Here is a 72,089-nt window from a genome sequence, read left to right as displayed (position 1 = left end):
TGGCTCAAAACAGAGCCCTCAAGCCTACAAACAACCCCCTGAGGCTGTTGGAGAAGTATAGCTTTGAGAACTGGAAGAAATGGCTTCAAGTCTAGCAGAGAAATGAAGAATTGGTGAAATAAAGGAAAAATATTTGAGCAGCAGCTGATGTGCCTGGGGAATAAGATGCCTTCTGAGTCCATGCAGTGCGCAGGGGCTGGGGCAGAGGTCGATGGCTGAGGGCTGCATAGAGACTTGGATACCTCATACAAGGGCAAGACCTTGAGCTTGGAGGAGGATGAGGAGCTCATTACAGAGGATGAAGGTCCTTGTGGGGTTACTGGAGCAGTGAGTATGCTGCCTGCCCCAGGGACCCTGAAGTTTCAAGGAATTTTTGATGTGAGGGAGGATGATGGAGGACTTGGTATGGTGGTACATGTGCCTGAGTCAGATGCTGGTGATGAAACTCTTAGTTACATCAGCATATTTATGCCTGTACAGTGCTGCCTTGAAACCCAGCCAGTGCACGTACAAGGAATGATAGATATTCAGCAGTCGCGTTGCTTGCATCAGTTTCCTGTTTGCCTAATACAAAGTAAATGGGTTTTCTTCCAAATGTAGCTGTGCAGCCAGCCTGAGAAATGCCAGCTCTGATGTTTTGGCTTTACATACAATTCTTTCTCAACCCAATATTGTGCCTGCAGAAAAAAACATCAAAGCAGCATTTCTGCAATCCTTGGAAGTTATCTAACTCCAGTCTTTTCTGGAGGTCACACTGAAAGAGGTGAGATGTGAAGGACGAGACTATAGGAAGACCATATGGAGTTCCTCCGTTGACTAAGAAAGGGGTGGAGGGCTTAGAAGAGCGGGGTGGTGTACATCTGTGGCATGGAGAACAACGTGGAGCTTCCCGGGCAGCTGGAAGTGTGTGTGGGGTGCGGGGATCAGCTTGTCCTGGTTGGGATCGGGGCACGGGGTGTCAGGTGAGTTTGAGGATGGGGCATTTTGTGGTTTGGGGAGCAAATTGCTATAGGTTAAAAGAAGTTTGGGAATAGTCTTTGAACTGGAATCAGGCCTTCTCTGTTCACTGACACATGTCTAGCTTTTAAGGAATAGGGCAGGAAAGCAGAAGAACTTGAGAAGAGACAATACTTGGTCTTCCGGGAAACAGTAATGCCCTTTTTCCATTCGTTTTTGACCTAATCCAATCACCCACCTTTCCCAGGGCAGAATCAGCTGTCCCTACAGTCAGCATCATCCTGACTATGCAAACTTATTACGTTCAGTGAAACCAATCTGAATTTTTAAATGGCTTTGTGGCCAAAACAGTTTTTCATTCTGAATGAATTGAAGGGGACCCTCTCTTCCCCCCAAATTTCACCTCTGGGAAGGAGAGGGAAGGTGCCTGAATGTGAGCCCCAGACTCCCAGGCCTGCAGCTGCTGGGGAAGGAAGAACTGGATGGACTGGTGGTGCTCCTGGGGATGGGGCTTGCACAACGGGACAGAAATCTCAGAGGCTGGAGATGAAACTCTCCCCCTGAGTCACCTCAGCTCTGCAATGCAGGTGCCTTCCCGTCACTGTATTCCCGCTGTTTTGACCACTCTTCTGGGGATGACCAATGTCTGAGTCATCTCCTCATAAAGCTGCTCCTGGATTCACGTTTTCCACGGTTACTGCATATCCTGTAATAGATGTTTTCCTATTAAAGCACTGTCTGTTTTTTTTCCTGTTGGAGATAGCAGGAACCCACTCTTTTGTCCCCTGATCACTCAAAACCTTGATCAGTATGAATAATTAACAGACTTATCCGGGGGATGGCATTGAAAATAATTTTTTTTATTATTATTATTTCCACATTTAAACAAACCATGGAGAGTGGGTTTAAAAGGAATCCCGAAGGCACATCTATGCTCCTAAACAAGAGGGCCAGGGAAATCAGCTGAAGCACTGGGCCACCGTGGTCCACATAACCGAATTGGTAGCTTACTCCATGGCTCTGCAAGACAAAGCTGCTATAGACAATTAGTGTTAATTAGTACAGAGGAAAGCCAGTTCTGGCTGTTCAGCCTTGTGGCCAGGGTTTGGTCTTGACCATTTGTTATTTAGCACTGCGTATATACATTTGTGTGTATGTGTGCATATACATGTGTGTGTGTGTCAACCCAATTATAGGCACAATACTGTATTTGCAGGAAAAGTAGCATGTGCACCCCACACTCCAGATGTCCGACATCCAAAAGCGTCTAAGTTACAGCTCCTCTTAATCAGTCTCTTGTGCATCATACCATACCTCCTGCGCCCAGTTACCATCTGCCATTTATCTATCATGAACCATTCATTAATACAAGTCTTTTATCTGCTTGCTAAGCACCCAAGCAAGCTCCAGTAATTATCAGCTTTGGGAATTCAAGTCAAACTTTTAATGCCATACCTGGATATTTTCTGGCTGCACACCTTTCTCCATAACAGTACCACTCGCTGTGGATCACCCTTTCCTCATCTTGTGATACTCTGTAGACAATTATTAAGAGATATGCAGCAACGATAAACATTCATCTCTTCTGGCCCGCGTCTAGTGTCATCATAATTCAGTTTTTCTGGCAGCAAAGATTACAGAGATCTGAAAACGGATGGTCACATATCTGATGCGGCATGGGAAGGAAGTGTATTTAACTGCCAGATCACAAATGGTAAGCGGTGATGTCCGTTAATGCCAGAAGCATCGTGGTGGTCCCTGCACGCCCTTCACCTTCAGGTTAGTGCTAATTGCATTGCCAGGCTTGGCCACACAGCGTAACAAACAAGGACAATTAAAATCACTTTTCTTGTGAAGAAAGCTCAGAGATATTAACCAGCTGAATATAAATCTCCACTGGCAACTCATGAAATCTGCATTTTGTCTCCCATCCTGTGGCCAGAAATACAGCGCACATACGCTGCTGAAGCCTATTATGGGTCAGCAGGCATTTTGCAATTATAAACTAGGGTAGGCACTTGCTTCAGTTGGTCTATTTATTGCGCCAAGGGCAAGATGAAGCCTCAGCTTTTCATGGTGTGAATAAAATATTAAACTCCCAGGGTTTTGGGTTGTTTCATGAGGATCCCACGTGGCAATGGATAACAAGAGCATTGGTTTGGTCTAACACTGAGCTGTGAACTTCAGACCAGCTCAGACAATATTATCCTCAGCCTTTTTCAGACCCTCAGATTCTTTTTTTTACTGCAGAAAAACTTGCTCCCAAGTGTGGACCACTGATGACTACCAACACAGGTGTGTTTCACCGCTGTGGGGTTTTGAATTCAAATGATTGTACTGTAGCAGTGATACAATTTGGCAAGGCACCAGCAGATCACCACTTGGAGTCTCATGGGGCACAGTTTGAAAACCAGTATCGCCATAGATTTCACTGGGGCCTTTGGCTTATACCAGGTATCTCAAGAACATCTTCAGGACAGGTGAGAGCACTGTAAGTGGGTTATAATCCTTCATGCATCCTTGCTCAGACTCATGGCTTGTTTTCCTCCAGGTGTTTCGAAGCTGCAGTGAGCACCTTGGCCATTGCTTGTAAGGCTGACCATGGGATGTTCTATATACGGCATTGTAACATACACCATGGGCAGGCTATACATGCCATGGCAGAGCAGGTATTCCTCTATGGGGGGGGCTTAGAAAGCTGTGGGTCAGTTCTGCTGTGGTGACATGTGTTGTTTTTGTGCACAGATCTCCGAGTGCCTACAGGAACCCTGCAGACTCCGGCAGGTTCCTCCCACATATTTGTTCATCCCCAGCTGACATCCCAGCTGACCGTGCTTGGCAGGCACTGTCTGATGCATTTGCTAAAGGATTCCTGCAGGCAAAAAGGAAAACAAAACTTTTTTTCTTTTTTTTCTTTTTTTGCAACGTTGAAAATGTATTTCCCACATGTGGGCCGCTTCCCAAAGTGTCCCAGTGCCTTAGAGGTCAATGGCTAGGCCATAAATGGAGTTAGGTACACAAGTCCGGATTATGGCTCTGAAAGCTGCATCTAGACAGTACTGGAAGTCCATGTGTCCCAGTGTTTTTTGTAGGAAGGGTCTTTAGGGTATTGTCCATCTGACAAAGAAAGGGGATCCTGATTCCTCTTCAGGAATGGTCTAAGTCCATCTATAATTCACATATAGGGTATTGTGCCAATTTTCTTATTTGGGACTGATGCTCAAATCAAATCTTTCAAACAGGACCTCATCTAGAACATCTGCTGAGAAGACAGGGAACCAGGCTGGGATGGGGGATGCTGTCCAAACCATTCTGTTTTGGTGGAGTTCCTCTCCACACCGAGTTCCCACCACTCTTAAGGGCTGTCAGGAACCTGTGGGTCCACACGCTTCCAAAGCACTTTACTGAGTATTACAGCAAGGTGTTCTTTGGTGAGGGTGACCAGAAATGTTCAGAGCATTCACCTGAAAGTATTATTATCCTCTTTTAGGCACTCTTCTACCTGAGTTTGGTGCCTTCAACTCCACTATAATGCAAGAGGAAAACCGCACATGTGGGAAATGTGATCCAGAAACAGTGGGAAGGCGAAGCTGCTGAACATGAGAGAGAAGGGGAGATACAGAACCAAGCCTTTCTCTGGGAGACTGGGCAACTTCCCCCTCTTTGGATAGGTAAGAAGAAATTTCTGCTGCTGTTCATGGCCTTTTCAATGTAGCTCAGCCAGGGCTGCCTCCTTATGCTGGGATCTGGTGGTGAGGGCCATGGCTGGGGGAGATGACACTCAAATAGCTGTGGACAAGCATCTGAAAAATTTACTCTGTCCATTTGTTCACCAAAACTAGCTTCTACCTGCTATTAGACAAAAAAAATAAAACATTTGTTTCTCAGTTTAGAAACAAAAATTCTTTGCATTTCCAATTTTCCAGTGTTTTTGCCAACTTGAAAAATGTACCAATGAGCCCCATTTAAAGGGATAAAGAATGATGAATAACAGGAAACTAAATCTTTAAAAAGCAAACAGGCTTTCTTTTCTTAAACACAGAATGGGAAGGGTAAATTTAAAATCCAAGCACTAAGACAAAACAGGCTATTTTTCATGTGTCAAAGTTTGAAATGAAAAATATAGATTGGCTCCAGCCACAGTTTTTTTATACCACATTCATCCTTGATAGGGATGAGGGTGAACCACTGGAGAAGGATGCCACTTCAGAAGGAACAGCCAAGTGTGACATTGGGTACCTTGGCAGTATGTTTTGGGTGAGCATTGCCTCTGCTACTAATTCTCTACCCCTGATGACCCACTTCTGCCTCTGCAATGAATTTTCACGTCACCGCAGTAACATATTTTCATTATTTTATGTTACACCACAAGACGGTGAAGGGGTACTGCTAGGTACCTCCACCTAAGGAGTTTAGAAAATCATCAAAGATGGACATTTTTCTTCTTTGAAAAGATACAAACGCTGGATTTTCCCTTTATTGCTTTCATATAGATTTGGTCTTACAAAAAAACAATTTCACCTGAGATTACCTTATCCTTATAAAATACTCCTGTCTTCACTTTAGAGCTGGTTGTTTTTCACTGTACATGATTTATTTTTCAACCAAACTAAAAAGATTTTTGCATTTTAGTGGGATTTTTCATTTTCTAAGTAAATGCATCAGCAGCCTACATACAATCAAGTTCATGAAGATTTAGAAATAAGTTTCCCTTTCCCTGCTATCAAGCAGGAAAGACTGGGTTTCAGACTTATCCTTCTAACAGAAATGTTTTCTGTAACCTGCTGTCCCATTGATTTGTGATTTTGTTGTTTCTTTGGGTAAGCACAAAGCAATAAGTAGACTGAAGTCTTTTTTTAAATCAACATCATTGACCAATCAATCAACCAGAAAGCCAACCGTATCCTGGGCTGCATCAGAAGCAGCATGGCCAGCAGGTCAAGGGAGGTGATTCTGCCCCTCTACTCTGCTCTCGTGAGACTCCACCTGGACTACTGCATCCAGCTCTGGGACCTCCAACATAAGAAGGACAGGGACCTGTTGGAGCGAGTCCAGAGGAGGGCTGCAAAGATGATCCAAGGGCTGGAGCACCTCTCCTATGAAGACAGGCTGAGAGAGTTGGGGTGGTTCAGCCTGCAGAAGGGAAGACTCCGGGGAGACCTTATAGTGGCCTTCCAGTACCCAAAGGGGGCCTACAGGAGAGCGGAGGATGGACTTTTTACAAGGGTGTGTAGTGATAGGATGAGGCGGAATGGCTTTTAACTGGAAGAGAGTAGGTTTAGATTAGATATTAGGAAGAAATTTTTCACTCTGAGGGTGATGAGGCACTGGAACAGGTTGCCCAGAGAAGTTGTGGAAGCTCTGTCCTCAGAGGTGTTTGAGGCCAAGCTGGATAGGTCTTTGAGCAACCTGGTCTAGTGGGAGGTGTTCCTGCCTATGGCACAGGGGTTGGAACTAGATGATTATCAAGGTCCCTTCCAACCTAAACCATTCTACCATTCTATGGTCATCAGCCACCTCTTCTGGACACCAAATGCCTAAATACCCTCTCAAGACATTGTGCAGACAAGACTCTGTAACACTTTCCTTTATCATATCTTTCTTTTTCTGGATCTCTTCAGGCGTTTTTTGCCAGGCTCATTCCAGTTTTTAAGACCGATCTGTTTAAAACATGTATTATCATTCAAGTGGCGGAGGATGCTGACGCAGATCAATTACTGAACACGCTCTTGCTTTACCAGCCTAGCTGCAGAATTGCATATATTGGCTTTGCAAACCACAGAGGCACGGTGCCCACAAATGAAATGCTGCTTATTTTTTAAATGACAGCCTTTCTATCAGAGGAACCTGGGGAATACGGTCAATACATAAATCAACACATTGGGAAAAAGAAATAGAGTTACAGGGTTCTGCTCCGAGATCTTCAATTTTGTGAGTCATGCAATTCACAAGCGAAGGTTAAAAATGTTCTTGGGCTTTAACTTGTTGTAATGCAGGGATTGCCAAACTTTACTGATTGCTTTGTCTCCTAAAAAAAATATGGAGAAATTTTGTATGCAAGACTCTCATCCTCATGCATGTTTAACTAAAAACTTAATTGGCTTGAGCTAAGTATTTCTGAACTCTGGTAAAGTAAATGAACATTTAGAGGTCCCTTGAGGCCATTATAACAAGCACTAGACAGAAAAACAAGACTGTGTTTTACCAAAAATAAAGGCTTTAACACAGCACAATGTAACACCTAGACCTGTCAAACAGCCAAAAGGACAGTGGGCAGGACAGCCAGGCCTGAACTGGGCAGTGTGGGGGGACCCTGAACTAGTGCAGCGTTTTTTCCTTTTCTAGAAACTCTGTTTTATTTTCTGTTCCCCAACAATTTTTTTTCTATATTTTTTTTTCCCTGGTGGGGGGGTGTGGGGTGTGTCTATATTTCTGTAATATTTCTTCTTTCTAATGGAGTAGCATTTCCCAAGCAGTCACCTCACTGGGAAGTGCTTGAATTGATCTAATTAGAGCATCCTTTGAGGACATCTTGTGTTTTCATTAAAAAAGGAAGAGCATACCGTACTCTCCATTAATGCTCTGTGCAACATGAACTATAAAAAAAAGAAAAAAATCCAATTATCAGAAAAAACCTCTTCATATCCCTCTCAATATTCTGCAATAATCTAGAAAATGTGTCTGACAGCATAAGATCTGATGACCCATCAAAGGGACCTGTTCCCTGGGACAAAGCTTTGGGAAATGCAGGATTCTGTATTCAGGGACTTTACTCATAGCTAAATCTCTGCTGGGTTTTCCACACAAACTTCAGACATTTGGAGACCACCCAGCAGAGGCCAGATCACAGGGAGAGGCAGAGACCCTGCCCAATAGTCACTTAGAGCTAAAAAGCCGGAGCTCTGCCTTGTGTAGAGTCTGATTTTGGCACATCAGAAACACAATTCACCCATTGCCTAGTCTTCCTCTGTAGACTCATCCCTACATCGCAGGGAGGTACTTATGACTCAGCATTAATGCAGCAGTGAATTTAAAATTAGCTTTATTCAATCTTTTACATGAGAAGTGTTCAGATCCTCCTTGTGATGCTTTGGCAACCTGTTGATCACTTACGGCATGAGAGCTGAAGCTGGCAGTGCCCTACCACTGGTTGTACGGTTTGTGAAGTGTTCGCTGCCTGCGGTGGTGGCTTCAGCTCAGGTTATTTTCCTCAATTTATTCCTGGTATAAAGCGGGATTCAGCCTTCAGAGCCAAAGGACACTGCTTCACCCATGGTTTTAGTGGATGAGCTCTAATTATTGACCATAAGTTTTTGCAAAATGCAGCCAATTCCAGCTCATTCATGTCAGCTTGCCCAACGGCTCCTGGTGATGCTCTGTCAACAGGGCTGGGCAAACTGCTCTCCTGCTGGATGCTGGGATGGGAAGGTTTCCTCAGCCCTCGCACTGGGTTGTCCTCCTGCACCTGCCCAGCCAGCCAGCCCTCCTGCTGGGGAGGGGCCAGGAAAGCTTCTCCGGCTCCTCAGACATTTTGCCATGTAACTTAGGCTCCTGCGTTAGCCACTGGTCTCAGAAGGTCATTTAGAAGAGCAACTGGAAAAATAAGAAGAAATAAACTCCCACTCCTAATGAACCCACATGCCACCAGTGACAAAAGTACCACAGAGTTCCTTTGATTTGAGTCCATGTCTTTGTACACACCCCCCTGCCTATGTACACATATGTCCCATCGGAGTGGAGCACGTGGACAGGAAACCAGAGGACAGAATGCATTGTTAGTGTTGTCAACCTTTATTTCTCCATAAAGTGATTATTTTTCTATTGATTTTCAGACAAGACTAAGGAAACTCCCCATTGTGACAGCTGGATACATATTCTCCAGACCTTAGGGAGATCCTTGGTGTGAGGTGGTGAATGAAGAGTACCTCAGGTCCATACGTTGTCTGGATAAAGGAGAAAAAAGTCCTGCTTAACTCACTTTCAAATAGAAGAGAGCAAAGAAAGTCTTCCTGATACTGCCTGGGCTGCATCCTCCTTCTGGGTTTGCCACGGTGAGGGCAGATGCACAAGAGGATGCAGATGTACAATGCAAATATACAAGAACAAAACCTACACTATATAGACTGAACTGGGCAGCTCACAGCTTCAGAAGTTCCAGGAACTCAGGCAAACATCACCATGACACCTTCTTTTTCAGCTAAGGAGACTTTTCAATGAGCTTGAGGAAGCTGAGATAAAGCAGCTGCCACCCCCGCCCCCCAGATACTCTTCCAAAGTAAGCTCTGGTTATACCGCTCTTGCTGAAGTTCAAACATGCTGGTGTTCAGCCCAGTGAGAGGAGAGAAGGGCCCTCAGTGCACAGCTGTGATTTCTTTGGGTTGGCTCTCCTGACTTTGAAAGGGGAGAGTTGCACAGCCTGAGCGGTACAAAGCAGAGAATAAAGTGTTGCTTGGGGTAACGTTAGCAGTTACGCTCAACATGACCATGCCTCCCACCAATGTCCTGGTGAGCCTGAAGGTCACTCTGTCCTTAATCTGCTTTTGTGGATGTGCCTGATTTGGGAAATGCCAGCTTTGTGGCTACGGATGGTGTCACCTTAGATCTAAGGAGTGAATGACAGCTTCATCATAATAATCAGAAAAAGTGCCAGAACATCTTATAACCGGTGTTCTTGTTTATATCTGGTTCCTTTTCTATATTCAGATTTTATTTATCTGAGTCGATTAAAACTGATTCGGTAATGCTGCTAACATAAATTGTCTAGATACAAGTTCTTTGAATTCAACCTATATTTATCTAGCAAAAATCTTATTTATCTAACATAAGTCAGTGTCAAATAAACCAATATAGCCTGGCTTGTATGAGGGAACATTGCCCCTGTCTTTTTGCATTGTCTAGCTGGTTAAAAGGGGATATCTCTGTAACCACCTTTGGAGATAGAAGAGACGTACCTCTCACCAGCTACTGAGCACCCCTCATCTGCCAGTGCCTGCTCTTCTCCCCTCTCCGGCTGAGCTATTTATGAGAGCTTTCTAGCCGTTCCAGTCAAAATTACCCAGGTCAGCTTAAATGTAGCTGACAGGTCTGTATGTAGCAGCTAATTTTGACTAAAATAGGTATTAGTGTGTGCACACAGGCAGTCCTCTGGTGAACCAGCAAGCGATGCGGGGACAGGACCATGGGGCGCTGATCCTGTGCAACCCAGCATGGGCGTCAGTCCCTTAGTGCCTCTGCTGTGAATACGGGTAAAGTCTTCGGGCAAAGTCTTCAGACAAATATCTCCTTAGAGCAATAAAGGCGGCTTTGTTTAGAGCCTGATCTAGCAGCTTCACTGGACACTGGAGCAGATCCATTAACAAAGAGTTAAAATGCAGCTTTGGCAGAATTTAAGCATTTAAGTACAGTAGATCAAGTATTTAGACAAGCAGCCAAAGCGTAAAGAGGGCACCTGAGATGTCACAGACATCTGTCCTGGGGAATTTCTACCAGGAAAACTTGCTTAGAAACATAAAATCCTCCTGTCTGTGCCTAAAGGAGCCCATGTCATGGCTCTGGTAAACACTTAGCTACTTACCTCTAGGCTGATGCTGCCTGGGAATTCATAGATAAGGAGAGTCTGCACTTTAAACCTTTCAAAAGTACACAAAGCATGGCTAGGATGCACAGAGAGGAGGGAACAGCTGACTTTGGGGTAATAATAGCAATAATTTAGTTCCACAAGAAGTGCAAAGTTCTTCACCTAGGGAGGAACAACCCCCATGCACCAATATATGTTGGAGGCCACCCAGATGGAAAGCAGCTCAGCAGAAAGGGATCTGGAGGTCCTGGTGGACATCAAGTTGAACATGAGCCAGCGACGCACCCTTGCAGTCAAGAAGGTGGGAAACTTTCTGTTGTGTGCAGACAATGAGATTTGAGTGTAGCAGAACCGCAGAGCCAATACAGACACTAAATCATACGGACTTTTACTCCAGCACTCTGCTCTCCAAAGAATGAGAATAAAATTCATGGAAGAAAACAGAAGAGGAGGAATATTTCTCCTTTTATTATAGAAATTGTAACTTTGGGTCTATAATGTTGAATCCCAATTTCCCCCGAAAGCAGGTCTTTGATTGAAGAATAGAACACAACCAGCCTATGTTATTAAGTGCAAACAGAGTTTTCTTAGCAGGCAAATACATATATATCTCATATCTTCATATACTCAGTCTTGGATACATCAGTGATAGAAGCCCAAACACCAAAAGCACATCAAATGGAAATGGGAGAAAATTGGATGTTCTCTCATTGAGGTGACAGAGGTGTTCAGCAGAATTAGAGATTTCTAAACTCTATTAAGATCAGATTTCCACAGCTGGAGCCAGCCATGAAAAACAGAATAACCAAAAAGTAGGTAAATCTATGTTTTAGTATTCCAGATCAGGCAGCAGAAAGAAGATATAGATTACTATTGTGAAAGGAGGTCTTTGGGAGTCATTAGGACTCAGTCTGACACAGTGTCAAACAGGGATACTTTTTTGGACTTTGTTATTGGGTTAGTTACTGGCTAGATAAAGTAATATGTGTTATAGATCGACACAGAGACAGCACCTGGTGCACTGCTTTATGCGAACATCTAGAAGAGAATTACCGAGCTGGAAGTTCAGGGGAAAGAAAAAAGAAAGCAAATACTAGAAAGCAAGCAGCAAATATAGAGATCTGCTGGTCCCCTGGCAGGGCAATGTCCCACCATAATTTCTGTTGTCCCCACCAATGATGTTGTAAGTTTTTCATTCCTTTCCTCATTTTCTTTATATTTATTCCTGGAAAGGATAGGGTTTTGACAGGATGGATTTTTGTCCTGTTCCTAAAAATCCGTGTATTCCAGCTCATAGTAGTTCACCTTCTTAGTGAATGAGATGTCTTATCCTCTATTCAGCCTCTTATTCTTCAACTACCTGAAAGGAGGTTGTAGTGAGGTGGGGGTTGGTCTCTTCTCCCAAGTAACAAGTGATAGGACAAGAGGAAATGGCCTCGGGTTGCACCAGGGGAGGTTTAGATTGGCTATTAGGAAAAATTTCTTCACCAAAAACCTTGTTAAACATTGGAATGGGCTGCGCAGGGAAGTGGTTGAGTTGCCATCCCTGGAGGTATTTAAAAGATGTGTAGGGGTGGTGATTAGGGACATGGTTTAGTGGTGGACTTGGCAGTGCTGGGTTAACGGTAGGACTCAACGATCTTAATGGTCTTTTCCAACCTAAAGGATTCGATGATTCTGTGATTTTATAACATAACCTACCAAATGAAGTTTCCCTCTCTCCCACTCTTTCTGAAACCCAGCAGAATCAATTGCTTAGTGGCAGAGGGCACAACTGGGCATTCCCAGCAGAGGTGCCAGGAGCTGCTGCTGCACTGCACGTATGCCCTTAACAGCCCACCAACACGTGCAATGATTCTCGCTGGCCCCCAAACAGTTTCGCTTTTTATTTTTCCTTCACTGACCTTGCATTTATATCCTAGCCCTTCTCTTGCCATCCAGATTTTATGACCAGTAGGATTCACACACTGCATTAAAAAAAAAAAAAATCCTTGGAGTATAACTCCTAATTTCCAACACATGCTCCTTTAATCTCTCCAGGGCTTTCTTATCTCTGGAGCAAAATACCACTGCCAGAGTTTGATTTCCCATCACAGTGAAGCAGCATGTTTCTCATCCTGCTAGTTTAAACACATCCTCATTTCTACAAACTCTTCCATAGATATTCAGATCAGGCGTGTATTCGCAGCACAACCGTGGGCGATTATCCCACACTTTCCGGTGGAACAGCAAGGCTTTGACTGCTCTGTTCAACTTTCCACCCATAGAGCTGCAAGGCATACTACAGCATTAGTTAAGCTTAAAAAGACAAGTGATGGTACGTTTTTCATGTGTGAATCCTCTACGGATTTAGCATCACCAAGTTGCTGAAGTTAGTAAGTTTTTTTCTATATTGGCAAAGGAATTAAGTTATACACCTCTAAAGCACTTTGTAACTGTAATTCTGATGTTATTGAGAGGTTCTGTGGGGGAAAAATCGTGTTCTTATTTAAAAAAAAAGGTTATCCGCTGAAAAAAAAATGTGTATAGATCATGCTTTAAGGTTTGTAAATATTTTGAAATCCTCGGGTGAAAACCCATATTAAAATGTGAAATATCAACCTTGCCAGACAACATTTTATTCTTCAGCTACGAATCACATCAGTAAACAAGTCTCTCCTGGATTCAAGATGAAATGCCTGGGAAAAAAAGATTATTAATTTTCTGTTGCTGTGCTCTTCAGCATATGGTAGTCTACATTATGTTTGTATTTATGTCCATTCTACTTGATCTGGGTGGGCAGTTATAAGATTTGAAAGGAGGTATTCAATTAAAGCTAAAAATAAAGCACAGCTATATTTGCCCAATGACAAAAACGTAATGCAGCTGTTTGTAGAAGAAAGCACAATACCTCAGTGCAGCACAGGATGGTCTGAGATTTAAACAGTCTAGTGCCAAAAAAAGTACCATGCCCGGTTCTTTTACTTTCCACTATTTCCCTATCTACCTGAGTATTTCTTCCTGATTTGTAATTTTCTACTGTGAATCTTTTCCGCAGATCAGGCACCACCGTCCTGACATCACCCAGCGAGATAAAGTCTTTGCTCCAGGCACGTCGGAAGGAGCCGGTGGCGTGGAAGCACACACATTTCACAGCTCAGCAGTGAGCCCTGGCTCGAACTGCACGGGGAAAAGCCGAGCATGTGAATGAGAGCGAGCGCTGCGTTCTGGGGATGGGAAATTAAACAGCCAGGGGATGCATTTTCAAATGGGATTGTAAAATCGAAACGAGAATGGCTCTTGTTGGAACAGATAGGTCCTGGCACCAGGATCTGCGCCAGCAAATCAGTGCCACGAATTCTGAGGAAAAGCATTTAAGAAGCACTGTGTTTCAGAAATACACTGTCCACCTTGCTCTGAAGCGACAAGTTTCTTCAAAGTTCTCCAGGCTTTCAGAAGTAATTTTGATTTTTAATTAATTTTTTTTTTAAGCTTATCTATAGCAGATTCATCGTGTCTTATGCTCTGAAACTGAGACTTACTCATTTGGCTCCATCTTCTACTCAGCCTAATGGCTCTTTGGCTCTGGTCTGCCCCAACATGTGTAGTCCCAGGGCAGAGGAGAAGCTGTACTGTACTACCCAGTGGGACCCCCATCTTCCAGTGAGGTCTGTGAGGAAGTAAAATGCATTTACTGTGCAGCACTCTCTGCAGCCATGTGAGAAGTTGGATCCTAGTGAGGATGTCTGGGATCTCACCACGGTGTACTGCAAACTGTCCTACCCACCACCTGGTCCAGAGCAGGGCTTTCAGGCATCAGCCTCACTCCTGCACAGGAGGTGGCCATGAAGATGTAGTCCAGAGAGGGGTCCATTTTTTGTTTTAAAACAGGAAGCCCAAGTTATGGTTTCACAGCTCTTTATTTTGGATTCAAGGCTACATTTAGCTTCCTGGGTTAGAACTGAACAGCTTCGTTAAGGCAGGGCAACCCCAGGGAAGCACTCAGCTTGTGTTTGTGATACAAGTGTAGCTTGTGGTCCTATTCAGCACACTTCCCAAGGTCTATCCAGGGCAAGAAGTTCAAGTTATGACAGCAGAGACTCGGTAGGAGCAGGTCTGGGCTTTGGTTTCTGTGGCTGCTGCAGTAACAGGGTGCATGAGAAGAAAGCCATTCCCAGGGAATGGTTGCATACAAGGCATTGTTGGTTTTACGTGTTGCCAAATGTGGGTGTCTCCTCTTCCACTTGGACAATGCTCTATTTCTTCATGTCTTCTGGGCTGAACACACTGTAATACCCTGTGCTGGGGATCGCCGTTGAAGGTACTAGATTGTCTTTTAGTGGTTTATCTTCTGTAATGTTTCTAGCACACAATCCCAGGTGCCCAGTGACATCTTCCTCCCATCTTCTCCCAATTACTCAGCCTAATCCTTGCCAGCCTGTAATCAAGCCAAGCAGCCTTGTGAGACACTAATGTGTTTCGTGGTTGTAGTTAGCTTGCCAGCATTTATGACATTTGGAAAGACAGTGGTGAGTCATGCGAGACAAATGGTTAGTGCCATCTATTTTTTTATGTACGTATATAATTAGATTTCACAGCACAACAGAAAACAGCCCCTGTCCAGCTTGTCAGAAAAACAATAAAAAGGGAAAAGAAAATTTTCTTTGACAACATTTCCCAGCCTGAGAAGTGGTTTCAACGATAAGTTTCTTAGATGGCTTTTTTTTTCCCAATGTGTTACAAAATAATTTCAGCGGGTTTGCTAGAAATACATAATAGAGCCGTGAGACGGAATTGTTGGAAACAAGTGAAAATACCACAGCTATTCAAATAGATACTGCATGCCCATACGGTGTGTAGGATATACCGTCTTTTTTTCCTCTAATGGTTTTGCCTGTGGGCCTTCGGTGCTCTCCTCCCTCTCGGGACACTGGTTTATATATCACTGTGCCCACTGGTGATCTTTTCTTCCAAGGTCAACAAAAGCCTTTGCAACTCCTCTAGGTGGTCTCTGCAACAGATCTCTGGTGCCTACTCAGTGGGATTTCTGACTAGATTTATATTTTTTTCCCTCCCTTACATCAGAAATATCTGATAGTTAACGCACAGAATTTGGAGGTTTTGTTTCAGACCATGACGTTGAGTCATTAAGCAGTTTTTGGCAGGCAGCGGAGGCTTACAAAAATGTCCACTCATTTCTGATGACTCAGTTTGAGCAGCTTCATACCTTTTGGGCTTGAATTTTCTGAAGATCTCTGAGAACTGAAAGCACACACAAGACTTAGTTACACAACCCCGCTGCAAACCCAGCCAAGGTATCCCAATCTGGACACTTAGGAATGGAGGTGCCCATAATTAGAGAGCACTTGGGGGAATGATGTCGGTCTTACTCACTGGGTTTCGGTTTATTACTCATTATCATAAGGGTAAAAATACCAAGGCTACTTCTTGAAAATGGGCTTTTGTTTGCAAAACACAGTGATCCTCAGGTGAAAGTGTCGTGGTGTAAACATGGGAAAGGAGTGTGTCCATGTTGAAAACCTGACCATCTGATAACTAGGACATGCCTCTTACAGGCAAAATTATTTTGCTTAGAAGTACCATCAAATTTCTGGAGAAATCTCCCACACAAATACAAGGCATCTGCCCGGCAGCTACAAAGAGATAAACAAGCCACTTCAGAGATGTGAGCAAGCAATTTCATTAGAATATATAGCAGATGTACACACACTTCAATGCAAGCTAACCAAAGTTCCCAGAAAGTCTCCTGATATGTAACAGCTGATCCTACTATAAAAATCGTGATTGCTTTCATGTAAACTCAGACATACTTTCCTGCCAGCCTTAGATACCTCTATTTGAGTTATGGGATATCTCAGGCATAACTATGGCTGTTGAATTATCAGTCAGTGGGAAAGGACTGTGATCTGGCAGCATCAGATCTATTATCCCTCTATGGGATAAAATGCCCAAGGTCTCCTCAAGGTGTGATGAAGATTCAGCTGGAGCTGCTCACTGCTGTGTGAAGTAATGCCTGAGTGTGGTTGAAATGAAGCCACAACAAACAATTCAAACATTAAAGATCATTTAGGAACTGTCACCATTACAAGTCATGGGCACTGCTATGCCATTTCTGCTTCTGAACGTGTTTTTACAGCTTACCAGCCTCCAAGACTGCTCTAGCTCAAGGGAGAATCCATAACAGAGCAGAATTTGGACACGTAATTCCATATATTAATTAACTTGGTTCAGTACCTACAGCCCTGCAGTTGAGGGGTTGTGAGCAGAGGTATGGGGAGAGTGACCACAAGTCCTTCTGGCAACCACACTTTGCTTGTTCATACTGATGAGAAACTCATGTAGAATAAAAGAATAAGGATTTTTAAATGCATTTTCATGAACAAGCAGCTAACAAGGATACACTGTCCTCTCAACACAAGTCACAGACTATACCTCAGAAGTTCCCCTGCAAGATAACCCTCTTCTCTGCCCTGGTCTCTATTGCAGCTGTATAATTCTGCTCTTTGTCAGAGATTACATTTGCATTCACAACACCAGGAAAGACTGGGTTGGATCAGCACTTGAATGGGAGACTTCAACCGCATTTTAGAGTTTGAGTTTTGAAGTCTCTAATTTACAGTTGTTTTTCTTCCTCTCCAAGGGGATTTGATCCAACAACCCAAAATTTCCCATAAGACCAAAACCAGAGATCACTTCCATAAAAACCTCCCGATGCTTACAAACACTTGCTGTCTTGAGCCAGTTTAAATTTTAAGGATTGTTTTTCCTTTATTCTTTCTATAATTCCACAACTATATATCCATCTTCCTGCCTTGAATTTGTGGGTGCTGTGATAATAAATGTTTGATAAACTCTATCCCAGGCTCCAGTAATTCCCATGGATATCACTAGGAATGTTTTGGGGATTTCTAGTTTCCTTGAAAACCAGGAAGATCCTGACTTTTCACCAGAATGACACAGGCTACAGTTCACCTAGGGCATACACAAAGACATGGAGGTGTTTGCAGGGTTAGAAATGAATCAATAGAAGCATTACTGGAAGCCAAATGTGGAAGGCCTGTGGGTGTATCTGTACTAATTACTTCCAGAATATAAATTAGATACAATTGAGATAGGAAAAAATAGGGGTGTATATCCCCTACACAGCCACTGGAGAAAAGTGAGACCAGATCTGGTGTCAGAGGAGCAAGTGGAAGCAGCATAGAACAGCTGAGCTGAATGCCTGAAGCAGGCAATAGAAGTAATCCCTCGATGTTCATTTTAGGAGATAATATATCAAGGTAGAAGGATTACAGATCCCACCTGAAAGAGAAAATATAAATATATGGGGTCTGATGAGGGAAAATTGAAATGGAAATTGTCAGATAGAATTCATCAAGTACAAGAAATGTCTCAGACACAACAGCATATAAGATGTTAGAAAAGCACAATCAGGGAGCTCAGCAGGTACCATGTGTCAAAGGAACTTCATTGCTTGAGCTGATGACTAACACCATTTACACAGAAATCAAGCATAGCGAGCCAATGCAACCTGACAGAAAACACATCTCAGAGGCAGCTGCCTCTGATCCGTAGTGCTGCTAGAAAAGCCGTGGATAGCAAGTGACTTTGGTGGCTTCTGTTCAGAAACCCTGTCAATCAGTAGAGTTATTAAAGAGTTATTTAACAGTAGAGACTTTTTTTTGTACAGTTTCACACCTGGCTAAATCAAGACAGACAGGAAAACTAATGCTCATTTCTTCCTTTTGCCTTTCATGCAGCTGCCCTAAGAAAGGTGCTGAACAAGGGGCACTACCATCAGGACAGGGCCCCCCTAAAAAGACAAAGGAATAGAAGACACAAAACCAAACCTGCTACTCCTACAGGCCTATTTACCCAATGTCATGTGATTTACAGGCCTTTTTTCTTTATTATTCTCTGTGCATTTGGCAGGTGTCCCTGTGCAACTGGGTTATCATAAGCTGTAGCAGCATACCCATTGCTGAAGACCTCATGTCTAAAACTCACCAAGGAAAGTGCTTCCCTGTATCCTTCCAGTTGGCAACATAACACATTCATCGGAGATCCTTGCCCCCTTCCCAGGGGTTTTAACAAGGATTTCCAAGTGGGTACCAAAGGTAAATGAAACCTCAAAGCATTCCTGAGTATTCCACACCCCATAGCCTCTTATTTGCCAGTTTAAGGAGATCTGTTACATTCTACCTTTGGCTGTACCTCGGTGTCTGCATGAACACACCTCTACTCCTGTTCAGATTTTCTGAGATCAAGCTGCTTTTGATATGCAAAAGACACCGGAATGCACACTTCCTACTACTCATCTTGTTGCCAAGATCAGAAAGCCAATTAAATTCTATTTTTCCTCACTCCTTTCCACATAGCATTGCATGTAATGTAAAAACAAAACCACAGCAATCCATGAGACAATGTCTTAGAAATTCCTGCTTGACAATATCCCAGAAATTCCAATAAATTTTAAGTCATGCCATGTTTTTTGATAGTTTGTTACATGCTGACAGGTGATATCGATCACAGATGACATTAATACGAGTGGTTGACACAGTGTTTGCAGCACTTTGTCCAAACCACTTTCATCTATCTTCTTTGTCAGTTTTTTTGGGATCGGTGCTATTACGCTTGAAGAACTGCAGGCTTTTATTATTACTCCCTACTCTGTAAAAGCTCTATTATTCGAGACTGACAGCCTTCCTGGACTACCTAAAGATAAAGAAAGCTTCAACGAGACGAAGGTCGTGGTGGCCGAGCTAGGGGGAGCGAGGCCCTGCGTGCCGGGAGGGACAGCGCACCCCGCCGGTACCATGGACAGCGGCAGCTGAGCCCACGTGGCAGCCTCCCACCTATGGTAATGATCAATTAACTCTAATTTAGGGGCAGAGACGACTTCTTTCGAGGTTTGTTTTTTTTTTTTTGTTTTGTGTTTGTTTGTTTTTTTTGTTTGTTTGTTTAACAATTTTTGCACTATAAATTCAAGGGAAATAGTGGAGGAGGAAAAGGAGGGTTCAACAAGGCCGCGTGCAGGGTCCTGCAACCAGCTCGGGGCAACCTGTGGTATGAATAGAGGCTGGGGCATGAAGGGATTGAGAGCAGCCCTGCTGAGAAGGGCTTGGGGGTACTGGTGGGTGAAAAGTTGGACATGAGTTGGCAACATGTGCTTGCAGCCCAGAAGGCCAACCGTATTCTGGGCTGCATCTAAAGAAGCGTGGCTAGCAAGTCAAGGGAGGTTATTCTGCCCCTCTACTCCGCTCTGGTGAGACTCCAGCTGGAGTACTGCATCCAGCTCTGGGGACCTCAGCACAAGAAAGACATGGACCTGTTGGAGCAGGTCCAGAGGAGGGCGACAAAAATGATCAGTGGTATGGAACGCTTCTTTGAGCACAGGCTGAGAGAGTTGGGGTTGTTCAGCCTGTAGAAAAGAAGGCTCTGGAGAGACCTTATTGTGGGCCATCAATACTTTTAAAGGTGACAGATAAGGAAGATGGGGACAGATATTTTAGCAGGGCCTGTTGCAACAGGACAAGGAGTAATTACTTTAAACTGAAAGAGGGTAGATTCAGACTAGATAGAAGGAAGACATTTTTTAAAATAAGGGTGGTGAAACACTGGAACATATTGCCCAGAGAGGTGGTGAATGCTCCATCCCTGGAAACATTCAAGGTCATGTTGGACAAGGCTCTGAGCAACCTGATGTAGTCGAAGATACCCCTGGTCATTGCAGGGGAGGCTGGACTAGATGACCTTTAAGGGTCCTTTCCAACCCAAATTATTCTATGATTCTGTGATTCTATCAAAAAGCATGCTTTAGGAAGGTTCTGTAATAAAACAAAAACAAAACAAAAACAAAAACAAAAACAAACAAACAACAAACTAGCTATTATTTAAAATGACAAGGCTTTTCCTGTTTCTGTAATTTTTCATCTATATTATATATAACAAATATAAAAATAATATAAAAATATAATATATCTAGTTGATATGTATTTTTTATATATATAATTTCATTCTATTTAGTAATGTTTGGTTGTCAGCTCTGGAGAAATAACAGTTTGGCAAAGCTTTTTAATAAAACTCTCAATCCATAAATTATTTTTATTATAACATGTTCCCCTTTGCCTATCTTTCCTGGTTGGGTGCTGCCATTTGTCTCAGTGGCACTAGCAGCATGAGGAAGAAGGTCAGAAAGTGGCTTCAAGATCTCAGCTTGCAAAGAGGATTGGTGAACAGTACATGACAATTTTCTTTAGGCTTGAAAATTGTTCTTTTTGATCAGAAATAAAATATTTTTGCTCAAATTTCAAGTTTTATAAAAGCCTTTTTTTAAAAATGAAATGCAAATTATAACTTTAAACACAATAATGTTGAAGTATTTTACACCAAAGTTGTCAAAACTGACTTTTTCAGAAACACACAGAAGTTTATGTTGACTAAAGTAATGAAATAAATCTACATTCACAAAATATTCTGATCCACACATTACTTATTTCTCCACCTCTATAGAAAATATTTTATTCTTATTAAAGAAAAATAGAGATGAGTTAGTGTCCTTCCTTCTCTCCCTCCCTTTCTTTCTCTCTTTCTCTCTGTCCTGGTTCCAGCAAGGATGGGGTTAATCTCCCCAAGGAGCCGGCAGGGGAGGCAGGTATCCCATCCCACGTGACCCGTGCCCGGCTATAAGAGGCGCTAGCCGGGGAGAGGGGGGCAGTCGCCACTCGGGGCGGGCTGCGGCGGTGTGAGTCCAGTCGGTGCGCTGCACGGCGGTGGTACGGTAACTGCTTCCTTATACTCTTTTATCGGTGTTATTGTTTTTCTTTCTTCTTCCCTTTTGGTGTTCTGTTAAATTACACTATTTCAACCCACGAGGTTTGCCTTTTTCTGCCGATTTTTCCTACGGCTGTGGGAGTCGAGCGAGTGGCTGCATAGTTCTTTGTTGCTGGCTGAGGCAGTACCATGACACTCTTTTTCTCTCTCTTTCCCTCTTCTCTTTCCTTTCTTTCTTTTCGTTCCTGGAGTGGAAAAGCATCATTTAAAGTAGATCTTACTATGTTCAAAGGGTAATCTGCTATTTCTAAAGCAATAAATATGACATAAAATGTTCCAAACATGCTCATCCATCAGAGTTTGATTGTTAATGTCAAACACAAGTTTGAAACCTGAAAGGCCAATGCCCAGCCAAGAGCTGAGCTATTTCTAGAATCACAGAATGGTTTAGGTTGGAAGGGACCTTAAAGATCATCCAGTTCCAACCCCCCTGCCATAGACAGGGACACCTTCCACTAGACCAGGTTGCTCAAAGCCCCATCCAGCCTGGCCTTGAACACCTCCAGGGATGGGGCATCCACAACTTCCCTGGGCAACCTCTTCCAGTGTCTCACCGCCCTTACAGTAAAGAATTTCTTCCTAATATCTAATCTAAATCTACCCTCTTTCAGTTTAAAACCTTTACCCATTGTCTTATCACTACAGTCCCTTATAAAGAGTACCTCTCCAAAGTTCCTGTAGGTGCCGGGGACAGGAGAGTAAATCTGGGTTTCTTTATTTTCCTCTGACCCTACTCAAGAGGTTTCCTCTCTAGACTTACTAAGAAAATTCTCCAAGGATGTTTTTGGTGAGGGGTGAAGCCACAGTCCAAAACCTTAGTGATTATCTTTGGAAAACAAGTGGGAAAGGAGATAGGTGTTTTGGTGACAGCAAGCAAATGTGAAGAGTTGATGCATTTGGGTGTGATTTGAGGGGCTGTTTTAGAAGAGGAGCTATGAATGAGGTTTACACACTCCCAGCTTCGTGTATGACACTCACCCAAGCATCCAAAGAACCAGATTTTTTATACTTTTTCTTGCTGAGTTCATTTTCTGCCAGACCATTGAGCTGAATCAGCTCCCTGGGAGTCCAAGAGGTGCCAGTCACTCCTTCAAGCCCAGACCTGCAGCTGCGAGGAGGACCTTTCCTTTCCAAGCAGCCAATTCAGCTGGGTTTCCCCCAGCAACATCCCTAAACAACCCAGTGCCCAGTTTCCAACCTGGCCAGCTCTGCTCCAAAACCCAACCACCACCATTCCATGGCACCGAGCCCCACGCAGCCTTCCCAGCGAGGCAAAGAGGGGCTGGGCAGGGAACATCTCACCAACGCTAGTACTAACAGATTCCTCTGAAAGTCAGGGATTTTTTTAGCATTTTGGTTTAGTTTATGAACAAAGCACCCTTTTGCTTTCAACAACAGGGAAGCCACTCCCATTGCACACCTTTTTTTTTTTTTTTTTTTTTTTAAATAATTTTATTCAGTTTTGCTGTTGCCGTGCCCGTGCAGCTGCGGTGTGCTGGGAAGGACGGGCTTAAACGCAGAAAAAAAAAAAAAAAAAAAATGTGCCGTTTCCACGGAGAGCCACGGCGCCCGGAGGGATGAAACGCCTCCCGGCTGGAAGCGGGGCGGGGCGGCTCCCCCGGCTGCCGGGCCCCGCGGGAGGCGGGCTGCACCGGCGCCCCGCTGCCGGTAAGTACCGCCGCCGGCATCCTCCTCCCCATCCCCGGGCAGGTCCTGCCAGCCCCTGCCCCGGGTAAGGCCCCCTGCCCCGGGTAGGGCTCCCCGCCGGCAGCAGTGCCCCCGCTCCTCCCTCCGGGTGGGACCCTCTCCTCCAGCAGGTTCCCTCCAGGTGGGTCCTGTACCCCTCTCCCCCGAAGGACACCCCCCCAAACACTGCCTCGCCTCCGGACAGAGGCACAACCTTTTCCTCCTTCCTCCCCTCCGAGGCAGAACCCCTTCCCGGGCAGTGCACCCCTGTTCCAGGCTTGGTGCAGGGGGGGACGTGCCCTCCAGCATCGTTGGGGTTTTGCCACCTGGGGGTTGGGGGTTTTGACCCCTGGTATGTGGGGTTTGGCACCTTAGGGGTTGGAGGTTTTGCAGCTCAGGGTTTGAGGTTTTTGCCCCCCCGAGGACTGGAGTTTGGCACCCCGGCTCAGTTGCTCCCCTAATGCCAGCAGGCACCCCCGTGTTTGCAGTGCAGGTTTAACTTTGCCTTGAGTTTTACTGGTGCGATTGCTCATCAGTCTCTCCTCACTCCTCGGAGAAGTGGTTGCAATAGACTTGCTTTTGCCATGGAAGAGCATGCAATTCTGCCGGGGGGGAGATCTCGAAGGGCAAACCGCCGTGCTGTCTCATAGGTGCGGGTTCGATGTCCTGCGTTGGGGCAGAAACCATTGGCCGTGCACAGCCCAACTGGGAGGGGAGCAGCTCCGTGGGCTGGGATCTACAAGCCGGCCCGAGTCCCTCGTACCCTGCTGCTGGGAAAAGCGCCTCTCACCCGGCTCAGCTGTACTGCTGAGCTGCTTCGAGCTGGCTGGCTGTGTTCAGCAGTCAGTTTTGAAGGTAAGGATCGCATGTTTTGCTGGGTTTCCAGACCTGGGGGCTGGTTAGCTGTCGGAGAGGTTGATGGACTTGTTCTGTGCTGTTTTGGGGGTGGAAAGTAACCATTCATGCCCTGAGAAATACTGCCCTTCAAATGGGAAAGTTGGATGGAGGAAGAGAGAGAAAAGGAAAGTGAGTGCAAAGGCTCGCTTGCTGCGTGGCGTCCTTGAATGTGTGTTTTACAGGTGGAAGCATCCCCAGGGATGTTCCTCCTCCTTTCTTACAGCCCGCCAGCCTTGCAGAGCAATGCACTGTTCGACAAATTAATGAGATGCTGCAGTCTTGGCTCATGGCAAAGGGGAGGAGGGAAATGTGTTTTGAGGTCCTGGGGCAGGTAGAGTTGCATGTTGCCATACACTGATTAGTACTTGGTTTAGCAGAGAGCAGAATTTGGCAGCAAATATATTTCCAATTTTCATAATTCTTCTAAAATTTTAAAGTGCACTCAGCCTTGAGATTAAAGAGCTTTTTTTTTCCCCTCCCCTGCAATCAAATGATACCATTTAGTGATGTAATTAACCTTTTACTTGGGATTTGTCTGCTGAATAAATTAGGTCAAACTTCCAGTATATGAAAGGAAAACTGCTGAAGTGATGAGTCGCTTCTCTCAGGCAGACTGAAAGCAGAATTTAGCCCACCAGTTTTTGAAGGGAAGCAAAACTGTAATGTCCAAATAAGAACAATGTAAACCCTAAGAGATTTGAGATCCCCAGGAAACCTGGGATGATCCCACATCATGATACAACTGGGCATTTATCCCACTGATTTAAGAGGTTTCCTTACAGGAAAGGCTGAAATTCTGATGTTAAAGGAAGACAAAGTGCTATATCAGCAGCGTAACCGCATGAGCTGCTGCAGCTCATAAAAGAATTTAAAGGCTCCAACATTTAAGTTGTGGAAGTACATCCCTGGGAAGGATGGCACATCCTGCTTTGTCCCAAAGATTTCCACAGAGATGTTAAGATTTTATCATCCCGCGCTTTCTTGTATTAACAATTCTCCAGATGGTTCAGGAGTAGCACTTCCTAGCAAGAGATAAGTTGTTGTCCGCCCAGTCAGAGGCAGCAAAAGGATGAGAGACATCAAGTTTTGGTGCTTGGCTGTGACAGAGACTGTGGATGAGCTTCCAGAGAGAGATTCTCTGCCTGGGGATCCTTGTGAAGGAGCCAGAAGCAGCAGGACCCTGTTGTCCGCACCCTGAATCCAAACCTGAAGTTTCAAGCGTCCATCATCTCTTCTTTTTGCTGAATATTTGTTGTTGGAGAAATTGCGGAGCTGGAACGAGGAGAGTCTCACTGCCAGCCCCACAGCCTGTCCTTCTGTTGACCAAAAAATAGTATGATGCAAGAAAGTTTCTCTAATGTTTTGTGACCGTGGACACATTTGTCTCCTGTGTTGTGTCATGCTCCTGGATGTATCCTGCATTAAGCAACCTGCTGTTAGTTTTTCACTTGAAAAGACCTTTTAACCCAGGCTGGTGGCTAAGGTGGCACTCAAGTAGCATAAAGAACTTGCAAAGATGAATTCTAATAGCTGTGTCCTACTTCTGCTTAAAGTATAAGTGCAGTGTGTGTTCACAGATCAGTACCAGAGCAACATTGTGTAAGTAATGATCTGCTTTAATTAGGTGTACTAACACTGATACATACTTAACAACCGTGTGAGCACAGTCATTGTTTGCAAGAGAGTGACTTCTAAACCTTACTGTTTCAGTGTTACATCTAAAAACACCAGACGATGAATCCAGCGTTCTCATCTATGATTATTCAGGGACACAGACCAAAAAATTGATATGGATTTTTTAGACCTTAAGACCTGATATTTTTTTTTTTTAAACCTTAAAATTTGACTTCAATTTTCTAAACCACTGATTCTCCATTAAACCTGATTTTTGCTATTCATGTTTTGGGAGTCTATCTTAATGCTGTACCCTCTTCTGGAAGATCAAAGGGCTGTCTGGGTGATGGTTAGAGGTCAACTTGAGGTGGCAATCAGACTGTTTCTAGACCCACAGAGGCCCCAGAGGTGTGAGGACACCAGCATCTCCCAGCAGGTGTGGGAGAAGGCAGATGTCCAGATGAACAGGAAGATGGAGGTGGGACGCGTAGCAGAGGTGGCAGGTTCTGTAACCTGGCCGGCTGTGTGGCCGTGAGTTGTCACCCCATGGTTTTGCCAACCAGCTGTCACTGTGCTGTCTGTGCGGATCTCGTAGGGAGGAGAATGGGCTGAACAACTTTTGTGCCAGGAGCTGTGGTTGCATTGAAATCAAACTGTTCCTCAGGAGCTTGTCCAGTCTGATGACATCCTCAGTGCGGTTGTTAGAAAGAACGGTGCAGATTCTCCTCTTTCCTGTCAATGGCGTGAGAGCTGGAGACAGGTTTCTTTATTTTATTTTTATAGGGTGTTATCAGGATGTGCAACATTGTCCATTTTCATTAAGGCTGGTGTACTTAAGACACCCTGTAGACTTTTAGCAGCACTTGCTCAGGGGTCTGCTGCAGAGCTTGATGTCCAACAAATCTCCTTGTTCTCAGCGCTGGAGCAGGAGAGCTCAGGTCTCAGTCAGTGAGTCCTAGCTCTGGTGAGGAGGGGCAGAGGAGGAGCTTTCCTTCTTAATTTTTTCTGGACAGTTTTAGGTTTTTTGATCTGTATTCTTTTTTTTTTTTTTTTTTTTTTTACTTGAAAGAAAGGAAACCACTAAATCCAGCGAGTAAACAGAGGTTAGGGGAGGGAGCTGAGAATCCTGAATGACGAGTGGGCGCTTGTAATACGGGATTACATCCAAGGAAAAAGTTAGTATTGCTTTCACAAAATGCAGCCAGCCTCACAATCATATGGGAGTGCTTGGAAGAAGTGAGCAAGTATGTGGATGGGAAGCACCTAGTTGATGTGGTCTGCTTGGATTTCTGAAAGGTTTTCAATATGGTCCCTCATGGTGGGGTTTTTTAAGGAAACTGCATAGTCCTGAGTTAAGGAGTTCCTTGTCTGAATAAATACTTATCTAAAAGGTGAAATACAGGAGGGAAGTAGATGGCGAGTTACCATGTGGAAGAGATGTCAGCTATGCCCTTTACAGGGGCAGAGGCTGGGATATGTGGGGTTCAATAAATCCCTAACTGGAAAAATTGTGAATCGTGAAGTGGAGGTATTTGCAGGTGAAACAGAGTTTAATTGGGGCATAAAGGATAAGGCCTGACTTAAAGAATTGCAGAAAAGATTATATGAGGCTCAGTGAGCATTAAAATGGAAGAAGAAATTCAGCTGTGAAGTGATGGAGTTTGGGGAAGATGGAGGGAACATAATTTCCTTGTTTCATCCTATTTTCCTATCTAAAGCAGCAGACACTGAGCTAACCATTACCGCCCAGGAACGAGATCTTTGGATAGCGATAGGCAGTTCTGTGGAAAGGTCAGCTTGGTGCTAAGTGCCAATCAAAAGCAGCAAACCACGTTAGGGATTGTTATGAAAGGGAAGCAGGACAAAACACAGAACATCATTATGGCCTTATATAAATCCACAGTCCATTTACCTCTTGGAGATTTTTTGCAGTTTTGGTCCATCTCAGAGGCTCAGAAGAGCAGGAGGGGTGGCCAGGGGACAGCAATCACTTCTGTAAGAGTAGTAAGCAAGTTGAAGTCTCCTCAGCCTGACCAAGAGATGACGAGGCGACTGTTGGATGTGACAGAGATTAAAGAGCCCACCGGTGGCATTGAGAGAGTGGATGGGGATTTCTTGCATGATGTCTCTTCCAATACAAGGACCAGAGGATGCCAAGGGAAACTAGTTGGTAACAGGCTCAAAACAAGCAAAAAGAGGTGCACAGAGTATAGCTGAGCTGCGGAAGTTGTTGCTATAGGAGGTCACAGATGCTAAAAGTTTCCATGAACCAAAGGGGAAACAGGATAACTTCATGACTTACAAGTCCTTGAAACCATCTTTAGAGGTAATTCTGGATCATAGGCTGCTGGAAGGAAAAACAGACATTGTTTACATTTTGATACATGCTATCTTGTTCTTATAACCCTCCTTGGCAATATGAGATAAGACATCGTGGACTACATGGGCATTTATTCTGACCCATTCTCATACTGCGCCTAGCAGTGATGCCCTGGGGATGTGGGATTGACCTGAGGGTACTGTGGAAGCAGAGCCCAGTCACAGGAGAAGCAGTGATGTTCAAATGTTACAATTTGATGCCTGGAAATATTTGTATAATTTTCTTTTCCCTGCAAGTTTTGCCTTTGTGTTCCGATTAGCCACACCAGTGAATTTTGTAGTGCTGGAATTTTTGCAGCTCATCGGTCCCACCTGCTCCGGTACCTGTGATACCACTTGGTCAAAGTCTGAGAACTGAGCTGTGGACCCAAGAATGGGCATTTCCTCAACTTACAAGACCCTCATTACAGATTTGGAAGCATCCTCTCCCAGCTGGGCACAGAAAGGGACACGAGTCTGAGGTCACTGCTGCACCTGAGCCACCTCAATTGCTTGCCTTAACCTCCCCGTGTGGCTGCTGGCAGCTCTGTACGGCCATTCAGACCGTAGGATGGAGCTGCCAACCGCAGTAGTAAAAAGCTCTTAACTTCAGAGCCTCAAACAGTACCAGGACAACCCAGGGCAGAGCATGTACTGCATGGTGGGGTTATGAAAGCAGCCTGCCTGGGCAAACAGCCTCACCTGGTCTATGGGTGGCAAAGATGATAATGGGAATATAGAATTGTAGAATGATTTGGGTTGGAAGGGACCTTAAAGACCATCTAGTTCCAACCCCCATATTTTGTGGACACGGCATGCTGTTCAGTGGAATTTAGCAGAGCTGCTTTAATTTTGCATTTCCGTTGCTTGCTTATCCTCTCTCTACTCTCAGTGCTTTGATTTTTATTTTTTTTTTATCATGTTTCACTTGATGATGCATTTTCTTTCACAGGAGGGCTTTTAATTGCCATGAAGGACTTCAGGCAGTGCTGCATATTTATCCTCTCCCTCAGGATTTCAGACACTTCTAATGGACTGATAACCATGGGACAGTGATGGCACAGACACAGCAGGGTGTGTGGATTTTTCTTGAAGTAAATGAAGCGTAAACACCATTTCTGTACTTCTTTTCACAGATCTACAAGTTATGTGCGTTCAAGTCCTTATTTATTTTTTCCCCCTTTTCACTCTTTCAGATTTTAACAGTGGGAAGATGCTGATGGACAAAAATGAATCTTGGCTCTTGAATTTCTCTAATGCTGCCTCCTCCTTTGTGAAAGGAGGCAGCAACCGGCCAGGGGTTGGCCTCCAGGAGGTGGCTGTTGGGCTGATACTAACCCTCATTGACTTGATTACACTCCTGGGAAATACGGTAGTCTTCATCTGCCCGGTGGTGGAAAAGAGGCTGCGCACCGTCACCTATATGTTTATCATGTCCTTAGCCATGGCAGATTTCCTCGTAGCTTGTCTGGTCATGCCCTTTAGGTAAGAAGTGCCTGTCAGGTAAGATCAGATGGCAGTGTGTGCATGCAACATCATTTCTCCTAGCTCAGAGGCCACTGTTCGAGCAGGGCTGGCTAGGAGGTCACGTGCTGTGCTTAAGGCTGGACTCTCCAAAGAGCTTAACTGTGAGTCACTGATTGCATGTTCTTCTGTGCCTCAGTTTCCCTACCCCTTATAATGGGTCCCGTTATAATGGATGGAGAGAGATTTGCCAAGGTTTTTTTTTTCTGTTGGCTATAGAGGGGCTCTGGCTGCTGGTCTGAACTCGATATCCAGCTTTTAAGATGGTGCCAGTGTGGTGAGTCCCCTCTTCCAGAATTGGCTCTGCATTGCAGGTGGGGCCAACATCATTGCTAAATGATTTTTCTTGCTCTGAGTGTTTGGGGAACGTGAGATGGGGACAGTCACTGGTGTATCAGCACTAACTGTCGTGACCGTGTTGATCCTAGGTAGAGCAAATCACAGAGTATATTTTTCCCTTATTTTTCTTAGTGAAGAATGACAGTGGAGTTAAATTCTGTGCTTTTGATTTTACACTTCTTTACCCTTATCTTTTATTTTCTGGCAGCGGGAGGGAGAAGTAACGAAGTTCCTTACTAATGGAAGAAAATGAATGTTTTCATATTACTGAACTTGAAAGGCGATTGCAGTGATGTTATCCTTCATACTCTTGGTGAAACACAGAATTTTGATTGTTCCTTTTGGTTCAGGCAACATAGCAGCGGAGTTTGTGTGGAGGGCCGGCGACCTTGTGAAATAAATCTTTTGCCTGCATAAACAGACGAGAACTGCAGTCTGCAGTGGGATAACAAATGGGATTCACTGCACTTGGGGGAATTTTTTTGCCCCTATTACCTGACTGCACTGCACATCGATAACTGGCAGTGTTGACATAGGGACAAAGGCTGCCATCTCCCCTCTCGCTGTGTAAATGTGATTTTATTTTAGCATAAGTAGGGTAATTTAGGCTGTCCCTGCGGAGGAAGAGGCACTCGAGAGGGCAGTTCTCCCTGCTTGAGGTTTATATTTACAGGAGCTTCGCTATCTGGCTAAAACGTAGTAAAACAAATAGAGAAACCAGTTTACTCGTAGGGTCTGACTGTCTTGTGCTGCAAAATGGCCGCAGGTTTGCGTAAAGCCGGGGGCTGCACCCTATTTAGTGTTCTTGGAGCAATATGAGGCAGCTGAACTCTTTTTACGTTTTCTGCCTTAGTTCTCACAGGGCTGCCTACGCGTTTGGATTTGGCACTGAATGATATTTTCCCAATAAGCAATTACAAACTGAGTTACAAATTTATAGTCTCGAGTGGAAAAAAAAAAAGCAGGTAATGATGCCCTTTGAAAAAAATATTACTGCCAATTTTGCTTCTAAGCTTGGTGAATTTTTAAGTTCAGGTTCTGAAATCATCCTTCTGTCTTCACCTGTCTGTCCTCTCCACCTGGTGCTACAAATCTCTGCCTGAGGGGTTTGGATTGCAGCTTAGTTGATGATGCTCTAACCTCCCTTACCCTATGAAAGTCAGCAGGAATGGGGGTTGTGACTTAACCAGGGGATTTGTATTGCTGATTGTGGGGCTTTTGCTCCACGTTGGAGAAAGATGGGATTGTGGAAGTGGCTTTTTGCCAGACGGGGGTCTCCAGGTTAGCTGATCTTCTTCCCTGAGGATCACCAGCAGCTCCAAGCGGGTGTGTGGGTGAGGGCCCAGCTGACAAGGCTGCAGCAGTTTGGCTGTCTGTTTCCTTCCCCATTTCCAGCTACCAGGCTAAACTGGGCTGGAGGTGGGCTGCAACTGGGAATGGTGGAGTCTGCAGGGCTTGAGCTGGACTTGCCTATAAAACAACATGGTTCCCCCTGCCATGCCCAGAGGGGATGCAGAAACGATCCCTGTGTTCCTGTTGACAGTAGCACGTGCTATTTTTTTCCCAAGAGCTCCGATGTTTCCCACTGCATGGACAAAGTCACCACAATAAAACGCGGCAGACCATTTCAGCGTCCTAGAAAGAGAAAAACAGTATGTCGGGCACCAAAGATTAGCTAAAGCAACAATCTTTCTGCTGCCTGGCATTTCCCTGGGCAATTTGTCTTCTCTTTTCCATGTTCTTGTTAAGAACAGAAATGAGGGGTTTTCATCCCAGTCCAGCCCAAGTGTCTCAAGTGCTCCTCTCTGGGACTGCACAGCACCACCTGCTCTTCCACCCACTCCAACCATCCCTCCAGGAGATAACCGTCTCCATTCCCTGCATCTTACCCAGGAATGGCAGCACCCCCTTTGCTCAAAGAAGACAAAGGCTGAACAACTCCTGCTTTGGAGTGAGTTCCAGCTGATAATGGCTGTCACTGCTTCCTTTCCAAATTTGCCTGTTGTCTGCCTGATGACTCCTCTGGTATCTCCGTGTTCAGCTCATGCTTGGGAATCTCTGTCTTCAATGTCTTCTTTTTCTTCTAAATGGAGTTCGGGCATTTCCAGTTACTCAGCATCCTCATTACTTCTGCCTCCCACCTACTGATGTGGTATTTGTGATCTGGGTGACGGGAGGGAGAGGTAGCAAAGAGCAAAGGCAGGTAGGTGTCTCATCAGCTGTAATTTCCCCCTGTAAGACTGATGGCAACCCCCATAGCTGGAACAAGACCTCTTCCTTGGCAAGGAGAAAGATGGAGTTCGGCACTAGGTTTTACTCAAATAAAAATGCAATTCTAGGCTCCCAGGAAAGCATGAAAGGAATGAGAAGCAGCAGCTGAAAATACATTTCATTGGGAAATCAGTCTGCAGCTTCTCACACCCAACAAGAAAGGATAAGAAGGCCACAACAGTGATGAGGAGGGGACCACAGCTATGAAGAATATGAGGGGAGGGGAAAGATCATGAAATCATAGAATAGTTTGGGTTGGAAGGGAACTTTAAAGGTCATCCAGTCTAACCTCCCCTGCAATGAGCAGGGACATCTTCAACTACATCAGGTTGCTCAGAGCTCCCATCCAACCTGACCTTGAAAGTTTCCAGGGATGGGTCGTCTACCACCTCTCCAGGCAACCTGTGCCAGTGTTTCACCACCCTTATTGTAAAGAGAAGTCTTCCTTCTATCTAGTCTGAATCTACCCTCTTTTAGTTTAAAACCATTACCCCTTGTCCTATCAAAGGATGGCAGAGGGTGTTACAAGGGAGGAAGGATATCCATGAAAAGCAATGTATTCACTGTACAGCCAGAGAGAAAATAGCCCACCTAGGAGAGCGATGTCTTATTTAACAAAACAAAAAAAAATATGAAGGGAAGCAAAGAGCAGAGCACAACTGATGCTTTGTACCCCTCCTGAATGCCCTGGTGGGCCATGTGGTGAGGAACGGATCCTGCCAGCTCCATCAGGTGTTGTTTGGCCCTGCTGGTGCGGTGGCTGTTGGTCTGCATCTTTCCCACTATTGTATCTATACTGCTCTTTTGAATTGCAGTTTGCTCCTCGGTGAGCATGTTAGCACATGCCAAATATAAAGAAAAGAAATGACCTTAGGAACCAGTTTGGATCAGGAAAAAGACGTTTTGCGACAGAAAGGAAAAACAAGGTTGTCACCTGGTGCCTTAATTTCATAAGAGTAGGACTTCGGTTTTGTCCTTGGTTTCACTTGTTTGCAGGAGCAGTTCAGCTGTGCTTAGCTTGTCATCCAGGTAGTCCACCCAGCCCAGCCGTTTCCAGGCTGAATATTTTCAGCTACTCTTCTTTTGCAAGCATAAGTGAAACACAGAGGTGACTACGCTTCTGCTCTTACTGTGTGTTTCATTGGGCTTTTATTATTCCTTTTTAACCTGTATAATTTCTAGACTGCAGAGACTTTCTACATCAGAGAAGAGGGAATGGGTGCCTACTACCCTGTGCTGTGAGAACATCTGTTAGATCAGGTGCATCCCACCAGATGTGTGCCGATGACAGCTAGGTACCTGCTTAGCTGGGATCTGTGTGCAGGGATGCTCATGACAGCAGCGTGGTCTACTTCTGGAAGGACATGACGCTCACACCACAGGCTTTGGAACATCTCTGGAGATAAGGAGGACTTCTGAGGAGTGGCACCAACACACCGCACTCCATTACTGAACCCATGCCTCAACTTTTGTATGTCTCATTTTCCCATCTAGAAAAGAGCCACAAAACCTTTCCGTGTGTGCAGCGGGACCCTCCATGCTGTCTATGTGGAGGCCACCACAGTGTAGGGACAGGTTCTGCTGTAGATTAACGTTTGCTTGAATTTTTGCTTAGCGTCCTGCATAACAAAGAGCTGCCAAGGGCTGGAGCCCTTCAGCCAGCACTGTACCCACTTACATCAGTTGCACTATAAAATAACCTTCATAAAGTCATTTTAATGAGTTGTTGCTAATTAGATGCACAGCAGAGGTTGGTTTCTAACTCCTCTGACATCAAGTTGACTTTTTCTGCCCTTGCCGGGCGGCGTAGGCCACCTGAGTGCACTGCAGCACAGCAGCTCTACTCTCACTGTATTTGACCAGCAAGCTGTGAAGTTACAGGATAATTAAAGCTTTGCAGGACTAGGTAGTTACTCAGCCTTTCACATCAAATTCACACACAATAGTTATTTCAGCAGCACCCCAGGAGTTGCAGAAAGCTGGTGAAAGAAAGGGGAAGAGAATGGCATCTAATTGAATGCTATAGAAATATGCATCAGCCTTCCTACAGCTGCCATATGTTCCTTCCCTCGCTGCTCACTTCTTACAGGTCCCTCTTGACTTTGTTAGAAATAATTCTGGCATAATGTCTGCTTTTTGCTGCTTTTTTTTACCTCGCTGAGGCATTTGTGAGCTACATAACGTACAAACTGCAGAGGCTTCCTCCTAGGTTGTTTTTTTTTTCTTTTTAACCAAGACTTGAAATGCTCTAGTTTTGAAGCATGAGACCAGATAAAATGTGAGTTTTCTGGAGGAGGGAGCGTCTCCCATGCCCTAGGAGTTGGGGAGAATTTATAAAAGTTTGTGCTATGTAGGGCACGGGAAAGAGCTGTGATAAAGCAAGCTGTGCAGATGTAAATTTTGGGAGCTCTGGGAGCGGGCAAAGCACCTCTCTCAAGGCACCCACTTAGAGTGCAGGCAAGCAGCATAGGCTTGGTTTTCTTCAGCCATCCTCCACCTGCAGGTTATTCCCTTGGGCTGAACTTTGAGGATAAATCTCTGCCGTCTAACTGAGCCCCCCTCGGCTGCACGTCCATCTTTAGTACCTCCACATTAAAATATGGCATTACCTCAGTGGAGGCTTGAAGAAATGCATTAAATCGGTCCTTCTTGTTTTGGTTCCTACCCGTTTTCTCTGGCAGTATCATCTACGAGGTGACAGGGATGTGGTTGTTCGGGAAGCTGTTCTGCAAAGTCTGGATCTCCTTTGACGTCATGTTCTGCACCGCATCCATCGTCACGTTGTGCTTCATTAGCCTGGACAGATACTGCTCTGTGGTGACCCCGTACCACTATTCAAAAAGGATGTCCCGTGGCAGGTGAGTGGAGTTGCTTCTTACTTTGGGTCCCTTCACGTTTTTACTTGCCGTGGTCTATATTGACTAGGGACCAAATGAGCTATTGACAGCTGCTACCCAAAAGCAGAGAGATGTGGCAAAAGGATCTTTGTGACATTTAAAACTTCGCAAAGAAAAATTTTAATACGGTGCAGGAGAAAAAGGGAATGCAGCTGAATTGGTTTGATGGTGCTCCTGGGAAAGCACTTTTTGAGTTAAGGATGGGTTGCAAAATGGGGTAGAAACCAGTGGTGTGGGCTGGATTGTACCTACAACTTCTGCCCTTTGCAGGCATTTCATGGGACTTTCCCCAAGGACTAGGGGAAATGGCACCCAGAAGAAAACATGTAGCAATAGTCTTCTCCCCCTTAAACTCATTATATTCATGGGGGAAATAGAGAGAGTAAGTTTCTAAGCTCTTATCAAGGTTTCATGTGTAACATTGAAATAAGGACTGCAGGGTAGGGAAAGTTGTCTGAGGATGGGCAGAGAGGACGTTGCAGCTGTGGGGTGCTTTACAAGGTGGATTCAGGCTTTTTTGAGGATGTTTTCCCCACTGCAACTCTTGCTGTGTACAATTTGTGGAGCTCAGGAAGACACCAAAATGAGGAGGGGGCTGTGCAGCATGCCCTGTCGCAGAGGAAGCGCCGCAGTGGTACTGCGGATCTACTGTCCATCAGCTCCACCTCTACTGCTCCTCAGAGGATAACGGCCAGATATTAAAGCTGAAACCAAACAGAAAAATCTACATGCTGTTGTTTTAAATTTTAAGAAAAATCCTCTGTAAAACCTTCCCTCTTTTTTCAGCCAGCTCTGAGCATCCCTTACACCGACACCAATTCTGTAAGCCACAGACCCAATTACCCAGTCATTAGAGATATTCACGTATGGACTTGTTGTACCCTAGCTTTTTCCCTGCTCGACCACTTCTCCAAGCCCTGTGGGACTGCTGAGCAGTGATATCCCACACGGGTTACCATGGGGATTGAATCGTACTGGGTGTTCTCCACTCAAAATAACTCAGACCCTCTCTTCCCTCCCCCCCATCTCTTTCCTTTCGCAGATGCATTGTGATGACCTGCATGGTCTGGATATACTCCTCCCTCATTTCCTTCCTTCCCGTCATGCAAGGCTGGAACGAGATCCCCGGGGTGGACTTTGATGCAGGCAGAGAATGCATCTTTGTCACCAACTGGATTTTTGCCATCGTGGCTTCTGCTCTGGCATTTTTCGTCCCCTTCATGGTCATGTGCAGCATGTATTTCTTCATCTACCGAGCTTCACGGCTCAAGGCCACTCGTATCATGTCTCAGACTCTGGAGATTCACTACCACCCCAACAGCAAGCGGCAGAACCATCTGCAGCTGGAGAACAAGGCCACACGGACCATTAGCATTATCATTTCAGTCTTCGTGCTGTGCTGGCTGCCATACTTTGTCCTGAATGTCTGGCTCGCTGCCAGAGGCACCGAATCCACCAGCACGGTCTTGGTTGACACCTTCAAGATCATCACTTGGTTAGGGTATTGCAACTCTACCATCAACCCAATGCTCTACGCTTTCCTGAACCGGGACTTCCAACGGGCCCTGAAGAAGCTGCTCATTTGCAGGCACAGGTCTCAGGTGGACATTGGAGAAGACATGGTTTCCATAGCCACATTCTCCAAGACTGCTCCAGACCTAGAATATAGCATCACAGTGCCAGTGCCCAATGGTGCCCCAAAGGGCAAACCCAAGTAGTAGGGATTCAAAATCAGTAGCTGGAGGTGGTGGTACAGAAAGTGCCAGAGCACATCCTAATGGAAAAATCATGGGTAGGAAACAGGGGAAGGAGGGCCCGGAAATATTACAGCTGGGGGCATACAACAAAGATCCATTTCTTCATCTTCCACGATTTTATTAACAAGGAACTTTGATATTTTAGGGGTAATTTGTTACAATTAATGGAGCTAATTCCTTCCTGGGTAATTATTTTTTTAATGAGCATTTCCTAAAACAAATTCAATCTTCATGCTGGGAAAAAAAATCAGTATGATAATGTGAACATGTCTTTGTGTACATCCCAGTGATATACAATGTAAGGTGGGACAGTATTTCTTTATTATCAAGCCACTGTAGCTCTCATCTTGCTGCTTACATTACAAATTTGAGCAGTTTTAGTAACTCCACATGTGTCAGTCTGTGTATCGGTGTTAGGAGAGATGTGGTCAAAGAGCAGAGGTCACTTTTTTACAAAGGCACCGCTCTGCAGCCTGGGCTGTTGCTCAGGGTTCAACTCACTTGCTTCTGAAATATCAAGGGGTTCAGAGCTTTCAGTGGCTTTCTGCGAATTGTCTGTGAGCTTCCTTATTGAATAATTGAGCCAACAACGTGCCCTTGTGGCCAAGAAGGCCAATGCTATCCTGGGGTGCATTAAAAACAGCATGGCCAGCAGGTCAAGGGAAATCATCCTCCCCCTCTACTCTGCCCCAATGAGGCCACATCTGGAGTATTGTGTCCAGTTTTGGGTTCCCCAGTTCAAGAAAGACAAGGAACTACTGGAAAGAGTCCAGCGGAGGGCTAAAAAGATGATCAAGGGAACGGAGCATCTCTCTTATGAGGAAAGGCTGAGAAACTTGGGTCTGTTCAGCCTGGAGAAGACTGAGAGGGGATCTCATCAATGCTTATAAATATCTAAAGGGCGGATGTCAAGAGGATGGGGACAAACTTTTCAGTGGTGCTTGGTGTCAGGACGAGGGGCAACGGGCACAAGCTGGAACACAGGAAATTCTATCCCAACATGAGGAAAAACATCTTTACTTTGAGGGTGGCAGAACACTGGAACGGGCTGCCCAGGGAGGTTGTGGAGTCTCCTTCTCTGGAGAAATTCAAAACCCACTTGGATGCGTTCCTGTGCAACCTGCTGTAGGTGACCCTGCTTTGGCAGCAGGGTTGGACTAGATGATCTCCAAAGGTCCCTTCCAACCCCCACCATTCTGTGATTCTGCAAGGGAATATCCTGTGTGACAGACCCCTGGAGATGAGCAAGACTTGCGATCACAGTAAGAGCACTGAGTGCCCAGGAGGTTCAAAGGGGGCTACAGGTGACCAAGACCAGCTGAAGAGGGGTTGTGAAGAGGAATTATTACTTACTTGTGTGTTTTGCACTGTGATGTCTATGCCTTGATGCTGTGAGTGTAGCTACAGAGTATTGCTGGACCACACAGCCATAAAAAAAGATGATAAATGTGAATGATTATTTTTACCACTCCCAAGTGCTTGTCTGGACTTTAAATAGGATCAAACAGCACTGGCTCCCCACAGGAGGGCCACAGAGTACCTCACAGAAGGATTATCCTGAAAAGGCAGGACTGCTCCCGAACATCTCTGCAGCATCTAAACAGTGAGTAAAGGCAGGAGCTGAGTCCCCAGGACCACAGCTTTTCAGTAGCAGATGTTGATAAACTGAAAGAAGGCAAATAAACTTATGAGCCCATAGATGTTCCTGCCACCAGGGCTGTCACGTAAAAACCAGGATTTCGCAGACAAGGTGGAGAGCTGCTGCTGCCATCTGTACAGAGCTGAGAGAAGCCTGCCTTCATTGCTTTCCCTTCCAGGATGTCAGCATAGAGCAATTCCCCATTAGGTCAAAGACCTTCAGTCTTTCAGTCATGGTTGACCATTTGGTCTGAGTTGACTGAAGAACATCATCCGGCAGAAGGACAGGGATGGAACAGAGAAGCATAATGTAATTAAAACCTGACTTAAAGAAGGAAAACATAGAAGGTGTATGGGTTGCCTGGTTTTGACAAGCTGGTAAAATAGTCCCGGAGCTGACGGGGGCATTAAAGCCCAGGTAGATATTTCACAGCAGAGAGAAGCGTCTTCCCCCATGGTTGGGGCAGAGTAAGTGGAGCTGCCAGAGGCAGGGAAAAGAGTGCTTGCAGGCAAGACCTAAGTTCAGGGGAAAGCTTTCTTAGTCAAACCCTGGAGCAAAAAGGAGCAAAGACAGGGACTACACAGTCCAGCATCCAGTACTAAGAGAAGCAAAGACTCACTGACACGGGCTGTTATGAGCTGCACGTGGCCAGGTGCTTTTGTGGCTGAGCATGCACCACACAAGGTAGGCTTCGTATCTGCCTTTGAGGATAAGTGTAACATCCCTGAATACACAGACACACCTAGTGTGAACATGCAGGCTGTTTTCGGTACTGAAATGCTGCAGGGTTCTTGGAATAGGCAGCTACTTACATCCAGCCCAGATAGACAGCAAGTTAAAAATACCTTATCCTTCATTTCCTGTGTTCCATCTGTAATCACTGAACTGGCAGGGAAGCTGGAGAGGCTTCAAACGGGGCCATTTAACTGTGCGTTTATAGCTGATGCTAACAGGGAAATCCAAAGGAAGAGGACACACTTAATTGTCCTCTGTTTTAACCCAGCTAGACTCTTGTTTCTGACCAAATATTCACTGCAGCATTCTGGCTTCAACTAGACAAGCCAGTGTATCTAGGAGAGTTATCCAAGAGCAAAACAAAGACAAACTTTGTAATCTACTTTTGCTGTACCATAAGGCTGCAGAATGTCCACTGGTTTAATTGCTAGTTGTAGTATCACACCACAGTACAGAGATCCCCAGAAGGATCTTTTTAAGAAACTGATTTCAGAGCCTACAACTTCAAAAACTTAAGCCTGCAAAACAGGAAAGTGCATTTATGCAAAACCAGTTCTAATAATGTAAGAATTCTCTCTTCAAGGCTTCCCTTTGTGTTAACAGTTGAGAGATCGCCTTCACAATGCACTCAGTTCAGAAGAGCTCGGTTCCCTTTTTTCTTCAGATAGTATTTCGCTTCCAAGCAGCCATATGCACCTTGGCATCATCACATGCACTGTGGCAAGCATGAGACAGAAAAGCAAAGCAAGTTACAGAAATGCAGTGACCGTCCTCCTGTTCCAGATGCACAAGGCTGCCATCTGCAGCACGCACTGATGCAGGTTCTGAACAGAAGCAACTACGATTTCTTTTTATAAATAAAAAAGTTTATTAAATCATTCAGACTTGAAAGAAGTCACAATAATTAATGCACTCAACAATTACAGCAAGTGCATTCTGTACACTACCAACCCAAATGGATTGATTTGTATTTTATAAATAAAAATTAACATATTTACAATGAGAAATAAAAGCATGGCATTAGGCAGTTAAATTAGCAGATTACACAAATCCTTACCGGTTGATTTTTTTTAAAAGTACAAATCTACAAGATTACATACGACATGTATGACTTCATCAGGTTTAAATTTTCAGAATCACAACATTTTTGTACATAATTTTTACTATGGCTCTCCCAACCACTGCCTATATAAAACCCCCTTTTTAATGGCAAAATTCTTCTTTTCCTTCTCTACAGATTTATCTGTATAAAATGCGTTCTCTAAGATCTACTATAGTGCAGAAGTATGAAATGATTTCCTCTAATGAATGGCTATGGAGAGTGACAGTATGTACAACTGTGGTACTTTTTTGCTTTAAAAATAGTGCATATTCCCAGTTTACCCACCAGGGACAAAAATGGAGTCATAGTTCATTTCAAAATCATCTTCATTTCACCAAAGAGCAAGTGATCTGGATAGATACTCACTAGGCTTAGAGACTGTAATTTGCTCTATAAAAATACAGTATTTTAATTCTATTTACATGTTACAGATCTCTCACTTACCCAGCAAGCTGACATTTACAAGCTTCAAAAAAACCCAACAAACCCAAAAAAACATAATGGAGCACAACATTGGTAAGCACAGTAGCTGGACCCATCCGCCTAGGAGAGTTAAGGTAAGAAAAATGGAATGTGAAAAGTGTGGTTACTGGCTTTCGTTGGCTGTCAAAGTAAACGAAAATCCGTCCAATACATCTTATATGTTAAACATGGCAAAAAAAGTTTAAGTAAACTATTTTCAAGATAGACATTCTGCATCATAGGATCCTTCTGCTGAACAATCCCTGTAAAACCTGCCGAGTGGAAGAAGTGATCCTGAGGATAATTATTTGCTTGGTTGTCTTGAATGCTTATTTCCTGATAAACTCATTGTCCGTGACCTCTGCCTAAGCACTGGTTTTGGTGGGAGTTCCAAGTCTTCAAATACAGCATTTTCTATGATTGCTGCAGCCTCTGGTCTTTCAGTGGGACTTGGAGAGAGCATGTCCTTCACCATGGTGTACTAAAAGAAAACATGACATGCGTTACATGAACAAATTCATAAATTCTTTCTTCTTTGATGTTCTGACTTCAAGTGTGTCTGTATGAACAAGTGGAAATTGTCCCCAGTTGCCTTCTGAGTAATTGTGGTATTAGTGCTTTGGCACAGTAGTTAGAAGTGCATTAAACATTTGAAAATGTATTACTGTGCATCCACTAAACCGTCTTTACTGTCAAGGACTACAATCAATTTGGCAAATCAAATCCGACCCAAGATTCAATAGTGTTATAAAACCTTTACATTAATTTGCAATCTAAAGAATTTTAAAACGTATGAAATTTAATTTATGAGTAATTTTTAGCTTCATGTTTAGGCGACCATGTTTTAAGCCACACAGTAAGTTTTCACAGTGAATTAGAGGTTTTCATTTAAATATACAGGTAGTTTGAATATTTGTCTCAAATATAATCAGAATTACAGTGTCCTCCAACTGAGCACAGCACATCGCATTACCCCGGGCAGCCTGCAGCTGTAAAGCAAGAAAGCCGTCTCATTTAGCTGCTGGCCTGAAGCTACCATGAAAACCTGAGAGCATCTCAGCTTTTTATTGGAGAGGTTTTGCACATCACCTCCTCTTTTATCTGCAGCTGTGTCACTTTAAAGATCTGACTAATAAGAACAGAGCACAATTTTCTCATATGGCTTCCCATTTGAGAGATCCCGTTCCTAGAGCAAGATCCCACAGAGCCATGGTGCTACCTACAATCTCCCCTTTACCTGTCTATAACTCTGCACTTTCTCTTTGTGAATATGGATTTATTGCAAGAAGTCATGTCAGGATGCACGTGAAATTAATGATGTCAAGTGACAAAGGGAAGACAGATCATATTGTATAGTTACTAGAGGTAAACTGTGTGGCAAAAACATTAGCGTCCAGGTTACTATAATGTTATAGCTTTGAAATGTAGTAAAAAGTACTTGGATAGAAAAATGTGTCTTAACATGAAAGCTAACTTTTTTTTCAGTTTTGCTTGCAAAGCAATTGGAAAGCAAAGAAAAAAAATAAAATTGTTAAAGAAAAAGCTACAATTAATAGCATAAGATATTATGCTTACCTCTTGTGCATATTTCTGAGTGAACAATGGTGGAAACTTCAAATTCCTAACATCACTTAAGGTCTGCAAAAATATTAAGAAAAACATGTAACTTTTCCAAAATACCATTCTTCAATAGTATTACTCTATTATTCTTCAAAAATATGCAAACTACGCAAACGAATCAGCCTGATGGAAGAAAAAAATTGGTTTAAAGCCTTGCTTTAGTGGTTAAAATAAAAAAAAAAAAAAAAAATCACAACATATTTAAATGGGCAAGTTGCTGCTTCCTTAGGTATACAGCCTGCACTAGGAATCATGTTACAAGAACTATGAACTTTGCATTTTTAAACCAGCCAGATACACGAACTTATACTGTCTTACTTTGGCTCAACAATTCTGTGTACCACCCTTAATGCCCAAGATCACCTATACCAGTATTAAGACACATGAAATGACTAGCTCTGTCTTAACAACGTGAGCACTAGTCTTTTTTTAATGTTTATGGACTAACAAGCAGATTTATCAGCAGTCTTGAAAGCCGTTCATGTTGCATATTTCTGTGTCCTTAGAAGGCAGTTGGTCTCCTTCAGCGCTTCTTCCATAACAAGCACGTTGGCTCCATCTAGTGACAGTAATTTTCCCACGCTTAGGCACACAATTATTTGCAGCAAGCTGCCTTATGAATTTAAGTTCTGTCATTTCCAGCAACCCATGACCCACTTTAGTGTGTTTTTAGCACAGAAGGGCAATATTTAGCACTTAATTTCTTTTAAGAAGAATCTCCTTTTGAGTAAGTTTGAGCACAAAATGTAAGACTTCTAAAGTTGAAACAAAATTCAATTCATTATTACTCCACTGAAAGTATAAACTGACCAGTTAATAGTGATGGCCAAAAGTCAAACTCCTGTTCAAGAGAACTGAATTTTATGACAATAAAATGCTTCAAATGTTCTCTTTCTCTACCAATTCAGTTTGCATTTAGTGATCTGTTTTCAAACATCTAATTTGGAAATAAATGGTACTGCCACAGAGTAACTGTTACCAGCTTGAGACAGAGGCAGGTCTCACGCTCCTCCTTGGGGGATTTTTCCAGCCCTTTATCACAGATTCCTAGAATACGCTGAGCTACCTGGTAAGGCAGAGCATGTTTTGCTTCACCAAACAGTGCTAATGCTTGGCTGATGCCAATGAAGACTTCAGTGTAACAACTTGGAAACAACAACTAAAGTAGAACTGGACAATAAAGGGCTGGGGGTTCTTCTAGATTTTATCAGAGAGAGTGGAACTTCATGGGAAGTTAGGGTACTCTATTTACCCTCTTATGGAGTAAACCATCAGAGTTAGATGCAATTCAGGATTCACTCCAGTTATTTGCTTTGCTTCTATACTCAGGACAGAAACTGGAAGAGCAAAGCGTGTAGTCACTGCTGCAGGAGATCCTGAGAATCCAGAATAGCTCTTTATCAGTTATGTGTTTCAGTAAAACTGATTTTATCTAGGGAAACTGAAACTGGTTCCAGTGCAAGAAGCTAAAAGCACTGTCATTCCTCCTCTAGACTGCGCTCTTTTGTACCATGAAAAGCTAGAGCATTTTAAGCAAGAGAGTGCAACACCAGCATAGGCGAAGCATTTGGTCAGGCTGCATTCGTAGTGTGGTTCAAGCTGCTTCTTACATCTCTGCTAAAAACAATCCATCTTCACATGAGAATTTAAATACCCCAAGCATATATAAACGTTAAATACAGGCTATAATGACTCTTTCTTTCCTGCGTAGGTTACTGATCACCATATACAAGAGGAAAAACCTTTCTGGCTGTAGCCCCTGTTCTCTATGAGCTTGTTCCTGAGCAAGATGGATCTCACAGGCATTTTTAACAGCAAGGAAGAGTTATTATACACCATCAAACCTCCAAAAGCCACAGTTGATGTAATGAAAGTCATCAATTACTGGGAAGATTGTACTTGAAGCTGAGTGAAATTCACAGCTAAGACTTAACTATAGGAAAAGGAACTGCAATTTTTCAGTAAGTGCTTTGGGTGAAAAAGCACGGCAGAAGCAAACAAAGGAAGAAATGATAAAAATGCACACCATGGTTCCAATTCCTGAATGAAAAACAAGCTGGCAGGCTTAAAGTCACAAGCTATATTTGTTGCTTGAGTTCTTGGATATCCTAGTTCAATAGTTTCTCTTACTTGGCTTGACAACAGAGGAGCTTTGTAAAGAAATTAAGTCCTCGATTCAACTGCACACACTAGGAAGACTGCAATTTATTTTCAGTAATTCAGGGGGTCTGTACAGGGCTGATAAAGAAGTTCTGTTCCTAATTGCAAGGCTTTTTCAAAACTGAGAAGAACCTCTTGCAAATGTTTCACCAAGCGAATAGCTATTTTAAACAAATTATTAAACTGAGAATAATCCAATACCATACATACCCTAACCCTCTCCATCTGTGTGCTGAAAGGGTAAAGCAGCTCAAAGAGAATCAGTCCCAAAGAAAAGATGTCCACTTTGTGCGAATAGGTGTTTCCACAGATCTGAAAGTTCAAAATTAGGATTAAGTCAATCAAGCTATTCACTGTATGTAATTATGCACAACATAAACAACCCCTTTTCAAGTCAACATACGGAAGCAATTAGTCCTGTGCAGAGCTGAAAACTACAGGACAGGCACATTGGCAAAATAAGCATGGGTGAGCAAGGTCCTGATCATCCGCTCCTCTTTGCAGACACAACTGTAATGTAAAATGTTTCAACTTACTTAAACCTCAGACACAATAGTGTGTCCTTGCTCAATTAACTTGTAGTAGAAAGATAACTGCATAATATTCATTAAAAGCAAGATCAACAAATGCATCTAAGTAGAAATCATTAGCCACTTTTTCGCTGTAATAAACGTAGATATACTAAACTATGATTTTGAAATTCAATTTAGCTCAAAACTCTACTTTGATGAGAAACAATTTAAGTAACTTGATTGCAACAATTTACTAGAAAGAGTGCCTGATCTTTAAGCTCCTGGGAATTCAGGTGTTTTCTAGGTACTGACAAATACAGCTTTAAAGAAACACAAACCTGTTCTGGGCTCATGTACAGCTTGGTCCCTACTTGTCCTGTGTGCCTGGCATAAGCTGGCATTGGGGTAAGTACTGATTCCTCCTCCTCATCTTGGTCCATAGCAGTTACCAGTCCAAAATCCCCAACCTTTACTATGTCATCCATTGTGAAAAATATATTGGAAGGCTAAGAAAACAAACAGGTGAAAAGAAAAAAAAAAAAAAAGTAAGTAATAAACAAGTGTCTGTGTGTCTGTGTTTCAGCAGATACAACACTTCACTTTAATTCAGATAAGCCATGCTGTCAAGGCTAAAAATGCTCATTAAACACCACCTGAGCAGAACCAGTTAAGAATCTTAGCTGTTCAGGAAAAAGGAATTACTCCCAAATTAAATACTCCTGAATTACTCCCTTCCTGAAACTCAGACTGGTCATTTTTTGTCTTCCAGTAGTAGTTTATTAACACTACATAGGTCTGCTGAGTGACATACACAAAAATTAACAGCTGTGGGGAACAGAATAGATAAGTTGTCCAGCTCTCCATCACACGGCAAATTCACACCAGATGCTGGAGTTCTGATCTTAGTCTTTTTTAATCTAATCTCCGTGTGTTAAACTTGTTCACAATATTATTAACCAGCACGTAGCACGTCATCTTAATGTTAAATCATAGATACACTGGAAGCGTGGGAATAAGGTCTGCTTTGCAGTTGGTACTGTGCAGGTTAACTGTGGGAACAGCTGTTTGTAACAGAATAAAAAAAAAAATATATTTTTTTGATAGAAGCTTAAGAACTTTGCAATTCACAAGAGCAGTGATGATCTGGCTTGACTCTCCTTTAGCTTGTTTGCCAGGTACCAGCATCTGTGGCCTAACCTACTGATAAAGGAGACTGGAACTGAGATGCCTCTTGCTAATGGTACATCTCAGATGGTTTCTCAAGAGACTTGCACTGTGGCTGATAGAATAGCACATGCCAAATGAACGATTATTTCTTTGAAACATGACCGCTCCACCTTGGTTGCAAATAAAGACAGACACAAATTTTGGAGGGAAGAACAGATTGCTTCTGCAAGTGGAAAGAAGCAGCAGGATTATTTATGGGGAAAGGGCCAAGGTGTGGTAAAGAGGCAGGTAGTGCTGGGCAAGCTCCTCTCAGAGCTGCTGGACTTTCAAGGCTAGGAAAACATGGTCCTTGCTTTGTTGACAACCCTTGGAACAGGAGGAGGCAGAGATACACAGCAATACTTTTCCACAAGATTAAAGGACTACAAAGCTGACCTGTTTCAAAGTCCATCTGACTTCCTCAGTTAAAGACAAACCCACTGTGCAAGAGAGAAGCAAGGCAGAAAACAGCCTTCTTGGTTTTTTCAAGCAATGAACAGCTCTGAGATAAGCACTACATAAATAGTTAGACATAACTTGTTCGTCCCACAGTGCCCACATCCCACCTCTAAAACTACCTTCTGAGACAGGTCTTATCTCCTGCTATTATATTCCTGTAATGAGTGTCATGACCTTTGCAGTCACAGCTCATTTAGCGAACAAAAGCTACTACCCTGTAAACCCATAGTGTCTCCAGGCTCTCTCTGAAGCATTTATACAGCACCCATCCTCTGACTGCACACCCACGTTGTCAAAAATCTGTGGACCAGAATTTTACTGCTCAAGGCACAAAAGTCTCCATTAGGCATTTGTATCCCATTGCCTTTATCTCCATTTCCCTCCTCCTCCTCCCATAAACACACAATAAGTCAACACAATCTGTCTTGCTTCACAGAGCAAAACTCCTAACAGAAAGTTTTATTTTTTGTACTATTCTGGCTGAAAACAGACTGTCTGCGAATGGGCTGGCATATAGTTTCGACAAATTAATGAGAATGGACTCTCTGCTATCACAAACTGCTGGCAAAAATAAGCCATCAAGACCGCATTTGGAAAGACAAAGTCTAAGGCAAATGCACACAATTTTGATTTAAATCAGAGGAATACAACCACCCTCTAGTTTAGTTATCTTGCCAATTGCACAAAGAAATTTCTCTCCAAATTCTTCAGTGAGAATAAGAATTCCCATTTTTTTTCACAGATACGAATAAGCTACTCACATCTGGAAGACTGTTTAATTCAATTAATGCTGCAAAACTTATCTAAGATTGTTCTTGCAGTTCTATGAAACTCAATTTCTTTTGAGCTGTCAAGCATGACCAACGGCTTATCCTGGGAATAACAGCAAATTCACTTGCCAGACAGATTTCTGGTTTTGTACTTCGTTTTCTGCAAAGGAATTTGAACTGTGACCTGTGCACTTGCCTACTTAAATTCCTGCCATCTTGTCATTGCGGTATCCCTGATTAGTAGGAGCCTAATGAATGCATCTCAATGTGTATTGTTATTTTTAAGTATTTAAAAGATCTCCTTGAATCTTTTAATATGCATGCATATAAATTTATTTTCACATAGGTCAATGAGTTTTTGTTGGTGCCAATGGGAGCAAGAACTGGCCACTATCAGCTACCTCTGCCTCTAGTAAAGACAAAACAGCTTTACAGGTTATTTGCTTAATAGCGCTGGTATGAACATAGGGTTGCATGACCAATCTCTTGGACAAATTAGAAAATTAGGTGAGAAATGTTCCTAGGAGCTTCTGAAAACTACAGGAAAAAAAAATTAAATACTGCCTGTTGTTTTGCCCAAATTAACACATAACAAACTTCCAGGATCCAAGAATAACATCTATATGCACATGGGAAGTTTTCTGAAGCAGGAATTTGTTTGTTCAGGGAGAGCCTTTCCAAGGCTTATACCAAGTAAACAAAATAAAATCTCTTGTTCAAATTGCTGCCAATATTGAACTTTTAAGATGTTCCAACAAAACGCCACACAAACTGCTGATTAAGACTAACAAAGATCTAAGTGAAGATCTACATAAGCTTTACTAAACAGTGATCTCAGTAAAGACTGCAGAAAGTCACAACCGACAGTACTGTTAAGAAAGGTTATTAATTAACAAGCCTAGCAACATATTAATACAGGGATTTAATTACTTTTCTGGTCAGTTTCTCAAGCACTAAAGATTTTTCAGATAACTGATTCAAGGTAACTGCTTAATGCTGATGGGGAAAGAAAATACTTGGAAGGGTTTGTGAGTTTTTCCTAACTTTAACATATCCTTTCAGTGTTACTGAATTTGAATCCCCTTTTACTGCCACACCTGAGATGGTATTTTTCTTTTGTTTCTACTTATACCAAATGATTACTACCTGAGAACCTACAACAACTGTTATAATCATTTCAATACTTACTCCACTAGGTAGGTATTAATGCCTCCTCAAATAGGTGAAGAGAAACAGGAACTGCTTCTCCACAATTTGGGAAAAGCAATCAATTTCTCAGAGTTTATACTAATAAAACTAACTTCAGCTGGGCTCTTTAATTAAATTATGGCATTTGGTAACACATACAGACACTTGCACATGCTAAAAGTTCCAGCAAGATTAGGCACTAAGGTAAGATCAGAAGCAAAATGAAAGAAAACGTACAAAAAGTTACTCCTGACTTCAGGTACATTAAATGCCAGAGGTAAAAGACATCCTTCCTGGTCTTAACCGGATGGACGTTATCAGACATTAAAAAGATTATGAATCCTTCAGAAATCTGAATTATGATAGTTGGCACTGACTCAAAATTTAACTCCAGGACAGTTTACTTTTCAGTCCTAGAGGAGCAATACTTAATTTTTACTCTCTCTAAACAGGAGTAACACTGCTGCTCTTAGGCAGTATTGCTACAGAAAGAAGAAGGGAGATACCAGAATTAGAATCATAGAACGATTTAGGTTAGAAAAGACCTTTAAGATCATCAAGTCCAACTGTAAGCCTAACACTGCCAATTATCTGCTTCACTTAAAACAGTAGAACGGGATCCAAAATACTGTTCTTTGCCACACAGCTCATTAACGAACAACCCTGTATAAAGAATCTGAATTAGAAATCCCATAGAACAAATGCAGGTGTGCCAGGTACAAGGAGTCTTGCTGTAAGAAAGACTAATTGCAATAAGGAATTATAGATGTTTATTTCCTGGAGCACTGCACCTCCAGATTATTGTACAGACTCAGCTTTTATAACACCTATGCTGAGGTCACCGAGAAGAGTCAACTATTTTAGCAGTATTTGTCTCCAATGCCATATTACTCCCACATACAAAAAAGTTTTACCTGTATCCACACACATGATCTGTCAGTTTAAAGCAGAACTTGACACTGAGCTGAACAGCCTGGCACTGCTGTATTAGGAGCAGTCAAATTTGGAATTGCCTACGCTCAAGTTTGTAATGAAGTGGAGGGACAGCTACCCTGTGATGTCATTTGAGTCAGTCCAAGTGTTTTAGGAATTCCACAGCACCAGAGACTTCTGTATAACACTTTGGGCACAGATAATTTAAGTTATGATAGCTCCAAAGATAATCTCACAGTACTAAACCAGAAAACGTTTGCCTATAGGACACAGCCAGCGAGATAACCAGTTACAACCAGAATTTGGAAAGTTCAGGCATTCAGTGATGATCATGCCAGTAAATAAATACATTAAAAAACCCAACACAATTCCTGCATGAATACAAACCTTGAGATCCCTGTGCATTAATCCTTTGCTGTGCAGAAAGTCAACCGCTTCAGCTATCTGCAGAAATATTTGCAGACACTCTGTCCTTTCCCTCTCCTCTATCATGCATCTTCTGCTCATCCAGTCTTTAAGGTTCTCTTTCCGGCAGAGTTGCATTTGGATGTAAAGATACACCTTCGGGGAGGTGGGCTTAACTTTTTCTGCAATATTTTTAGAAAGGTCCAGGCTTAAACTTGTTGGCCTTGGTGGAGAAACAGAGAGGGGACTTCCTGAAGCAGATTTCTTGTTACCAGATTCCTTTGTACTTTTCGCCTTATCCTCAGAAACGCTCTCATCATGCAAAACATCAACTTTATCTTCCTTACTAGAAGCATTTCCACAACCAGAATCTTCAAACACAATAGAAGAAGAGGTCCCTTCCCTCAGATGTACAACAGCAACAGGTGAAGAACAAATTTCCAAGGAGTCACCCAGCTCGTTATTGTTGACAGTACTGTCTTCTACATCACAGCCTGTAAGGACACTGTCCTGAAGGTTTAATAGTGGATCTTCTGACTGGTGTAAGTCCCTGTTGTCTGTGGCAGAAAATTCCAGAGGAGAAAACTGGCTTCCGGATGAATCGGACTGACCACAGGGTATTCCCACGGACCTTACCCTCTCCGATGAAGTGACTTCAATGTGCTCCTTTGTAGAGAACGGCTCTGTTCTGATCTTAAATGATGGGACGTCCATTGGACTGGGAGAACTGAGTGGCCAATCAGTGCTAGAAAAACAAAATCGGGAAATTAATACTGGAGAACTTTGTTCCACTAGAAATGCATTTTCAGAAGCCCAGGTTTTAACAACTGCTACCTCCAAGAACTGTGTCATATCATAACGGTAAACCACTACTCAAGTGCGGGAATCACTAACAACCAGGATTTAGCATCTGTTTTTCTTAATGAGGGTAATGTTTTCTCACTGAGACAAGAGCGCTGATAAAGTAAAATTTAGGAAGCTCTACTGCCTGGATTCCCAATGTGCAATCAGGCTCATCTTCAGCTTGAAAAAGTTCAGTCCTTTAGAACATGCATTGCGATGACTATTTCAAGTGCCTTGGAAGAATTACAGCTGTGAAAGCGTTCATTTGATGCCTGAAATATAAAGGTCGCTATATTCTAAAAATTGTTAGGCATGTTAAGATGTTATTATGAGACCACTCAATAGTCTTGTATTAGGCCTCATTCTTTAAATAACACACACCCACTTTTTCCTTTCTCTTAACATCCTCTTACTCCTTTATCTAATTTTCCATTTTTAACCTACTTCTACCAAGCTCTATAAATCATCACTCTGATTATCCCTCATATATTGGTGCTGAAATAAATTCTTGAAGCATTGGAGCACTGAATCAGTTCCACGTAAACCAAGACAACAAACAGGAGGCAAGCAGTGGAAAGAAACAAAGAAGACAGAGATGCCAAAGTTTAAAATTGAATCACAGTAGCAATGTTTCAACCTTCCAACCACCCAAAGATTCAATTGCAGAAGTTGAATTCAAGAACCACAAGATGACTCCTAAGCTGAAAGGAGGACCTTACCACAACAGAGGACCCCAAAATTGAGAGATGCTGTGCACAACTGTGATATATTTGTACCTTGTTCAATTGAGAAGTTCACAGGCTAAGTTAATAACCATCTCTTTCCTACATAGTCTCTCCATCTTCCTGGGTCATCTACCAGGTCTCCATTTCTGTTGATGTACAATCTCAAACTCAGTTGTTAAAAAACCCCACGAGTTACCTGTCATCTTTTAACCACTGTTCATCCATCTTTTCCTGCCATCTCTCAGGTGGAGCTTCCAGCCATGCGTTGAAATAACGAACAATACCTGGATGCTCAAGTTTAGCTAATGCCTTGACTTCCCGCATCACCTTTTCACGAGCCAGCTCCCTACAATTTGGGATGAGAACAACAGAGACATGGTCACATAAAGCAACAGCATAGTATAGAAATTTCTGCAAAGGAATTTAATCAAAGCTAGCCCAGTATAAACCAGGCTAGTAGTATTGCTCTTCACACCAAAAGACAGATGTGTCTTAAACTCCCCAGAGTAACTCATTTAGGGTAGAAGTGTGGAGGAGCAGTATGTGCTCATAATGGTTAAGTATTTAGTCATCCCTTTTCAAATAATTACAGCCAGCAAAACTGGGAGGAAAAGGTTCACCTTGTTCTCAGCTGTTTACAGGAACAGAAAAAAGACCACTAAACAGCAATATTCTACAGGGATGTAGAAGACACTGACACATAAGACGACAGTAATACCTTATTATTTCTTTTTTAGTTGGCGTAACATAAGGAGACTGCATAAAGACTATCTCCATTCTATGGACAGGAAAGCAGGTAGACTGCTATCTTATTGAAGTAAATAATCTCTCTTCATAAGACTGTAACTGGACCAAGTTAAGTTGGGTGGTTTTATTTAATGGGTTAGAATATGGTCGGAAAAGAAGAATTTAGGCTACCTTCTGAAAAAAATCTTTAGTCTTAAATAGTCACGCTTATTTAACACATTCAAAAAATAGTAATTCTAAATTTCATAGCTTTACCCCCTCCCTCTACTGGCCTGCCTGTTGCTGTTCTAACTTGAGATTTCCAGAAGCAGTGTCTCCCATCTCCCACTAAAAGGAACTGCTGCAAGCTCTGTGTAGGGTAATTCAGCAGCATGGCTTGACCACCTATGACTGAAAGAAAAGGTAGGGGTTGTGGGACCAGAAAATGAAACAAATGGACAAATGGAGTCAGAAAAGCTGGTGAGGGAGAGAGAAAAGAAAGAAGAGGTGGAGTAGGGAAGGTAAGGAGAGGAAGGAGAGAAGCAAATTAACAGTGCTAAAAGTAACTGGTCCCATTATCAAAGGCTCTATTCATCAAGGAAATCAAAGGAGTTCCCATGTAGCCGCAGCATCCTCACAAGGGTCCTGCTATGCAAGTATTTTAGCCAAGCAGGTCACCCTTCTGCTGTGATGACATATGCCAATTCTCAATGCCAAAACTAAGTCAGCCCCCCCATTAAAAAGTATGTCATTCATCCTAATGTAATATCTGGGAAATCAGTTCAGGAACAGATGGTTCAGTGTAGGATGGGATCCCACCATTCATTCATTACTTCTACATCTCAACAAACTCATTCATTACCTGTTAGGTAAACGGATCCTCTTGATAGCATAGTTGCAGTCATCCACTTTATTTCTGGCTTCAAAAACTACTCCAAAACCTCCACGACCCAGACACTGAATTGGTTCAAAATCTGTCAGATATCTTGGAGGAGAAAGGTGTGAGGAAGGGACAGAAGAACAGAGGGAGGACAGAGGAGAAAAATACATTAGTATATAGAGAAAAATGCAGTCATTTATGACTAAGTGAAATATTTCTGTACAGGCAAAACACGTTGAATGACTTGAAGCATTTCTGATCTTTTTTCCCTGCTCACCCACTGAGGCAATCAGATGGCTACCTATTTATGAAATGGACAGTTGCCAATTATGCATTTATTCAGCGTCTATCACAACCCAGCAAGATCCATTATGCATGCACATGACAAACTGAAGAAGTTTTTCAGAATATCAGGTTGCATGCTTACTGGATCATGGACCATAAGTATGTAGCCTAAGTTTTTATGCCCGAATTAGGTGGTGACAGCCAAGTATTTTCTAAATCATGATTTGCCTTTAGCCCCCACCCCATATAACTATTTCTGCAACTAGTCCTTCTAAGCACCCCTTCTGAAACATCACTGTTCTTAATTCTTACTACCTTTCTTATTTTTCCTCATTTTAAATCCTCCAGTTCTTAACTTACTGAAAGTTACAAATGTAGAGGAAATGGTCACATTTTCTCCACAGACATGCCCCTATACACCCTTCTGTTGTAACCAACTCCTTCATAACAGCAACAAAGGTTTGTTCCAAATATGGTCTGCTTATTCTGCAGAATATATAAAACATCATCTATTTCTATCTACAATTGCCTTTCTCTGCTTTAATCCATAAACACAGAAACAGAGGGAGTAAACACTGATTAAGGCCTTCAAGAATCAATCTTATATTTCCTCCTGATGTGTGAAATGGGAGAGCAACATTCCTAATCACAGGTATCCTGTAGACTCTCGGGGATTGCCTAGACTAATCATAACTGCAATCTCACACCGGTAATGGGGTGACAGGCTTCTTTGTGTCACTTGCTCATTATCCCGCAAAGTCAGAGGACTAGGACAGGTAAGAACAAGTGAACACCTACTATTTCCTCCAGATAGCATTAGTTGTCACACTGACTAAAAACCCTGTAGGTGTTGTGTAGAACCGAGCTCACCTTGACACGTATCCAGAGTTCTTGATGTCAGTCCAGCTGCTGTCTTTAACATCTCCACAAGTGGGCTCATATTTACTATCAGTCTGACACTGTGTTTCAGATTCCTTCCGAAGCTAACAAGGGTTACCAAAACAACAACAAAAAACCAAACAAATTTGACTCCTTAAGTACCTGAGGTCAGTTTGTACCCTAGATATGGCATTAAATAATTTCAATGCAAATATCTCCAAAGACCTCAGATATGATCAAAGCAGTCTAATCTGCTTGTTGAAACAGTTAAGCAAATTGTATATGGCAGCTGACAGCCTTCAAAGATAGATTAAACAATAAATTCAGGCTTTTGATTTTGTTAGCTCATTAGTTATTAACTTATTAATACCACTCATTGCAGACTCAAAACCGAAAGAAAAGGCTAGAATAATACCTTCTGTATTTAGGATTCAGAAAAAAAAAAAAATACTTACTCTGCTGTAAGGATGGGGATGGAAAAGTTTGCGTACGATAAAAGTTGTGGCCACAATGCAAAATATAATGGTGCCAACAATTTCCTTCCACCAGTGAAGCAGAAGAACAGGGTCTTTTTTGCGAATGTTCTTGTAATTCGTCTCATCAAAAAATCTAACAGTGATCTGAGTGCTACGTTTATTTCTCTCTCTCTTGTAGTAGGGTAAGTAATAACCATTATCTGTGTAGAAAAGACACAAAGAGGGCATGTAGGTAACTACAAAATAATTTTGTCTTCTCATTAATAGGTTTCCTCAACAGACACAGGGTATTTTTGTTTGCACGCCCCATGATTTTAAACGGCACATAAGTAAATTCGGTTAATCAAGGTTGTGTACTGCACAGCAACTAGGTTTCCCATCAAAGTTCACCACTTCAGAAGGCCTGACGGCTGACAGCTTTAAACCAGAGTATCTTCCATATGGAAAACTTTATACCGCCAGGCTGTCTCCAGCACCATTAGCAAATTCTGAAAAAAATAATTCATAGGCTTTTTCCACTCAGACCAACTATCAGTGGTAGTACACCGAATATCTCTGCAGTAGCAATTTCTGGCACTCCGAAGTGCTTTGTGTGGCACTAATTGTACATACACCACAACTTGGAAATCCTACTTTGGGCAATAATTTCCTAGTTCATTAAATGTTAAAAAAGCACACATATTTAACATCAAACAAATGTCCATTTGTTGAATTTCACAGATAATAAGTGGGTAAATCTAGCTATTTTAAACACTTGAAAATTTGGAACTTCCACCTACCATATGGATACTGCAGAACCGAAAGTGCTCCATTACTGTACTCTTCATGAGAATACTTGTCATTGCTGAGACACTTATCAAACTCATCAGACCCCACCAACACTGGAGTCCTGGAAGGAGAATCTAAGCATAGAAAAGACACAATTTTCTGAGCTGATTTATTGTAAAGATTCTGTTCTTGTACTAATTTAATGAGAACTTCAATTGCATAATTTTAGAAAATGTCTCTTGGACCAGACCATGAGAACCAAAATAAATGCAAGAGTATTTTAAGGTATCAGTTACTTAGCACCTCTCCCCCTTGCCAAAATACTAGTTTTGGACAAGTCAATTCACTCAGTCACACCACCGCAAAAAACTTCATCTTTTTGTTGAAAAATTTTGTTGAAAAAACCCAACATTTCATTATTAAAAAAGACCCTGTCAAATTCATAGGAGAAGAAAGCAGACATTAAACATTTAATTAGAAAAAAATAAACAATTAATAAAGCACAGAGATAGTTCCTGAACTGGTTTACAGCTAGAAACATTAGACTAATTTGAACCATATTGGAAATCAGAAAAATGTCCTGTCTTTTCAGAGCTAAGACAGTAAACAAAACTCTGAGTTGTTACTTACGGATTAAAGGTTTCCATTTGATTTTGGGAAGAGGAATAATTGCATTATCATTCCTGGATTCCAGAGCCTTTGGGTTGGTTGGAAATTTCTCAGAAATTCTGACTGATGACTGAAGATACAACTGGCCCCTGTACATACCTAAGTAATATACCCAAGAGCACATTAGTCTTAGGATTGAGTTATCTTCACCCCCAGAATAAAATTGCCCAGTTAAAATATGTGGTTAAAAACATTTTTGAAAATATTTCTTTATGTCTGAGAATCTGAGATACTGACTGATTGCTAGGCTGGATGAATTCACACAATACATTCTGTCTGCTCTAGAAAGCAAGAGATCAGGACATCTAATTTTCACCATTGGAGAGCTGTTGCTACAGGAAAATGCCAGCAAGTTTTAAGAGCTATAAAGCAGCTTTGGCTTTGCATAGGTAAGACTTCTTTCAAACATCCTACCCTTGTTAGTGCTGGTACAGATTATTCCTCAACAGACATTACCAGGAAGGCTGGGAACAATCTGGCTGCTTCTTAAGTGTTATTCTTATCTGTGTAACCACTAACAGGAGAGCTACATGGTGTAAATACTTACAGAAAAACGCTAAGACAAAGTCTTGGAAAAATCAAAGCATGTTTACTTCCCAGAGACAGACAGACCGCTAAGAGGAAGAAGGACATGGGGCCACGCTATTTCAAATTGTCACAAACTACATCAAATCAATTCTGACAGCTGGATGAAAACTTTGTCACAAAACCTTACCATGAAGACCTTTCAGTTAAGTTACTGTAATCAGTGTAGAGGAAAAAATGAATGTGACAAATTAGCAGGCTGGAGGGAGATACTGCTTATTGCTTACCAAGCAATGAGACTGCCTTGTTAGCTATAAATCTATCTTTAAAAGTTTCAAGACTTTCAATCATCTCCAATGTACTGAAATTACAAAGCAGTGAACACTTCAGAATCAAAATAGAAAAGGTTTATGGTTTTGAATTGTTTTGGTTTTGAAAAATGACCAAAAAAAAGAAAAAATGTCAATCTTTTGCCTATCACTGTCTAGGCTAAACTGTCATAGATATTAATTCTGCCATAGCCAAAGATATACTGTACCTTCCTGTAATTGTCAGAATTTCTAAGATGGGTACACAGAACTCTGACTTTGAGGGGCAACAGTAAAGATGATCAGAGCAGGCTAGGAAGAAACGAGAACACGTCTATACCTTTTGAAAGTCTTTCAGGGATAAATATGTTAGTGAAGCCTCAATTTTGGGGCTTTATAAAGCAATGTGGGTTAAATTTAACAGCCTTGATTATGAAGAATATCATACTGGACATGTTACAGGTCCTCTTAACTGTAATCTACCAGTACAGAAAGATCTGCTTTACTGCAACCTCAGCAGAGAAGAGAGTAACGTTTACTACAGAAAATGCTGCAGTCAAGTGTCTCACCCAAGTAAACGCTGGATTCTGTGGCTCCTCTGGCAGCTTCCACAAGATCTTCTTCATCTTCCAACACTTCATTGTTTGCAGTGTAACTTGTGTCATCAAACAGACTGATTGGAATTACTTTGCCATCCTTAACCAGCCACGCAGAAGCAATTGGAGTGCAAAACTGGAGAAGAGCGAGGTAACCAGAAAATTTAATGTTGTAATAACTAAATATTATATAAGAATAATGCTACACAATGTGCTTAAATTCCTTGTTTCAATTTTTGTCACGGATGTAGCAGCTCAAAGTCAGAACTTCAATTAAAAAAATTACAAGCAGATGTGTACTTCTTTACAAAGACAGCACCTGAAATCCACAACGAAAGACATCCTCTATGACACTGCAAAACGTCTACTTTTGTAACATTTAATATTCTGTTGTTTCCCCTACCTGGTATTCCCATTCCAGATGTCCGCCTCGTTTGTTAAAAGCCATCACCTTCCAGTCAGCTACCGAGACCTTTATTACTGTATCTTTCATCATAGCTTCCTGCTCATCCCCATCTGAAATAATTTTTGTTTCTTCTTTGTTCATATTTGATTTAAAATTGCTCTCAATATATCCCGCTCTAGTTTCAATATCTGGGACATAGCGCAGCTCAAAGTGACCAACGCTGAAATTCCACCTTTAAGAAAAAGAGCAAAACTTTGTAGAAACAACTTATATATTCCAATGAAATCCAAAATCCTGCATCCAGAAGAATCTTAAACTGAATTACCTACATTTGGCCCATATTTTCCCAGTAAACTCTCAGATTGTCAGATGAACACAACTGCACCAGGAGGGGGAGTGCTAATCCAGAATACAACCCAAACCAGCTGAGAAATCTCATCCAACATGATGGGCAAGTTGATAAAACAGCTGGTGAAGTAGGGCCAATGGCATTACAGGCTTAGTATATGGAGAGGGCAACTAAAATCATCAGTAGTACAGCTGGGTCTCTTTAGGTACAAAAGTGTTACATAGCTGATGGAAGCAACAAGTACAAAGCATTTAGGAAGCAGCACTCTACACAAAACATATTTCTTTTCATTAGTAAAGAGGAATTTAATTTGCAACATAAGGTTTTTCAAGCTGGGAGAGGGACAATGCTTTTTTTTTTTTTTTTTAATCACACACAAAAGCTAATGTAGAATCTCTTTGACAAGTACTTCATGAAACCAGGACTGCTCATGTCCCACAGGTTAACACTGAAAAAAGACAACACACACCTGCTTGCAGTGAAAAACTCTTTAATTTTTATAAAACAACAAGTTAGGGCAGAAACTGAAAAATTATTTTCAGAATGAGAAAGAATAGTTCTTTTCTTATTTCCGTGATACAGCCCAATGCTGTACGGAACATACAGAGTGGAAAGGATGCTATGTCTGTGTCTTGAACAGCAAGGAAGGGGGAAAAATATTTCTTGAACAGTATGTTTGGGTACCCAAAGTTTCTGAGGACCAGTCTGGAATCAACCAGGAGCCAAAACTGTCTCCTTAAAGAATTTACACCCCTATGGTAAAAGTTTGGTGTATTTTATATATTCATTATATTATATTTATTAAAAGCTTTTATTTCTGTGGATTAAAAATACAGAACTATCTTGTAAACTCCATAGCAACGATATTGTGCCACCAGGAAAGCACCTCTGTTTCTGACTACAAAGACAGGAGGATTCAGGTGCACAAGATGGTCAGTCATGCTGTGCTTTTGAAAGATGTACAAAGGAAAAATCATGTTCTTATGACATACCTCTCCCTGCCAATACCAGTCTCCAAGACCCACAGAATCCAAGGTTTCTTTTAAAATTCTTCTGACCTACTAATCTATTCGAGTTCTAGTTAGGTTCTCTCTGATACACTACAGATGCATAAACTGTCAATCCTGCTGCAAACAGAAGAGGGAGCAGAGGAACAGGGAATGACTAGTTCTCCACTAAATTGTTGGGCAGTTACTGTATCTGTGTATTGCAACCAGCCTTTTGAACTTGTGCTTTATGAAGTCGTTTGGTTGGTTGGTTGGGTGTTTGTGGAATGTGTGCCTGTACTTTTACAGAAATCTTGATGTATTAAAACTCCAACAAGACAGCATTACGAAAGTTCCACACTGACCCAGTTTCTACAGCTTGTAAAAAAGACCACCTTGTTATGAAATGAACAAAGTAGATTTAAGAGTGGGACTTTCAAAAAAATAAGACTGAAGATGTTATAAAAATCAACTTAAAATGAAAGCTAAGATATCAAGGTTAAAAAAAAAACAAACAGTGACAGTTACCATGAGTAGGTAAAGAACTTAAAAGTGACTCATTAAGTCATAAGATGACTTTTAAACTGTCTCCTTTTGTACAAAACCCAACAGTTCGAATAAACATTAATGACACTTGGCTTGTACAGTAGAAGTGACAAACTCTTTCGAGGTATGCAAGACAAGAAAAGTAATTTTCTTTTGGTTTAGACGGAATAAATATGTGCATATATCTTTTCTGTCTAATCATCTATAAAACTGAAGTTCAAGACATTTTTCAAAAGCAATGAAGGGCAAAGGGGTTAGATCCTAGTCACCAGTCTGGTGCATCCCTTTGGTTAACAATCTAAACTCCCTCATGCAATTCTTAGTCTAATGAGTGTAAGAAGAAGGTCAAATCCTTAAAATATTACATATTAAGAACTTATCTCTATCAGACTGTTTCTGAACAACTGTTACACTTACTTTTCATTGCCACTGCGTGGTCCAACAGCACGGACTGTTTTCTGGGTTCGGTGTAATAGGAGTGTCTCTTCCTGTTCTGTTTCATCATCATCCCACCGGCGACAGCCCATAGCTGAGCAGATGTACTTCACCTAAGGGACAAAACAAGACAGACACATGCTTCAAAGTTCTGAAGAGCTTCAAGACAAATAAATGTGATCAACAGCAATATTTAAAGCTAACAATCCTTACATTCTTGGCTCACAGGAGATTTGGAGCTCTGTGATTTCAGATGCTTGACTTGAGGGATGTTGAAAAGCTTGGTTTAAGAGATAAGGGCTTTTCAGAAATACAATTTTCAAAAGATTATAGTAAGTCTACAGTTTGGGCTATTTTGATTACTTTTTGACTATATTTTGCACATATTTCTACCTCTAACTGGAAGAAATCTTAGCGCTCTCTTCTCCCACTATTTCTGTGGTCATCAAAAGAAGATTCCTACAAGACCCACAGCATAATTCTGCTTTCGTGCCATATTTGTCTCAGCATAACTCTATTAGCTTCAAATGAAGTACTATTGATCTATATAAAATAACTCCAAGCCTTCCCCCTTTGCCTTGTCAGCTATTAAAGGGGAAAGAAGACCTTATTTAACTCTCACAGTCACGTAGATTTTTGCAGTCCCAATCTCAATCAGAATTTGGATTATATGGGCAATTCTATTATGAAAAGGGAGTTGAACACACTTTCAGGAAGTCTGAATTGACATCATACTGCCAAAAACAACAGACTGCCCAAACTCATAACAAGGAAGAGTCAGGCACTATTTCCTATATAAGGCACCTTTGCTACTGTGAGCATAAGCCAGAAATCAAAGCAGAAACTGAAATTTCCACTTCCTGAACACCGGGGGAGGAGCAGTCTGTTGGTGCACCACACACTCTGCTATCAATGAAGAAATCAAAATGATCTCATGAACTCGTTTTGGGTCTATGATCTTCATCACTCGTGATCACCCTACACCATGCCATAGAAGTGTTCTACATTAAAATGTATGGTCAAAATGAAAAGACGATATTGTGGAAAACAAATATTGGAAGTTTAAAATTTTTAAACTAGATGTATTTTTTTAATTTGTTTTAAAATGCAGCAAGCCTTCTGATTTAGCAAATGTCTGTTCTTCAGTACATAAAGTATCTACAAGCATTTTAATGACATCTGACATTAAAGAGGGGAAGAGGGATGTTAATTGCAGGACTGTGAATAATGCAATTAATTCCTGTGATTTTTCTTAACCTTTTTTCTTCTGTGTTTTTCAAAATATACAACTTTTAACCAATGGATTTCAGAAGAAAAGTACCTTCTGAACTAGTCAGATAGCTAGTAGTTTTCAACTTCACTTTTGCTTATGACTTCAAAATGTAAGGAGAATTTCTAAGAGATAGTAAACTCACTGACAACAATTACAAGTCTTAAACTTTTGCGTATGTTGAACGTTTTCCTTGGTTTCAACCAGCTATCCCTCATTAGTTGTGAAAAATCTGAAATAAGTTGTGAAAAAAGTGCATCACCTAAAGCCTTTCATATGCAATAAGCTGAACAGCAAAGTGTACTTCAAGCAGAGCTATGTGATAAAGCTGAACTCTTGTCCCAGCTTGGCAGAAAGGGATCACCCTTCTTCCCCCCCACCCCCACCCCCCCACTCACCTCTGGTCACAAACCCCCTGTCCCTTCCCTTGTGCTGGTTCTGGTACTCCCCAACCCCTTGTTGAGCTGGCTACAGCTAACCCAGCACAAAACTAATCCAAAAAAAAGTGAACAGTTTTCTGTTGGGTTAGCAAACTGAATCAGCTTAGCAAAGGGTGAGACAAGTGTTAAAAGCAGCACCGGGGATACAGCAAGAGCTCACAGGCAGGAAGAGATCGCAGTGAGGGGCTCAGCCATACCATCTAACTGCACCAGCCATTTGCCTTACTCCAGGCCCACTGCATATATTGCCCAAGAAACTCAGATTCTCCTCTTTTGCGCTGTTCAGTTGTATACTTGAGCTGCACTGCAGTTTAAACGTCACAAGTAACCTATTTGCAAGACAGTGCCAGAAACACACACACGCAAGGCAACTCTTCAGGTTCTTACCTTCCCTGAGTATGAGCTCAGCCCATAAGTCGTTAAAGACTTTCCTCCAACTAGGACAACATCCTCACCAAATTTGTAGGATGACTCGAGAAGAGATTCAACTGTGAAAGGAACTGCTTCCATGCTCTCACGATCCCGATCCCACTGGAAAAGGTCTCCATCCAAGGAAGGGATTATCATCTTATTTCCAAATACCTAAAATAATTGAGTTGAAGGTTAGCTACCATTTAACCATGATTTTATCAAAACACATAGATCACAAATGGAAACAGAAACACTGTATAAGCAAGTACCATGCATTATATTCCAGTGTCTTATTTTATGTTTTCAATACCCCAGTGTCCTTTTTTTCAAAGTCATATTGAAGACAGAAAACTTTCAGGCATTCAAATCAAATCAAATCTGTATTTCACTATTCTAGTTAAAAAACAAAGTGTGCAACACTTCTTCCACTTTAAGCAAAACATTTTAAAGCTCAATCAGTTGATACATTAGTATGAATCCAAACTGTAGACAATGATACATGGAGAAGCATTCTTCAAGAGACAGTCACTGGTTAAAGTGCAAGTGTTGCAGATTATTTGTGATAGTTTCAAGACTGTAGCATTGTAGGTTAAGTTCTACTTCATTGTTGGTTTTTTTTTTTCCAGAGCTAGTTTACTGCTAAACACAGTATCAATCTTTCTCTCTAAATCAGAGGACTGAATTCAGTTTTAAAAGAAAAGCTGAGGCTGTATGTGAACTCGTTTACAATTAATGACTACTCCAGAATATCTATCCTCCTGTAAAGCAGTGAGAGCAATTATCATTGAGATCAGAGCTCATATTTCACCTTTGCCTTTCCAGACAGTTAAACCTAACTTCTCATCCCCAGAGTTTCTTACATTAAGTATACCATTCCTTTAAAACTTGCCTGGCTTTTTCTTAAACACATGTCAAAAAAAAAAAAAAAAAAAAAAGTCTTCACCAGGATACAGCCTTACATCCATTAAACAGATTTTCAAGGAGATCCTAGTTCGGAAGTATGAGTCATTGTCAATGAGTACTAAGGGACTTATTAAGAAACTCATTATCAGCATGATAGACCATAACTAATACTGTGGAGCCACAGCGGCTGTACCCATCAAGAACAGTGAGAAACCATAATCCACATAATCATAGCTTTTGAGGATATGGATTAACATGGAAGATTTTAATGCTTTTTCAGAACCTCTGTCCACTTGGGCAGTATCCTACAACATAATTACAAGAAATTCATCTACCTTACATGGTAGGATTTAAAGACTACTTGTGATACACGTATATTAATCACTTCAAACAAAATATTCCTGCTCAGACTCCAAGGCACAGATGTGTATTATGAAACCATACAAAAGATCCAGAAGGGTTCTGGTTATTATTTCTGGAACCACTGTGAGGATCTGAAACCACATCTTCTGCATGATTAAAATTCTCTCTAACATGAGACTTTTTATTGCTCTAACTGGGTCACAGATGAGCAAACAGCATTAAGCAAAGTTAGGATTCACCTAAACAGGGAGGGAAAGACAGATCTTGTAAATGACTGTATGTCATGAGTAATACCTCTTCTTACACTGTTTGACACACCTGATTCAAACAGAAAATTCAGGCGAGTTACCTGACAATGTTGGTGACTGTATTTAAGATCCCTAAAGGATCCAACACTGATGCTTTCTGGCTTTGAAAAGCCTCATGATGACTGGCAATTAAAATAAAAACTCCTCTCAGGAGCACAATGTGTAATTGAAGAGATGATAAAAATAAACCCCTAAGAGTAGCTGCAAAGTTCTTTACGAAGCAAAATGAGGTAAGTCCTTTCCCTTCCAGGTATTTACCTTATGGCAAAAAAGGCCAAACATCCTGGAAGAGACATTGAGTGAGATCTGTGATGCACAAGAAATGTCACATTACAGCCTACCACTGGGGAGGAAAAATACACACACAGCACTCTATACATACACTTAGAGAAATAAACCAACAAAAAAGCAAAATATTTGTGTGGAGAGGGGTCATTTGTAAAAATCACCTGATCAGTGAAAAAATAAAGCAAACAAATAAGGTTTATATAAACGTTCGTAATCAAGAGCAGCCTTGTGATCCTGAGAAACAAAGGCACGCAAATTTTGGAAAATACCTTCTTAAAAACAAAAGACGCCAGTGCTAAAGTTGCAGCTGTAACCATGCTGGAGTATCTTGCTAAAACATTCAACACAGATTATATAATGTTTTTGTAATATATTCTTTCAGAAATACATAATAATTTTGATGACAACTTTTAGCCTGCACAGCTGTTACTTTGCATTAATAAATCCTCTGTAAGGTTTCTTCCTGCAGGTGGTCCAGATACCTGCAAGTAGTTTGGAGGCCCATGCAATATGAGATATTCCATACATAAATAAAAAATGAACAGCAAAGGTTCTTTTTATAAGCCACTTTCCAAACATACAAAAGTCAAACCAGCTCTTGTACCAGGGTTTCAGCACGGAGCCCAGGCCCGCCAAACCCAGCCATCAGCTGACTTCAAGTCAGATCCTGAAGAAATTCTACTGGCTGTAAGTCAGCTAAATGAATACAGCATGGTCAAACTAGACGTGCCAGCGGCAGCGAGACAGCTACTTGCAAGTTCAGTCTTTCAGATATGCTTGCTAGAAGCCACAACTGCAATGGCTTTGTAACGGGCTGTGCTCAAAGGGCTGCAGACCATCCCATCAAGTGTGGGAAGAGAGGAGGCAGCAATGCAAACTGCCTTGGAAATACTGCTGAGCAAGGGAGGCTCTCGGCAGGGAACTCTGAGCTTGGGGAGCAGCGTGACATGCCTCAAGTGTTTCCCTTGTCCTGAAGCTCTTGCTCCAGGGCCTGAGTAGGACATTTTTCACTAGCAAACTACAGGAAAAATGCTGGCCATTTGTGGGAACCACACCCCCAAATTCCCAACATGCATGAAGCTCACTCAGCAACATGCACTTGTATACTCCCAATATATGGGTCAAATCAGGTCATGGCTTGTATACCTTCCAAAATCCTGACAGTGGGGCACTGCCTGCTCATCTGTTAAAACTTCAGCCCCCATAATCTGATGAGACGGTTTCAGTCAGCTCTGCTGATCACCTGCCTGTGCTACCAGCCTTGAGGGCACCTACGAGAGCAGCACGTCCTGAGTGACATTGGGAGAGAAAGGCTGAGAAACAACACAACTGCTGTCGGTGAACACATCAGGAAAGGGAATGCAGGCAGTGGAAAGAGCTGTTGCACTGAAGGACAATGCCGGAGTACAAGATGGGGTTAAACTGACCCCATCTTGACTTACGTGCAAGATACACATTTCAGCTACTAACCATCACAAACCTCCTATTTAACAACAGAAACAGAACAGAGGAAAAAAAATCACATCCTTTTAATATACCTATAAATGGGATTACATGACATGGTGCTGACAAGGGACTGCACCGGATTACCACAAAGATCTCCTTTTATTAAAATAGATTTATTTGAAGGATGGGGCAGGTATGCAGATGTGCATACTTGCCGGTGCCCACATACACACATAACAAAAGGCACTTGTGGCCACTTGTGCTGCTATCTTTTAAAAGATCAGTTTAGCCAGAGGCTTTAGAAGGACATTAATAATAACAACTCCTATCTGAGTTATGCAGCTCATTCTCTAGTACATGAGAAGCAGCAAAGGGACTTTCCTTGAAAGTACTAGCAACTAGCATCGGCATGCAGCTCAGGTAAAGGAATGACATCACCCTGTATCTCAAAAGCATTACCTCATCTCCTAATCCAAGGAGTGAGTCACCCAGGCAGTCAGCTGCAAATCTCTTGGCACAGAAAATGTAGGTTACCACGATGCACTTACACATTCCTCTGATCTGTCAATGTAAATAGCTATTTGTTCAGCTTCACTGGTCAGCAATATGGCACATAATTGTTAAGTGGCTTGTCTTTCAGAAGTAACACTTAAAAAAAAAAAAAAACACATTAACTATCGAGCCCTAAATGAGACGCTGCTCTTTTGCTCATTAAGAGTTTGAAGCCGAAGTTCTCCATTGGCTCAGCGCGGGGTGCCGCAGCCCTATCAGCGGCGCTGGCTGCTCAATCTCCAGGCCGACGGGTGAGGTAATGCAGTTTCTAAAAAGCCTTCACAAAAAAGCAAAAAGGCATAACGATCCGAAATGGCATACGCTACCAGGGAATTTGCTGTCTAGACTCTTTACTGGAAAGGAGGGCACTGCACGCGAGGTACCACGGCAGGTTGATCGGTGCAGGAAGAAAGCTGCTGATTTATAGCAGAAAAAAAAAAAAAAAGAAAGGAAAAAAAGTGTAAACAGAGATCAAAACAAACTGAAGTACTAAAGCTTCCACGAGCCGTTTAACAGTAAATGTGACATTCATTTCCCATGCCTAACACTCTTTATCATATGAAGCAAAATCAAGCCTGCTGACATGCAGGCACATCTGAGACAAGTCTGGTGCCAAAACAGTCAATATTATCGTTTTCAGATGGGCTGTACTTTCCAGTGACTCCAAAGAAATAACTAAGCACAGGTAAAATATTTTCCTTAGAATAGGAAGTATTATGTCTTTATGTTTTTCTAACACTTCAGCTTGTGGTTTTCAAACCTTACTCTTACGATAAACTGTGAGAGCTTCATTCCAGTTACTAACCTATATGATCTTAAATGATAAGGGTACCAATTTCTTTTCCTCTATGCTTATCTCTATAATAGGATCATTGTAACAAACAGCATCAAAGCCAACATCAGGCATGTTCTTAAGAAAGCTAATTCTCAGTGAGAACTATGTCTTTTAAACCCCTTTAAAATTAATCTAGACAACATATTAAAAGCCATATACAGGAGTTTCACTCTAAAGCCTAGAAACAATCATTGTATGTTCCACATTTTTGAAGAAATGTATAGGCATACAGTAATACAGATATCCCTACTATAAATGTTTACAGATTTTTCAGGTGAGAGATAAATAGATATATACACACACACACTGGACAAGGTCTTGAGAGGTCCCTAGTTCATGTTGGTCTGGAACTGATTTATCGTCTGCCCTTTTTTGATACACACGCAGGGAGGTATCTCAACAGATGCACTGGTTTACAACTTCTTTCCAATGTAAGAGGCTATTTCTCCCCTTCAGCTTGGATTTTAGGATGTTGATTCACCTGTTTTCCCTTTGGCTACCAGCAGAAATCCTAAAGCACAGGGTACTACAAGGATGACGGCATACTCTCACTAACAGGCAAACCCTACTCAAACAGGGGTATGCTGGGATGAAAGGGAAAGCCAGAGTCTAAAGAGGTATTTTTCTTCAAACTTTCTGCAAGGCCCACAACATCACTGCTTCCTTAAGAAGAGAACAAAGACCCAGGCACTAGTACAATCTTTTGAAAAACAAAGGCTGTTGAGTTAAGCCTAAAGCACTGGTAAAAGAGTAAAGTATTCTTCAGAGCGTACAGTTTAATCAGCCAAGGAAGAAGAAAATTGACTGCAAAGGGGAGTCCATGATTTACATCAGCAAAATGAGCTTCGGAGATGTGTTCAAGAGCAATGAGGAAGCTGAAGCAGGAAATACTAATAGACAGGTGGTTGTTTTGTCTAGAATAAGTTTCCTTCTTGTGAGTGCCACTACTTCTGATCTCGGCACTATACTTGTTTACAGAGTGCATACCTTTTCCTGACTACCTCCTGCTCCTGTTAACCAGCATATGTGCCCAGACCACCTTCAAGACCAGGACCGTGAGAAAGGCTGCACACAGACATCTGATGAATCCCAGTATGTTATGGAGAAGTTTATGGAGGCAGGATTATGTGGCCTTCCTCCTCTGAAGAGGTAAGGGCCAGCCTGTGCCAGAGCAGCAGATCAGAGAAGCCATGGAAACAGACTTTATTTCAGCTGGGGTGTGACACACTGAAAGGGCACACCAGCTCTGCACAGCAGCAGTGAGTGTAAATGTTTCTCAAACCTCAGGATGATTTTTACCACCAGGTTGTACAGCCCACCCAGTAACAGTTCACAGGATCTGTCAAGTGACCAAACCTAGTCCCCTGCTCCCGCCCACGTTAAGATCCTTATGACAGAAGTTTATATCTATTATCATCTTTCTTCTCCTTCCACCATCCTTCATACTCCACAAGCTGGTAGTTTCCATTTCATTTTTCATTGGTTAAAGAAGATAAGTCAAACGTAACTTTTATGGCCCTGTATTTTGCATATGATGAGCGCATGAAGTGATGCTGTAATCCTGGTGTGCCTGGATGAGTACTAGAGAACTTGTTTGAAAACCCCCTTTTTTCCCCCCTATCCTCAAAGGAACACCTGCAACATCCTTACAACAATTTTATTAAATGGCTACAGTTAGAATCACTGTCATGATTCTACACTTTAACCTTAAAATTTGCTTGGGTGTAAGCTACTGGGGTCCTGACAAAACTGTATTTTACACAAAAAGCGCAAAAAGCAACAGATGACAGCAGCAGAGTAGCTTAAGAATTATACTTTCCCTTTCAGCATCAGGGGCACAGGATCTTGTTCACCTTGAGTTTGCCATTAAAAGAATTAGTCCTACTCTGTCCTCTGCCCTCCCTTGAGCAGCCATGCAGGGAAACGGAAGAACCACAGTGTGTTAACCACACTGCCACTGCTTCAAAAGACATCAGGTCCCCAGTACTGTTTGCTGTGCAATCAAACAGACCCTTCTTCTGAAGACTAGCAAATTAAAATACCACTGTTACTTTAATCATAGTCAAACAAGACTTAGGGTTTTGACTACAGACATGCCAGCCTGCTTTGCTGCCATGGTAACAGACTTTTAAAAACTGTTCTCCTTAATAAAAAAAAAAAAAAACCACATGGTGCTTTAAGAAAGAGTTTATTTTGACATTATTCCATCCCCCTCTTTAACACGGCAAGTTTTATTAATAAAAGACTGCAACAGTCTTCTGGAACTTAAGAGCAGTTCTTTCTGTGACAAACCAGATCTGCTGCTACTAAGCCCATCACTGAGCTCCTTAAAACTAATAGCACCTAAGGGAGAACATTTGTGAAGAAAACAAAAAATACTCAAAACCTTGCCTCTACTGAAAAAGGCCCTATACAGAAACTCATTAGCCACCATATCAAAATTGGTACTGTTCAGGGGTCCAGGATTTAAACTGATCTCTGCCAGACCTTGTGTGTTTCTTCCCTTGGCTCTGCCTGGACAGGGTGTTTTTTAAGATAAGGACACACAGTCCACATGTCTTGAGAAATTAAGTCACAGAGCAACTCCTATGGGAAATTCAAAGCCCAGTACAGGAGAAGATCAGAACATGGCAAATGCACAGCCTCCTTTTACAAGAATGCAAAGGAAGTAGACAGTATGAAACGTGCAGTGACTGACACAAAGATTAATAGTTACCTGTGTATGGAAGACAAAGTCCAGAAGAAGTTCGGAAATGAGATGTCAGTGGCTATGCTGCGAGAGGAATGATTTGCTAAACTGCCTGAAATGTTTAGCAGTTAAAACAGGCACCTTCTTTTCCAGAAAAAGATATCGGCTGAAAGTTCAAAAAGGCTTTAGGGCAGAATAAATCACTTGTGTTTTGGGCAGCTGAGCTCCAAGTATGTAAGTTACCCAATCCCTGTGCTAAAACAGGTATTTGTCTAGGCATTACTAAAGTTGATCCATTTTAATATGTGTAAACACAAGAACTGCTTAACAGCCAATACAAAATGTGCAGTGTACCATATGTAATTAAATTACAAGCTACTATAAAGATAACTAAACAACAGAGACAGCAAGCTGATGGTAGATGTCCCTTCCAAGATTTGCAGCAATGCATTTTGACCATATCTGTAAGCGTGACAGATGAAAGCTGGTGATAAACATTAGCCCAGAGTGACTCTGAGAAACTAGCCTGGCTTTGTTGAAAGCAGAGCATCACTTGTGAGGACTGGGGTTGAGAGCTCCGATATCATACAAGCCACAAGATCTTGCTCTGTAGCTTCTCACGTGTCTCATAACAGAAGTTGTCATCCCCCCCAAACATCATTACAGTACAAGTTAGAGGACGCATGTCAGCACTTTATCGGATCTTTATCAGTGCTAACTATGTCAAGTGTCAGGAAGAAAACCACCAAGCTGCAGTTATAGCAAGTCTCTTGTTTTTTTAATTGAAAAAGACATTGAACTAAGATCACTGTCTTTGAAGATGTGCAGTTTCAATAAATACATAAGACCACTTGCCTAAGCAATAGCCCTACTTGTCACCCCAAGAAAAATAATGATGCTGCATCATAGTAACCACCAACTCAGCTCAGGCGTCTGTCAGCAATTCACCTCCTCCACAGGTTTACCACTTCACATTACAAAGTTTGGTTGCATTTCCAAGCACAACTTCTAGCTATCCAAGTATTTTAAGACAAATAGTTTTTTAACAATGATTTTTTGTCCACTAAACATCATTAGAAGTTTTATTTTCAGGAGAATCATAGAATAGTTTGAGTTGGAAAGGACCCTTAAAGGTCATCTAGTCCAACCTCCCCTGCAATGACCAGGGACATCTTCAGCTACTCAGAGCCCCATCCAACATGACATTGAATGTTGCCAAGGATGGAGCATCCACCACCTCTCCGGGCAACCTGTTCCAGTGTTTCACCACCCTCATTGTAAAAAATATCTCCCTTCTATCTGGTCTGAATCTACCCTCTTTCAGTTTAAAACAATTACCCCTTGTCCTATCGCAGGCCCTGCTAAACAATAAGGTGTTCTGGAGCCTTCTCTTCTCCAGGCTGAACAACACCAACTCTGTCAACCTTTCCTCATAGGAGAGGGGTCCAGCGCTCTGATCATTTCTGTGGCCCTCCTCTGCACCTCCTCCAATAGGTCCATGTCTTTCCTGTGCCGAGGGCTGCAACGCTGGATGCAGTACTGCAGGTGGGGTCTCAACAGAGGGGAGTAGAGGAGCAGAATCACCTCCCTCAACCTGCTGGCCACACTTCTTTTGATGCAGCCCAGGATACAGGTGGCCTTCTGGGCTGTAAGCGCACACTGCCAGCTGTGTGCCAGCACACATGCAAGAGCACATGCCCAACTTTTCATCCACTAGTGCCCCCAAGTCCTTCTCAGCAGGGCTGCTCTCAATCCCTTCATCCCACAGCCTGTATTGATACCTGGGCTTACCCTGACCCAGGTGCAAGACCCTGCATGTGGCTTTGTTGAACCCTGTGAGGTTCACATGGGCCCACTTCTTGAGCCTGTCCAGGTCCCTCTGGATGGCATCCCTCAGGCATGATATCCTCAGTTTGTTGTCATCCGCAACCTTGCAGAGGGTGCACTCAAATGCCACTGTCTATGACATCGATGAATATATTTAATAGTACTGGTCCCCATACAGACCCCTGGTGGACACCACTTGTAACCAATGCCCATCTGGACATTAAGCTGTTGAACACTACACTCTGAATGCGGCCCTCCAACCAATTCTTCATCCACCAAACAGTCCAACCTTCAAATCCATCTCTCTCCAATTTAGAGAGAAGGATGTTGTGGGGGACAGTGTCAAAGGCCTTACAGAAGTCCATAACAATTTATAATTATAAATTATAGTTTTTTGTTTCACCAAGAAAGCAGAAAAGATCTCTACTCAGAAATCCACAGATCTCTCCAGCAA

The 72,089-nt window shown here is 42.4% G+C and overlaps 2 protein-coding genes across 2 annotated transcripts; one reads left to right on the top strand and one right to left on the bottom strand.

Annotated features, from left to right (window-relative positions):
- Positions 1 to 28,977: 28,977 nt before the first annotated feature.
- On the top strand, positions 28,978 to 36,671 carry LOC309671400 (histamine H2 receptor-like; the record flags this gene model as incomplete). Its single annotated transcript, XM_082482627.1, has 4 exons — positions 28,978 to 28,996; positions 29,119 to 29,407; positions 34,738 to 34,914; positions 35,996 to 36,671. 4 exons carry the CDS (start codon positions 28,978 to 28,980, stop codon positions 36,669 to 36,671), a joined length of 1,161 nt encoding a protein of 386 aa, XP_082338753.1.
- A 3,268-nt stretch (positions 36,672 to 39,939) lies between these two features.
- On the bottom strand, positions 39,940 to 62,595 carry EIF2AK3 (eukaryotic translation initiation factor 2 alpha kinase 3). Its single transcript, XM_082482301.1, has 15 exons — positions 62,401 to 62,595; positions 60,286 to 60,416; positions 57,985 to 58,219; positions 57,555 to 57,717; positions 56,114 to 56,251; positions 55,495 to 55,617; positions 54,695 to 54,915; positions 54,231 to 54,343; positions 53,058 to 53,180; positions 51,666 to 51,815; positions 49,884 to 50,646; positions 45,279 to 45,446; positions 44,639 to 44,740; positions 42,224 to 42,286; positions 39,940 to 41,129 (listed from the first exon to the last, which is right to left on the bottom strand). Exons 1-15 carry the CDS (start codon positions 62,578 to 62,580, stop codon positions 40,953 to 40,955), a joined length of 2,850 nt encoding a protein of 949 aa, XP_082338427.1. The 5' UTR covers positions 62,581 to 62,595; the 3' UTR covers positions 39,940 to 40,952.
- Between the last annotated feature and the right edge of the window lie 9,494 nt (positions 62,596 to 72,089).

This window comes from Vanellus vanellus, assembly GCF_965231255.1.
Source record: "Vanellus vanellus genome assembly, chromosome: 4".
In the NCBI taxonomy this organism is placed as follows: Eukaryota; Metazoa; Chordata; class Aves; order Charadriiformes; family Charadriidae; genus Vanellus; species Vanellus vanellus.
The sequence above is the reverse complement of the archived record's forward strand: the minus strand, read 5'-3'. Positions and strand labels throughout refer to the sequence as shown.

What these genes read in the sequence shown, in the direction of transcription:
- EIF2AK3 (XM_082482301.1), bottom strand. Translation starts at nt 62,580, where the DNA reads ATGATAATCCCTTCCTTGGATGGAGACCTTTTCCAGTGGGATCGGGAT. An exon ending in CCACGCAGTGGCAATGAAAA is followed by an intron (nt 58,220 to 60,285) that starts GTAAGTGTAACA and finishes TTTTTCTTAAAG; the next exon opens with GTGGAATTTCAGCGTTGGTC. An exon ending in CAAATGGAAACCTTTAATCC is followed by an intron (nt 55,618 to 56,113) that starts GTAAGTAACAAC and finishes TTCTATGCTTAG; the next exon opens with ATTCTCCTTCCAGGACTCCA.